The sequence below is a fragment of the Nannospalax galili genome, unplaced genomic scaffold (genome assembly GCF_000622305.1).
Source record: "Nannospalax galili isolate Female #2095 unplaced genomic scaffold, S.galili_v1.0 scaffold1349, whole genome shotgun sequence".
Classification (NCBI taxonomy): domain Eukaryota; kingdom Metazoa; phylum Chordata; class Mammalia; order Rodentia; family Spalacidae; genus Nannospalax; species Nannospalax galili.
Window position 1 is genome coordinate 1,217,696 of NW_008359755.1, and position 52,456 is coordinate 1,270,151.

The following is a 52,456-nucleotide window of genomic DNA, read 5'->3' on the forward strand; positions in this document are numbered from 1 at the left end:
GGGAAAGAAGGAGCTCAAGAGAGGTAGGACCATAAGAGAAGGTATTATTAAGGGAGAAAGGGGGGAAATGGGGGGCATCTTAATTGAGGAAACCATGATGGAAGGGTTAGACAATGCGAGAGATAAATAATGCCTAGCTAATTTTAAAAACCAGAGGGAACCTTATTAGTCCAACAACCTACTGACAAATTATACCTACCAGATCAGGAAATATATGTCTAGGCAAGGTTAATGTGAGAACAATTGTTCTTTGCCAAGGCTTTGTCTACATGGCACACAGTAATTAAAAGTACAAGACTGGTGGAACTAACCTTCTTGGATGTTTAATAGCCATAGTTTGAGGCCTATACTAATTTGCTAAGAGGGACATAAAGGACAATTTTTGCTCCTTGCCCTCCTAGGTCGACTAGTTCCAGGGGACTATGAGCATCTCTCAAAATCCTCTTGATCAAGGAGGCCGAGGAGACCCCACCAGATAGGCTTGAACCAGTGTCCAGTCTATAAAGAGGAGGGTCAACACCGAGGAATCATTTCTTCCATGCTTCCAAGCGAAGCCAGCCATGGTCGAGCAGGACCTTTGACTTATCTTCACATAGACAGAACTGGTAAAAGAAAGGAGCCAGGGGCTCCTCCTATGCCCATGTGACCCCTGAGGAACAGATCCTCGAACGACTTTAAGAGGAAAAATAAATTGGTTTATCTGGGCCAACTGTTTGGTCTTAAACACCCAAAAGGAAAGTGCAACCAAAGATTAAAGGGGCCAATATAATTTTTTAAGAGTCCTCATGTATACCTAACAAACAACAATGCCAGATAGGAGATACCTTCTTTTGAGTTGTTGGCCAGGGTGGCCAAACGGACTCCCAGATAGTAACCCAGCATAGAACTGGGAAAATGAACAGCAGACCCCAATCTTATCTAAAGGAATATTGACAGCTGATTGCTGCTAGATGAGGAACAGCTGACCTTCCTAAAACAAAGACCTCTAGATAGGCTGACTAGATTCACCAGATGGACAAGTAGTGGGGAATGGCTGGGGTACTGACAACACAGCAGACAGTAGCAGGGATATCAGAGTATAAGGGCTCTAGTTGGGGGAGGGAGGCCATGGGAGGGTGCCATCTGGGAAGTGGATGTATAGCTGAATAAGATGGTTTAGGATGTTCTGTGTGATATACACACAAAAAAAAAATCAACAGAATTTTTTAAATGTATTATATTTGAAAAGAAGCATGGAAATTTACATCATGGTTATTAGTAGAGGTGATAAACATTACCATTGAAATCTACCCAATGACTTTATAGACATACACAGGCGCCAATGATCTGAGTGCAACCAATTATGACTAGTAATAATCAGATATATACAGATTAGAGACGCATGTGCCAACATATCAGTGTTAGTAGCAAAAACATTGAGTCTTTCTGCAAGGAACAATATATTCTAAAATGAAATGGAGATCTTTTTTAAAGGTTAAAAACTCACTCAATTTTAAGTCTTATAATTGTATAATTGTATTAATTCAACAGTGAACTTAAAAATTTTATAGCCACTTTTGAAAGAGATGTATCTTTGCTCTGGAAACTGTTATTGAGTATGTTAAAGCTGTAATAGATGCCCACGCCTTTAATTCCAGCACTTGGGAGGCAGAGGCAGGCAGATCTCTGTGAGATCAGGGCCAGCTTGGTCTCCATAGCAAGCTCCAGGTCAGCTGGGGCTACAGGCATATCCTGTTCCAAAAAGACCAAAAATAAATTTAAAAAGAGGAAACCACCTCGGAATAATAAAAACTGTACATCAGGGGGATGGAAGAGAGGAGGGTGGGTAGAGGGTTGACCAAAATTAAGGATGTATAAAAAAAAACGTGGAGGGTCTGGTGGGATGGCTTAGCAGGTGAAGGTCCTTGTTGCCAAGCCTGATGACCTGAGTTCAATCATCAGAGTACACATGGTGGAGAAAGAGAATTGACTTCAACAAGCTGTCATTAATTAAAAATAAAATAAACTTTAAAAATAAATAAATAAATAATAAATAAATAAATAAATTGGGGCTGGAAAAATGGTTCAGCAGTTAAAAGCATTAGTTACTATTGCAGAGAACCCAGGTTCTGTTCCTAGCATTCACATGGTAGCTAACAACTGTCTGTAACTCCAGTCCCAGCGTATCTAACGCCCTCTCTGGCCTCCTGAGGCCTTGCGTTGTACATTCAGGTGAAATACATATACACATAAAATAAAAATAATTAGCTGGGCATGCTGGTGCATGCCTGTAATCCCAGCACTCCAGAGACAGAGGCATGCAGATCTCTGTGAGTTCGAGGCCATCTTATGTAGACCAGGCTGGCCTTGAACTCACAGACGTCAGCCTGCTTCTACCTCCCAAGTGCTGGGAATAAAGGCGTGCGCCACCACGCCCGGCCAAAATAAATTTAGTTTTTTGTTATTTTATGTATTTTATGTGTAGTGCCCATATGCATGCAAGTGTACCTGTGTTGTGCTATACCCATGGAAGTCCGAAGAGGGAGTCAGATTCCCCTGGAACTGGAATTACAGACAGTCGTAGTCGTTAGCTGCCATGTGGGTGCTGGGAACTTAATGTGGGTCCTCTGCAAGAGCAGTCAGTACTCTTAACTGCTGAGCCATTTCTCCAGCCCCCACCCAATTGATTAATTTTTAAAATTACATTTAAAAATGTATTTGTGCTGGGCGTGGTGAGTTCAACGCCAGCCTGGTCTACGTAGCGAGTTCCAGAACAGCTGGGGCTACAAGGAGACCCTGTCTCAAAAAGAGCAAAAAAAACAAAACAAAACAAAACAAAAGTAATCAATTGGGTCATATGTGGTTGTGCATGCCTTTAATCCCAGCACTAGGGAGGTAGAGGCAGGCAGATCTTTGTGAGTTCAAGGACAGCCTGGTCTACATAGAGAGTTCCAGGTCACCCAGGGCTACATGATGAGACTCTGTCTCAAAAGCAACAGCAACTACACAACAACAAAAAGTAAACAAACAAAAAACAAACCAATCAATCAATCAATAGCATTTCTGAAGATGACAGCCATTTGGGGGAACAACTGTAATATTAGCACCTGCTTGGTCTACATAATGACACCCTCTCTCAAACAAATAAACAAAAATTCTAAAGAGAAATATAAACACCTCAACCCAAGCTCAGCGGGCATCTCAATAAAATCCACTATGCTTGGGGTGTAGCTAAGCAGTAGAGCCTTACAGGCCTGTGTGGGTCCTGAGTTCACCCCTGGTACCACAAACAAAAACCTAAACTATCTCAGGCACTGTCTCGGGACTGAATAGAAAGGATATGGTATGACAGCTGAACTGTTCTGTGGAGACAAACGAGGAATCTTGGGTAATTCATAGCCATGAAAACCTTTTATAATATGTATCTATATAGCTGATTCTTGTGCTTCTTATAAAGGAATGTGTTTTACCTTTACATTTTTTGATATAAATTTAGTTTTGCAAAGAGTTATAAAAACAGTACAGATACTTTAAAACATGTGTTTACATTTATGTATTTGTATATGTATGTATTTAATGGGGTGGAGGTGCACACACCATGCACACATGTGGAGGTCAGAAGACAACTTGCAGGAGTCAGTTTTCTCCTTCTACCTGAGAGTCCTGGAGATGGAAGTGAGGTCACCTGACTTGGTGACAAGTGCTTTTACCCCACTGAGCCGTCTGGCCAACCCTATGGATCCTTTTTGTATATTACTTTTCATCGAGCTTCCTGAGCCTATAGAATTGTATAGCACACTCCATCAAAACAAAGCTATTAATATTGATACAATACAGGGCTGAAGAGATGGCTTAATGACTAAGAGCATTGGCTGCTCTTGCAGAGAATTCTGGGTTCAGTTCCCAACACCCACATGGTGGCTAACAACTGTCCTTAACTCCAGTTCCAAGGGATCTGACACCGTCTTCTGGCCTCCAAGGGCATTGCACACATGAGTGCACTTATATACATGCAGGCAAAACTCTCATACACATATAATTAAAATAAATAAAATATTTTTAATTGGTACAATACTGTGAATGAAACTAGAGATTTCTTGTGTGTTTTAAAATTCTATTTTAAAAGTTACTTGATTCAAACAGCAAGCTTTGATAAAGAACACACAGATGCCGTTTGATTACACAGCATTAATTTTATATTTAGATTTTAACTTTCATAATATTTGGTCTTTTTGAGACAGGCTCTCCCTGTAGCCCCAGCTGACCTGGAACTCACTATGTAGACCAGGCTACCCTTGAACTCACAGAGATCTGCCTGCCTCTGCCTCCCATGTGCTGGGATTAAAGGTATGTGCTACCATGCCCGGCCAGAAATATTTTTACAAATGCTCAAATACTACATAGTATTCTGAAGAATTTTATTTTGTCATTGTTTACATTTTACTTTTATATTTTTAAATACCTGTGTAGCTCTGGAGTGAATGGCCCACTATTTTTATTTTTCACACTTACTATCTATTTGCATGTGTGTTTATGTGCATGTAAGCATGTGTGTGGAGGTCAGAGGACAGCTTTCAGGAGTCAGTCCTCTTCTCCCACCATGTGGGTTATGGAGATCAAACTCAGGTTGCCAGGCTTGGTGACTTTACCTAGTGAGCCATCTCATCAGCCCTATTTTCTGTTTTTCTGAGAGACGACCTTACTGTACAGCCCAGGCTGGCCTTGAATTTATGATAGTCTTCCTGCCTTAGCCTCCCAGAGTGATGAGATTACAAGAAGTATGTGTACCTCACTCAGCAAGGGACTCTTTAAATTATGGCCTGAAGGGACATACTTTATTTGTTTTGAGGCAGAGTCTCCCAGTAACTTCAGTTGGCCTGGAACTTGGTATGCAGACCAGGCTGGCCTTGCTCTCACAGAAATCCACCTGCCTCTGCCTCCTGAGTGCTGAGATTAAAGGCTTGAGCCACCATTCTTGGCCTTGAAAGATGATTTTTTAATTTATCACTTATCACTGTCTAGCTTTCATTCTCAGTGTCTGTGAGATTTGAGTATTCCATTCCTGAATGGAATTACCAGGACTCTCAAAGTGTGGTCCTCTCAGCAGCAGAGGCAGCATTATCTAGGAAATTGTCAGAAATGCAAGTGTCTGAGAATTGGGAAGTTAAAATTTTAAAGAATTAAGGTTAGGGCCTGGAAAGATGGCTCAGAGGTTAAGAGCACTGACTGCTCTTACAGAGGACCCGGGTTCGATTCCCAGAACCCACATGGCGGCTACAAACCATCCTTGATTCCAGTTCCAGGGGAATCCAAAACCTTCTTCTGACCTCTGCAGCATTGCAGGATACGGGTGCACTCATATACATGCAGGCAATACACTCATATACATAAAATAAAAATAATAAAGTATGTTTAAAAAAAAGAATTAAGGTTAAAGAGATGGCTCAGTAGTTGAAAGCACTTGTTGTTCTTGCAGAGGACCCAGGTGTGCTTCCCAGCGTGTCGTGTGGTGGCCAACAACCACCTGTAACTCCAGAAGAGGTTCTGATACCCTCTTTTGGCCTCTGTGGGCACTGTACACATGGGGTGCACTTATATACATATAAGCAAAACACACATACACATAAAATAAAAACAACAAAAAAGAAGTGCTTAATGAATGAATGGAGGTCAGGAAGAAAGGACTAAAAGAAAAGGACTGGGGTGCAGTTCAGGGCAGAGTGCAGCGCTTGAGGCTCTGGTTCCATCCCCAGCACCACAAAAGTGAAAAGAGCAGGACGGGGGGTGGGGAGCACACCTGGGAACATCCTGGTGCAGCAGTCTTAGCTACTCAAGAGGCTGAGGCAGAAGGATCACCAGAGACAGGAGTTCAGCAGCAGATGGGTAACCCTGTCTTGAAACAGCAAAACAAATAACTGCTCTGGTCATAATACTGAGTGCTTTTTCCTAAGGGGTAGAAATACTTGTGATAGATTTTTCTTCATTAAGCCGCAAAGAAACGTTTGGCCCTTCTCCCACATTTAAGGCAGTTTAAGAAAGAAAGGGGGTGGGATGGGTGGCAAGACAAAGTGGGAGGGTAAAGACGAGGAGAACAGTCTAGAGGAGGCACCTGGTCTCTAGCACCCTCACCTCCACATTCTTTCTGGTTCTGTGTCTTACTCCTTCCAGAGGGACCCGGCTCTCTTCTGCTTTAGCCGTGTAGGACGCTCCTTTTTCAGGCTCTTTCAGCTAGCTTTCAATAATCCGAAGTTCACAGATATCAAATCCTGCTGTTCACTGTTGGGACTGACTCATGCAGTGAATCGTTTCCATGTATGTTTTATGAGTTCATCTACAGCAGAGCTGGCTTTTTCCTGAGAGACTCTACTGTCCCTTGAGTGAGAAAAAGTCCCAGCAGCTGTGCCTTCTGCCATAAGTCCCGGGATGTCTCTGTGCTTGAACATACTTACTTATGCATTTATTTATATGTGTGTGAGAGAGACAGTGGGCATGCATGTGGAGGTCAGAGGACAGCTTTCAGGAGTCAGTTCTTGCCTTCCATCCTGTTGAGACAGGGCCTCTCTTGTTTTTGCTGCTATGCTGAACACTGCAGGCTAGATGGTCCTCCAGCTTCTGGAAGATTCTCCATCTCTGCCCCCTACCTGCTGCAGAAGTGCTAGGATCACAGGCTTCCTGCCTCTGCCTTCTTTGGGCAGGGCCAAGAATTCAGTTTGACTATCTCTGTTGCCTTCTGTAGGGAGCTTGCCTACTGAGTTTGTCATGTACCACCTAGTCCAAAAACTAGAAATGTTAGGGTGGTGGCTTGTATTCTGGTTTCCTTTAAAAAAAAAAAAAACTTTCTTATTGCTTGAGTGTGTGTGTGTGTGTGTGTGTGTGTGTGTGTGTGTGTGTACACAGATGTGCATGTGCCATGTTGTGTGTGTGAATGTCAGAGGACAACTTTGTGGAGTCATTTCCCTTTTCCACCTTTATGTGGGTTCCAGGGCTAGAACACAGGTCTTCAGGCAAATGCTTTTGTCTGCTGAGCCAGCTCTCCCATCCTGTCCCACCCCCTATCCTGTTCTGGTTTCTTATTATCTTTCTTCTTTTCACATAACAACCTAATGAACACAGTTGGCTGTAAACTACCATGTGATAAGATATTTCATGGGTACTTGTAGATGTGCTCCAAACTTCAGTCCAGCCACTGGGATGGAGAGGCACATGGACACCTCGTGAGTGAGTCTGAGGCAGGATTGAAAGGCATAGAAAGCTTGGGGGACATGAGAAGAGAGAGAAGAGAAGCGAAGAGTGAGAAGCCCTTCACCCGGGCATCTAGCCGAAGCCTCTCACTAGCAGGAGAGAAACTTTTAAGCACAATTGGTAGGTTGCTTGTGCTTGAGTGGGTGGCCCCACACCCATGCATACATGGGCAGCATTCAATGGGCCCTTAAAAAGGGGATGGGCTGGAGAAATGGCTCAGCAGAGGACCTGGGTTCGATTCCCAGCACTCACATGGCAGCTAACACCCATCCTTAACTCCACTTCCAGGGCATGTGATGCCCTCTTCTGGCCTCCATGGACACTAGGCATGTACATGGTACACTTATATACATAAAATAAAAACAAAGTCTTTTGAAAGAAGGAGGAGGAGGAAGACATATTGGGGGAGTCCTGGGACAAGTAGGAGGCGTATATGATTAGCATATACTGCAAATATTTATAAAATTGTCAAAAAACAGATTTAAAATTTTTTCATTGCCAAAAAAAAGACATTTAACAGCAGAGGGGGAAAAAATCCAGCACAATTACCAAATGCTTAAGGCCTTTTTCCCTTCACAGCACAAACCTGCAGTTTTCTAGGAATCTCACGAGAAACCCATTTATAGGGAAGGGACCTGAGCTAAAGTCCCTGTGAAACCCTAATGGCTTCTGGGTTTACCTTATCTGATTATAATCTGTGCAAGGATCTCTAGAGACACCTCACTCATCTTTCTTGTCCAAAGGGAGAGAGAAGGAAAAAGAGGTTTCATAGCAACCTTTGAGATCTAACCTGAGAGCTACCAAAAGGGTCTACACGGATAATGCAAAGACAGTCACTTACTCTCTTGGAGAAGTCATACCTACATGTGGCTATGTCTTACTTTTCCCCCACTCTCGCTTAGGAAGCACATACCCATACTTAGGTTTGGAGATGCATCCAGACTTAGTTTTTATTAGAATAGCCCCTTTCAATTTAGGCAAAGGCAACAACACAGGCCTAAGACTTTCCAAGACTATCAAAACTGACATGAGGTTACAGAGCTAGATATCCTGCAAACATTTATGAAATTGTCAAAAACAGATTTAAAAATGTTTACTATCTTAAATCAAGCCTGTTAAAGTTTATCTACATTTTAAGTGAACAAATCCAGCTTCTGCTGCAAACATAGTTCACAGATGAAAGAAACAATACAGCTGGGTGTGATGGAGTGTGTCTACAATACTCAGAGGCTGAGACATGAAGAACATTTGAGACCAGGAGTTCGGAAGGAGCTTGTACACCCACCATCCAGCTTGTTGTCCAAAAGACTAAAACAAATATTGGGAAGTCATATCTGCCTGCCAACAGTATGGAGACTGAATGATCAGCCTAAGGAAGAAGACTGGTGGATCACAGTAGCAAGCGGCAGAGCTCACTTTCAACTAGCCTTCTCTCCACCACTATCCTGGGTGTCAAGACAGTACATCTGTGACAGAAAATGACTAGCCTAATATTTTGAATATTTGAAGTATTTGATGTAAGTTTCCTGTTCCCAAAGCTTATTAAATGACACTATAATCTATATTCTGTTTTCAGGTTAAAAGGTTAAGTTCAAATTTTAAAAGTTACTTTTCAAAAAGGTTTTTTTTTTTTTTTTTTTTGTCTTTTTGAGAGGAGTCTCCCTGTAGCCCCAGCTGACCTGGAACTCACTATGTAGACCAGGTTGGCCTTGAACTCACAGAGCTCCGCCTGCCTCTGCCTCCTGAGTACTGGGACTAAAGGTGTGCGCCACTACACCCGGCTAGATTTTTTTTTTTTTAATTGTGTGCATATGTGTTGCTGAGGATTGGGTCCAGAGTTTGCACCAGATAAGTATTCTACCACTAAGATACAGTCCAACACCTTTTTTAATTAAAATTTTAATTTATGTATTATTACTGTGTATGTGCACGTCACTGTGTGCATGTGGAGGTCAGAGGACAGACTTATGGGGTCAGTCCTCTTCCTCCACCTTTATGTGGGTTCTGGGGAATGAACTCAAATCTCAGTACTTTGTCCAGGGAGCCATCTCAGCAGCCCACACTTTTTAAGAATTTATTTATTTTTATTTTTTCCTTCTGGTCTTTTTTGAGAGATCAAAGTTCTCTTTGTAGCTCCAGCTGGCCTGGAACTCCCTGTGTAGACCAGTGATCCAACTACCTCTGCCTGCCAAGTGCTGGGATTAAAGTGCTGTGCCTCCATGCCTAGCTCCTATTTTTTATTTTTTTAATATTTTATTAATTACTTTTTATTTTTTATTTTTTAGTCTTTTTGAGACAGGGTCTCCCTGTAGCCCCAGCTGGCCTGGAACTCACTATATAGACCAGACTGGCCTTGAACTCACAGAGACGTGCCTGCCTCTGCCTCCCAAGTGTTGGGACTAAAGGCGTGTGCCACCATGCCCAGCTTATTTATTACTTTTTGTATGAGTGTATTGTCTGCGTGAGTGTAAGTCCGCCTGGTTCGTACAATGCCCAAGGAGTCAGAAGAGGGTGTCAGATTCCCCTGGAACTGGAGTTAACGATGGTTGTTAGCCACCATGTGGATGCTGGGAATGGAACTCGGGTCCTCTGCAAGAGCAGCCAGTGCTCTTAACTGCTGATCCATCTCTCCAGCCCCACACTTCTTATTTTTATTTTGAGACAGGGTCTTGCTAAGTTGCTGGCCTTGAATCCTCTATGTATGTATCCTAGGCAAGGCTTGAACTTGGGATCTTCCTGCCTCAGCCTCTGGAGTAGCTGGGATTTCAGGCATGTACCTCTACCCTGGCCTCAAGAGGATTTTCAAGGCAAATACAAATAAAAACCTGCAGCAAAGGAACACCACCTTTGATTTGCTTCACCCTGCAGAGCAGACTCTAAATCCTCCCAACAGAGAAAAATCACAGAAAGTACTAGTGACTTATGTAGCACTCCACATTTCTGTGGGGACAGAAAGATGGGGAGGGGCAGTTAGAGCACTCCAGCAGGTATTATTGCTATTGTAGGCCAAACCTTTTGCCTCTACAAAGTCTCACTCTGTAAGCCAGACTTGTCTTTTTTTTTTCCTTTTTGAGACAGAGTAGATCAGGCTAGCCTCGCCTCTGCCTCCTGAGTACTGGGATTAAAGGTGTGTGCCACCACGCCCTACCCCAAATTGATCTTGAACCTCCTTGAACCTCCCAGCTACTAGAATTATAAGCATACACCGCCACATCCAGCTTTTTTTGGCCAGTCTTTTTGACATAATCAAAAAATATTTTTTATCAAAATAATTAATATTTATTTAGCTAGTCACATACTAGCAAACCTCTGAATTCATAAATTAAAATTGGAAATAAAAATCTGCATTTGGAGTCACCCCACTGGCCCAGAGACCTACCTAGATTAGTGCGTCTCTCAACACTTGTCAGAGAAATTTCTTTTGATAGTAGGTGGCAATTAACAGAGACCCCCAACTGGGCAAGGTACAGAGAATAAGAGACGGGGGACTGCTCAGCCCTAAATGGGATACCTGTACCATACCCTGTCCCCTCAAGGCACAAGGGTCATTGCAGAAGAGGGGGCAGAAAGATTCTAGAGCCAGAGCGCATGAGCACAAGTAAACAGTGTTTTCTGGAAACAACAGAGCAGTTGCACATATGAACTCACAGTGGTTCTGGCAGCATGCACAAGAACTGCCCAAGCTCAAGCCAAATAAAATCCCAGCATGGATGATGGAGGGGATCATGAAGTCCCAGCTCGGTCTGAGGAGCTATTGGCAGTTGATAGCTTCTGGTATGGCCTCTGGTCAGTCAACTGCAGTGTTTCCAAGCCATGTTATGGTTTAGAAAAAAGACAGCCCGACTCTTAGCATTCATAAGGCCAAGAATGGACTGGAACTGCTGCCACATGCCCCTTCAGATGCCTCTCAGAACTGTGCTCTCGAGAACTCTTTCTTTTATTGAAACAGTATTTCCAACAGAAGATGGAGAAATAGAAATCAGAACTCACCTTTATCTTATTAGAGAATCTCTTGTCCTTGGATTCCTAAACCTAGAATATCACACACACGTTTTTTTTCTCATTGTTTACATGATGTTTTCAGCATTTTGATATGTACAGCATGTATACATACATACATTCACTATCTTGTGTGGAGGGCAAGGAATGATTAAGGTCATATGCCCAGGTCACAAGAAAGGCCCACAGCTCAGTGAGCTTGTTTACATTATAAACAGTAACTTTTTGATTACAAAGTTAGGTAAAAATCTTTAGTCTAGATTGTGTTCATATTGTAAAAGTCATTCCTGGGGCTGGAGAGATGGCTCAGCGGTTAAGAACAGTGGCTGTTCTTGCAGAAGACCTGGGTTCGAATCCCAGCACCCACATGGCAGCTAACAACTGTCTGTAACTCCAGTTCCAGGGGATCTGACGGCCTCTTCTGTCCTCTGCGGGCATTGCATGACACAGGTGCACTTACCTACATGCAGGCAGTAGACACATACACATAAACTAAAAAAATAAATTTAAAAAGTCATTCCTACAGTGGCCCACACTCCACTGGATGGCCACACACCCAAGAGTATATGGGCAGCATGAACTGGACTCCATGGGTTTGAGAAAAAACAAGGACACGAAGTCAGGTGAACAGAGAAGTTGGGGGAGGGGTAGACCTGGGAGAAGTTGGAGGAGTAGAGGGTGACTATGATCAAAATACAGTATATGAAATTTTCAAATAACTAATAAAAAAGAAAGAAAAAATTTTTTGAATGTGATTAAAAAACAAACAAACAAAACTACATTTGTCTGTACCATGACCTGGCTACTGACTACAGATTCTGTAGAACAGTTTGTCTGTACTGTTGTACCCCAAACAGGCAGATTTCAGATGGAGGATATATCATTACACAGTATTAAAGTAGTTATAGAATTATTTAATTAGCAGTAGAAAAATATAATCTATGGTTTTATTGAAGCTAAGTAAATACAAATTGTAATTCATAGCTATAATTTGCTTAGACAAGTTAAGTAAATGAGTCAGCACTTAGATACAGTAAGTCATAGGAACCAAATAATTGAAGAGTGACTATGTCACTTCTATATATATTGCCCTTCAGCCATGGCTGGAGAGGCTGCATTTAAGACACACTGAGCTCCTGATCCAAGCTCAGCTTTAGGTCTGGTAAACTCACGAAGTTCTCAACTGCAGAAATGATGCTAACAAAGCATCTGAGGAAAGCCTGCACAGGAGGAGCCATTCTCTCACACTGTTTTGTTCCTCAAAGAAGTAGGGCCACGGGCTGGAGGCATGAGCAGTTAAAGGTAACTTCGAAAACAAGTACCCTCTACTCGTCCAGAGGACCCAAGTTCAGTGCTCAGCCACCCCACTTGGCAGCTCACAACTGCCTGTAACTCTAGCTCCAAGGGATAGGACACCATTTTCTGGCCTCTGTGGGCACCTGTACACATGTCTCATTCACTCACACACAGACACACATACATAAAGAAAATAAAAATAAATCTTTTTGTTGTTGTTGTTATTTTTGAGACAGGGTCTCCCTGTAGCTCCAGCTGACCTGACACTTGCTATGTAGACCAGGCTAACCTGGATCTCACAGAGATCCCCCTGCCTCTGCCTCCTGAGTGCTGGGACTAAAGGCATTCATCACCACACCAGGCAATAAATCTTTTTTTAGAAGCAGGAACATTAGGACAAATGTGTGTGTCTGTCTGTGTGTCTGTGTACGCACGTTTATTATTGAACATGGTGCCATATGCACAAGCACTCCACTACTGAGCTATACTTTCAGCCCCTTAAATTTTATTATTTGTGGGTTTTTAAATTTTTGTTTTTATGTTTTATGCATATGAGTGTTTTGTCTGCATGCACATATGTAAGCACACCATGTACATGCAGTGCCCAAAGAGGTCAGAAGAGGGTGTCAGATCCCCGGAACTAGAGTTACAAATGGTTGTGAGCTGCCATGTAGATGCTGGGAACCAAACCTGGGTCCTCTGCAAGATCAACCAGTGCTCTTAACTGCTGAGTCATCTCTCCAGCCTGTGTTATTGGCTTTTTGAGACATGGTCTCCCTATGTACCTTGCCTACCCTCCAACTTGCAGTAATCCTCCTGCCTTTGCTTCCTAAGTGCTAAGATTAAAGGGGTGTATCATCACAACTGATAAGGACAGGTTATGTTTATTATTTTTACTTTCTGGTTTTTTTTTTTACAGTTTTATTGGGGGAGAGTAAGAGTAAATTATGATCAAAATACATTGTATGAAATTCTCAAAAAGTGTAATAAAATATATTTTAAACATATTTCATTTATTTGTGTGTATGTGTGTGTGTGTGTGTGTTTGTGTCTAAGTACACATGTATGCAGGTGCACAGACAGAAGAGGGCATTTGGTCCCTCAGAGCTAGAAATACGGGTGCTTGAGGGACACCAGGCTTGTTTCATGGGTGCTGGAATCTAAACTCCAGTTTTGATGTTTGTGCAGCAAGTGCTCTTAACCACTGAGCCATTTCTCTAGCCCTGATAAATCATTTTTAAGGAAGCCTATTATTAGTCATTTGCTAAAAGTCATACTTTTTCTTAAAAATCCTGGTCTTTTTGAGACAGGGTCTCCCTATAGTCCCAGCTGGACTGGAACTCATTATTATGTAGACCTGGCTGGTCTTGAACTCACAAAGATCTGCCTGTCTCTGCCTCCTGAGTGCTGGGATCAAAGGCATGTGCCACCACACCTGGCCTTAAAGGTCATACTTTTATAATTAAAAAAAAATCATACAATAACATTTTTTGTACTAAGCAGGATATTCATTACATTTGCTTGGAACAATAAACAGTAATAATAATTTTTTTATTTAATAACCACATGATTAGAAGCATTTCATTACAGCTTTAACATATTCAATAACAATTTCCAGAACAAAGATACATCTTTCAAAAGTGACTGTAAATTTTTAGGTTCACAGTTGAATTAATACAGTTATACAGTATTAAACACAGTACAAACCCTGTAAGACATAAAATTGAATGAGATTTTAACCTTTGGAAAAGATCTCCATTTCATTTTAAATATTGTTTCCTACAGAAAGACTTGTTTTTAATGCTCCTAACACTTAGATGTTTGCACATGCATCTGTAATCTCTATGCATCTGATTATTACTAGTCATAGTCCGTTACACTTGGATCCTTGGCACCTGAGTATGAATATAAAGTCATCAGGTAGATTTCAGTGGTAATGTTTATCACCTCTACTAATTAACATGAAGTAAAATTTTATGCTTCCTCCTCAAATATAACTCATTTTTTTATTTGTTGAGTTTTTTTGTGTGTATATCATACAGAACATCCCAAATGATCTTATTCATCTATATACCCACTTCCCAAATGGCACCCTCCCATAGCCCCCTCCCCCCCCACTGGAGCCCATATACTCTGTCATCCCTGTTACTGTCCAGTGTGTTCTCAGTCTCCCCAGCCATTTCCCAGTGCTTGTCCATCTGCTGAATCTAGTCAGCCTATCTAGAGATCCTTGTTTTAGGAAGATCAGATGTTCCTCATCTAGCAGCAATCAGTTGTCAATATTCCTTTAGAAAAGATTGGGGTCTGCTGTTCATTTTCCCAGTTCTATGTTGGGTTACTGTCTGGGAGTCTCTTGGGCCACTCTGGTCAACAACTCAAAGGAAGGTATCTCCTGTCTGGCATTGTTTCTTGTTATGCAGCCTTTAGCTATACATATGGACTCCTCTTAGACAATTATATTGTCCCCTTTAATCTTTGGTTATACTTTCCTTTTGGGTGTTTAAGACCCTACAGTTGGCCCAGATAAACCAATTTAATTTTATTCTTAAGGCTGAGGATCTGTTCCTCAGGGGTCACATGGGCTTGGGAGGAGCCCCTGGCTCCTTTCTTTTACCAGTTCTGTCTATGTGAAGATAAGTAAGGTCCTGCTCGATCCTGGGTGGCTTCACTTGGAAGCATGGAGGATATGATTCCTCTGTGTTAACCTTCCTATCTGTAGACTGGACACTGGTTCAAGTCCATCTTGGGGGAGGGTATCTCCACAGCCTCCTTGATCAAGAGGACAGGTAACCCACCACAATTACAGGACATTTTGAGAGATGCTCCTAGTCCCCTGGAACAAGTCCACCAAGGAGGGCAAGGAGCAAAACTGTCCTTTATGTCCCTCTGACCAAATTAGTATAGGCCTCAAAGTATGGTTGTTAAACATCCAAGAAGGTTAGTTCCACCAGCCTGGTACTTTTAATTACCACGTGCTACACAAATAAAGCTTGGGAAAAGGCCAAACATTGTCAGATAAACCTTGACTAGACATGTATTATATTCCTTGAGTGTTGGGGAACCCTGCTGCTAGGGTTGTAGTCCTCCATGTCCGGATAGCTCTAAGGGGCTCGGTGCCATATGGAAGGATGACCCTTCTCAGCAGGGGGCGTCCTGCTCTCTTCCTGACTTACCTGGAAAGTGCCGCCAAGCACAGATGCCCGACCTTATTTGGAACACGACCTTTGGCATAGTTACCCGGAGTAAAAACTACCCCCAGGTTTTTTCTATATGATAATTAGGTATTGCCTGATAGTTGAATGATAGGATCCCACTGCCACATGTAAATAAAGCATACTATGAGCACCTATCAGCTGCAGCACTGGCTACTGCCCCCACACTATATTTTCCCCTAACATCCCACTGAATAAACGGAGCTGTTTCACTGAGTCTGGAGCTGTTTGCATCATTGAACCTGCCTCCCTTGAAGGGCTTTCTTCCGTCAGTGCTCACTGGACCATCCTGACCCTGCTCGTAGCTTCTCCTCCCTTTGTCCTCGTGGAGTGGTGGCCAATGACCCATGAGGAGAGGGAGTGGCCCTACACTTGAGCTTGTTGTATGTATAACCAGAGGGGAGCATAATAATATTTAAAATTACAAATGTATACTTACCTGATAAGGAGACACCATGATCACATTGGTAGTTTTCCCAAGGCCAGGCTTATTCACTGCACTCTGGGGGACCTGACCCCTAGAACTTCCCCAGATGTGGGAAACTCAACTTCTGAATTTGTGACTGTGGGGACTGTGCTCATGCTCTCCCTCGCAAAGCTAAAAGTGGTTGAAGAGCACTGGCTGCTCGTGCAGAGGATCCAGGTTTGACTCCCAGCACCCACATGGTGGCTAACAACCATCTGTAACTGTAACTCTGTAGTTCCAGGGGATCCAATGCCTCTTCTGGCTTCTGTGGGCATTGCACACATGGGTACAGTTACACACATTCAGGCAAAACACTCATATACCTAAAAAAATACAAATAAATTAAAAAATAAAAATGAACCTAAAAAACTTTAAAGTATAAATTTAACGTAAACTTATGGATATACATGTAAAGAGATCAGTAGATTTTCCCCTTCTCCCCTGTGTTCCCCTCTAGAGAAGATCACTAGTTTTTGTAGAAACGTTTGATTGAACTAGCCATGTATAATACATGGTTATCTTATAAACTTATATGGCCACTGCAATTTTATCACAGACATGATCATTCTTAGTGGTCCAGCTTTATTTTTTTTTTTTTTTTTGAGTCAGGGTCCCTCTGGTCTGGAGCTCAACTATATAGACCAGACTGGCCTTAAACTCACGGAGATCCCCCTGCCTCTGCCTCTGAGTGCTGGGATTAAAGGCATGCGCTGCCACACTCTGTGTGTGTGTGTGTGTGTGTGTGTGTGTGTGTGTGTGTGTGTCTAATTGAGATTCTGGATATAGAACCCAGGGCCTTTGGACGCTAGACCAGTACTCTACCACTGAACTACATTCCCAGCCCTTAACTAGCCCTTTTTTTAGTTTTTTTGAGACAAGATCTTGAGATTTAGCCCAACCTGGCCTTGGACTAGATATCCTCTTGCCTCCGCCTCCTAAATCCTGGTATCAAGGTGTGTACCACCATACATAGCTCAACTAGGTTTTACAATTTACAGTATATTTTGGGGCTGGACTGTAGTTCAGTGTGTAGCATGCTCAAAGCTTTGGCTTCCCCTCCCAGAATCAAATAAACTTGACCATTATGATGCAGGCCTTGAAGTAGAGACAGGAGGATCAGGAGTTCAAGGTCATCCTCAGCTACATACCAAGTTTGAGGCCTGCCTGGATTACATGAAACCCTGTCTGAAATGAAAGAAAGAAAGAAAGAAAGAAAGAAAGAAAGAAAGAAAGAAAGAAAGAAAGAAGGAAAGAAAACTTGTTATATATCTAAAGCATCTTTCTGTATCAGTGCACACAGTATCTAATTTTTTTTTAACCACTAATACTATTTCATTATACTGAGATCCAGTCCAGGGTGCATGCTACCTTTAGCAATCATTCTCTACCTTTTAATTAAACTATTTTGAGATAATCTTAGATTTATGTGCAATTGTTAACAAATAATATGGAAATATCCAGAAAAGCTTTGTTTTTTAGTTGAGAGAGAGGGTCTTCTTATGTAGCCCAGGTTGGTCTCAAATAGAAAATTCTCCTGCCTCTGCCTTTCAGGTGCTGGGTATACACCATCACACCTGCCTTACCCAGTGTCTATTAATAGCAACATTTCCCAAAATTACAGTACAGAATCACAACCAGGTTACAGTCAAGAGCAGAGTACTGCCATTAGTCACAAGGAGCCTCTTTGTTGCCCTGTGATAGCCACAGCTGGCCTGGAACTTGCTATCTTGATCAGGCTGGTCTTGATCTCACAGAGATCCACCTGCCTCTGCCTCACGTGTGCTAGGCTTTATGGTTTATCTTTCAAAAACGTTATGTAAAAACCAGGTGTGGTGGTTCATGTCTGTAATCCCAGCACTGGGAAGGGGGAGTTAGGAGGATCAGGAAGGAGTTCAAGGTCATCCTCAGCTATATAATGAGTTCAAGTACAGCCTGGATACAAGAGACCCTCCCTCAAAACTTAAAGAAGAAAACAGAGTATGTAAACGGAATCACAGTGTATGAAACGTTTGGGGAATTGTGTTTTTCACTCAGCATAATAACCTGGAGCTCCATCAGGTTTTGTGTATAGCAATGAATAGTTTTCTTCTCTATCACTGGGTACTATTCCATAGTATGGATGAGGCACAGTTTAACCACCCACCTGTGGAAAGGTACTCTGTTGTTGTCAGGTTGGGGCTATTCATAAATATAGCTATTACGGATGTCTGCATGTGCCCATTGAAAAATAAAAGTCAGGCGCCATAAAGTCTCTCAGGCAGGTCGCATACCGGTCAAGAATTCCAACTTACTGATAAGTAAGTTTTATGGCTGAGACATCTGGCTTACTGATAAGTAAGTTTTATGGTTGAGACATCTGGCTTACTGATAAGTAAGTTTCCCACTCTCCCCGTAGCATTTTGTAATAGTTTAAATTAACCAATAACCGTGCTTCTGCTTCTGTATCCCGCTTCTGCTCTATAAAAGTTCCACAAACCTGACCTGAGGCGCGCAAGTCCTCCGAGGAGACTCTGTGCCCACAGGTACCTGTGTACTAATAAACCTCTTGCTGTTGCAACCCGAAGGCTGACTTGTCCTCTGTGGTTTCACTCTTACACCATAATCTTCCTTCCCTCTGATAATACCTAGCTGTGAATGGCTGCATCTTGTCCTATGGAGAAGGGGCACGCTTTCTAAGAAACTGAAAGGCTGTTTTCCCATGGCCATACCATTTTACATTCCCATCAGCGGTGTACACTAGTGTCTGCATCCTCCTCAGGATTTGGTGTTGCCATCATTTTTCATTTCAGTCACTTAACAGGCAAGTAATGATAGCTCACTGTGGTTCTGATTTGCATTTTCTCGAATGCTTACTTTTTCCTGTGCTTGTTTGCCATCCTTGCACCCTCCTCTCTGAAATGCTCCTGCTTTAAGAGCCTTTGTTTTTCTCTTGAGTTACTGAGAGTTTAAACAGACTTTACTGATACTGTTGGTTTGCAAATGTCTCCTGTTTGAGGCTTATCTTTTTGCCCTTATTTTAGCAGGATCTTTCAAAACCAAGGTATTTCAGCTTCAGCAGCGGCTGGGCAGGTGGAGCCAGCCTGCAGGACGCAGCTGGGCTGGGTGGGGTCTGGCCAGGGGCGTTACACCCGGGCACTCCCCAACACCCGCCACACTGGTGGTGGGGAAGCAGAGCCGAGGGAGGGGCAGGAGGTGGGCCTGAAGATGGAACCAAGATAGAAGAACAGGAGAAAAGAAGTGGGAGAGGTCACCCGAGGAGCCCAAGGGCAAATTCTCAAGTCGCACCCGACAGAAAGAGAAGTGCCAGCTTTTCCTGCAGCTCAGAAAGTGTTCCTGAAAATACCAGGAAAGGAGCCGTGACCCAGTTGCTTACAACTGTGAACGCCACTCGGTGTGTTCCAGTTGTAAGCACAAGCTACCTTGGAAGTTAGGGGATGAAGAAAAGGGAAAGGCAAACAAACGTTTTCAGCTTTGAGGATCAGCCAAATTTAGCAGATTTTTCCTCCCACTCACGATTTAGTTCAAGCTGCTCTTGCATTCTCAATCCTCCTGCCTCAGCTGCCCGAGTGCTGGGATTACATGTATTAGATTCAGAACCACATGTTAAGGCAGACACTGTCATTCTGAGAGATTGGGAAAATTGTAAACGTATAAAAACAATGATTTTCTTTTTTTGATATTTTGTGGTTTTCGTTGTTTTGTGACATGGTCTCACTATGTAGCCCAGGTTGGCTTGGAATTTGCTATGTAGACCAGGCTGACCTAGAAATCACTGGCAATCTGGCCGCCTCTGCCTCCTGGGTGCTGGGATTAAGGCCCCACCCACCATGCTAGGTAAAAATGACATTTTCATCACTTTTTATTTATTTTGCAGTACTGGAGATTGAACCCACATTCTTGTGCATGCAAGGAAAGTGCTCTACTACTGAGACATTTATATACCCAGTCCAGTGAAAATGTCAATCATTTGTAAGCGGACAGTTCAGTGGCATTAAGTACCACCACAGTGTTGCACAACCACAGCCACTGTGCCTGTCCAAACTTTCCCCCCACAAACCAAAGCTCTGCACCTTAAACAATGACTCCCCACCCTCTGCTCATCCTGTCACCCTACTTTCTGTTTCTGTGCTCATCTAAGTGGAATCATATCATCTTTGTCCTTTTCATTTGGCCTAAGGCTTCCAAAGTTTATCCATGTTACAGCATGCATCAGAATTTCATCTCTTTTTAAAGCTGAATAATATATTGCACTGTATATGTAAAACATATTCTGTGAAAGACAAGAAAAAGGTAAGGGGTGCTTTTTTAGATTAAAAGAGACTAAAGGGATGGGACCACGAAACATATGTGGTTTGTTTGTTTAGGGTCTCTGTATGTTAGCCCAGGCTAGCCTTTACTGCCTCAGCCTCCATGTTCTGGGATTACAGGTATGCATCATTATATCTGATTCATGTGATCCTGGACTAAATCCTAGACTTAAAAAAAAATAGAGATTATAAAGCATATTATTGGAATATTTGACATTCAAGAAAGATGCTTTGTAGATAATATTCTTATATCAATAGCAAGTTTCTTAGGCATAATAGTATTCTTATAGAAGGAGAATATATATATATATATTTTTTTAGTACAGGGAATTTTATTGAATGTTTTATGAAGTAAATGATCTGAAAATTCTTTATCTCAAATATTTCTTGACCTGCTGTTGATGTTTCAGTGAATTCCAACCTCTAGTTTTTGCTGTTATGGAAGGTGGCAAACAGTATAAAGAAAATAAAATCCCCCAGATCAAGCGTTAATTTTTTTTCTTGTTTTCATACTATTTAACACTTTAGATAAAAGCCTTCCAGATGGCTCTGCAGGTAAAGGTGCCTGACACCAAACCCAAGGACCTCTGACCTCTACACGTGTGGGCTGAGGCATGCATGTGCTCCTCCCCTAAATAAATAAATGTAAAAAATTTTAAGCCAGTTGATTGTTGTATCTTTATTTTAAAATACTTTTGTTTTTAATTCTATGTGCATGTTTATATGTGTGCATGTATGTATGTGTGTGCATATTTGTGTGTGTACCACTTCTGATGTCAGAAGACAACTATTCCCAAGAGTCTGTCTGGCCTTCTACCCTGTTGAGGCAGGTCTCTGGTTGTCTGCTGCTGGGCTGGCTGCCTGGCTGTGCTCTCCTGACAGCTGGCTGGTGGGCTTCAGGTGAGTTTCCTGTCTCCATTTGGCATCTCACTCAGCTGGAGTGCTGGGATTACAGATGCATTTCTCCACATCTGGCTTTTTGTGGGGGTCAGGGGATCAGAACTTGGGTTATCAGGATTGTGTGTGGCCAGCACTTTTACCTGATGAACGAGCTCCCCAGCCCAGTATTTCATCGTTAATACTAACATAAATTACCAGTAGGTTAGTCTGCCCTACTATCTTGGCACTTAAAATTCTAGTTATGTGAATAAAAGTGTAATATTTTTAAATGTTCAATTCTGAAATTTAGAACTGTATATGGTGTGACTAAATTGGTCAATACGAAATTCAGTAGTGGTTGATTATTTTCCTTTGGGGTTGGTAGTCAAAGAATAGAGAATAACAAACAAACAAAAGTTAGTTTACCATTTTAAAGGGGAAAAAAAATCACAGCAGTTTAAACCTCTGAAATCCATTTGACTCACATGGAATATCCTTGCTTTAAAGATATTTATCCTTGCTTTAAGGATATTTAAGGGTATGTGGCACACACCTATAATCCTAGCACTCAGGAGGCCAAGGTCAGCCTGAGTTACACAGAGAGACCTCGTCTTAATTTTTTTTCCAGACATAGTCTCTCTGTAACCCCAGCTGGCCTGGAATGCGCTTTGTAGACCAGGCTGGCCTCCATCTCACAGAGATTCACCTTCCTTTGATAGGATTAAAGGCATGTACCACTATGCCCAGCCCTTTAATTTTTTACAATGTATAGGAGGTTTTGCTGAAGTATTTGGTGTGACATGTTACTTCATCTATGACTTTCAAGAAATTTAAAACAAAGAGAACAGGTTCATACCTGTTAACAATTAACAAACTGTTAACTGCAGCGGTTAACAATTGGCATGGCACTGGTATTGACATATAACAAATGTTTAATATTCATTGCTGCATTTCTCACAACTCTTCAATAGGATTAAAAAATTTCAAAATAGCAGGGCATGGTGGTACAGACCTTTATCCTAGCACTTACTTCGGCTACACGTTTGAAGTCACCTTGGTCTGCATAGTGAGTTCCAGGCTAGCCAGGGCTAGAGTGAGACCCTGTCTCCAAAAAACAAAATTAGGGCTGGGAGAGGGCTCAGTGGGCAAGAGAGCTTGCTGTGTAAGCATGGGGGGGTCTGGGTTCAAATGTCCAGAACCCAAGTAAAAAGCTGGGTATGGTCACATGAGCCTGTAACCACAGGGCTTGGAGTGTATGTGTGTTGAGGGGAGGGGTTGGGGAGGGTGTGCTGTAAAACAGGAGGATTGCTGGTGCTTGCTGGCTTCCAGCTTAGCTCCAGGTTCAGTGAGAGAGACCCTGTCTGAACAGAATAAGGCAGAGAATAGTAGAGCAGGACACGTCTCTCTCACACACACACATACACACAGGGACATACACTACATCCCCACTCATATACACATACACTCACAAATAAATAAATAATAAAATGATAATAGAGAAATGAAATAAAAATATAAGAAGTTAAAATAACAATAACAAAACAGTTAAAATAACAATATCAAAAACAGAAACCAAGCAAACAAAAAGCTAATCCCACCTAAAGAATCTTAGTGGGAGAAGAGAATACAGAAGTTATATATATATATAAAACCCACGGATTTTTTGTGTGTGTGTGTACATGTGTGGGGCTGGGAATGGAACCCAGGGCATCCAGCAAGTGGGCAGCTCACCACTGACCTACACTCCTTCCACAGTTCTAGGTGTCTTGATTGAAAGTGTATCAATGTACTTTCTCTTTTTTAATATTTTATTATTTTTATTTTGTGTATGAGTGTATCACCTATGTGTTTGTAAGTGCACCCATGTTGTGCAGTGCCCATGGAGGTCAGAAGAGGGAGCTGGATTCCCCAGGAACTGGAGTTACAGATGGTTGTTAGCTGCCAGGTGAGTGCTGGGAACTGAACCCAGGTCCTCTGCAAGAACAGCCAGTGCTCTTAACCACTGAGCAATCTCTCCAACCCCGGCTTTTTTTTTTTTTTTTTCTTTTTTGAGACAGGGTCTTACTATATAGCCCTGGTTAACCTGAAACTTGCTGGGTAGACCAGACTGGCCTCAAACTCACAGAGATCCATCTCCTTCCCAAGGATTGTGATTAAAGGAATGGGTCACCACATTCAGCTTGTAATATTCTTTTGGCATAATTTTATTTGTGTGTGTGGCACATGTGCACACACATACACATGCATATGTGCCACAGCAGACTTGTGCAAGTCAGAGGACAACTTGAGGAGCTGATTCTCACTTTTCACTGAGGGTTTTGGGTCTTGAACCCAGGTTGTTATCTGTTGAGCCATCTCGCCAGCCTACAAGTGGTTTTTTAAGTTATTGTGGGCTGGAGAGACAGCTCAGAGGTTAAGGGCACAGGCTGTTCTTGCAAAAGATCAGGGTTCAAATCCCAGCACCCACATGGCAGATAACAACTGTCTGTAACTCTAGTTCCAGGGCATCTGATGCCCTCTTCTGTCCTCCATGGGCCCTGCACGACACGGTGCACTTACACATATGCAGGCAATACACTCATACACATAAAAATAAATAATAAAAATTTTTTAAAGTTATTGTGAAGAACATGACAGTAAGAGTTACCTTCTATTTGGAGAATACTGCCTACATGTAGGCAGAATCTGTCCACTAATGCCCCCCAGCAACAGAATCATACAAAAGTCAGTAGCAGAAGTAGTCATCCTTGTCCAGCATGAGGCCAGTCTTTTCAAACAAATTATAGTCAAAGTCTGTGTGTTTATTAAATATTAAACATTCATAAGCAATAGATTGTAAACACATGCCAAATTTTTATGGATCAATTAATTATCAAGATGTTTCGTATATTTAGGGTTTAGATTTATTTTATTATTAGTTTTTAAAAGAATTATTTGGGGCCTGGAGAGATTGCTCAGTGGTTAAAAGCACTGGGTGCTTTTGCAGAGGTCTGGGTTTTGGCTTCCAGCACCCACCTATTTAACAACTGTCCATAACTCCAGGGGAATCTGGCCTCCATGGGCACTGCATGCACAAGATGCACTTAGATGCAGGCAAAACACTCATATATAAAAATAAAAATTATTTATTTTTTATGTTTTGTCTGCATGTTTGTAAGTACACCAAAGTCATGCAATACCCTACTCATGGAGGCCAGAAGAGGATGTCAGATTCCCCTGGAACTGGGGTTATGAATGGTTGTTTTGTGAGCTGTCATTATGCTGGTGCTGGGACCAGAACTGGGGTCTTCTGCAAAAGCAGCCAGTACTCTACTGAGTCATCTCTTCAGCCCCCCACTTTTGTGTTTTTAATTTCCCCATCAATTGCGGTATAACTGGCCTCATATATTCCATGATGGCTAAGGAGCACTTATAGCTGACTTTGAGGAGGTTAATTTCAGCTCCTTGCTAAGCAGAAATATTTATCTTAAACTGAAGAGTTTCTATGTTCTATGCAGATTTACAAAATGTTGTTGAGATATATGCTTTGAACTTCAATTCACTTATTTGGTTAACAGAATAAACACACTTATTGGAACTATATTGTATGGTTACAGACATTTGATTTCATCATGCTTTTTTAACCTGAAACTCAATTGTAATCTAAATGCTGACAGTTATTTCCCCTTAACAGACCTTGGAAAATCCTCCAGGACATCTAATGGCAGTACTAACACTAAAGAAAGCACTCAACAAGTAGGTGTTAATTGCTGATTATTTCACCCAGAGTGAAAGCCAGATCCAAAAGGTAGGAGAGCCCAGTACCCCGTGAATTGTTCTCTGACCTCCACCCACCCAGAGCCATCCACAAAATTAATAATAATAAAAAAAAATGACTATTTCTAGTCAAATATTTTCTGCAAAGCAGAAAATAGAGTCTTTTCTCCCCTGGTAAATCAGCCTTTGTTGATCTTCTGAATTAACGAGAAAATCTTTTCTTCTAAATAATTTTATCTTCCACAGGGACTAGGGTTATGCTCTAAAATTCAACGATTATATTATTTTTAGCAAGGGGCCTGTGTCCTGTGTTGTGGCTGGCTGAAAACTGGGCTTAAGCAGTCATGCAATTTATTTGGGCAAGAACTATATCGCTCTCAATGTCAATAAATCAACATTAGGCGATTAAGATTTTTTTTTTAAAAGACCCAAAGAAACGAATCAAAGCCTGAATCTGCCAGAAGCATCCATTTACAAAATTTCTGTTCTGTACAAGGAAAATGACAGGTCGATTTGCAGAAGTTGATAATGATTTTATCAAGCATTCATCACATCTGTTATGCTGAAAATAATTTCCTGAAACCAGAGCTAAAGAAGACCAGAAGCGGCATGAATGGAACTGCCACTCCTCTCCTGGGACTCGCATACGTGTTTTTCCCGGCCCGCAGGACTCTAGTACGTGCTGGGAAGCCGACATTTTTCCTTCGCAGGGCTTCCACACATTCCAGGTCTGAATGGATGTTAAATGGGGCCCAAGGACAGGCGGCTCTTCACCGTCCACTTAAACAGCCATGAACCGCGGAGTAGGCCGGACGACTGACCGGATTCCGCGCCCCTGCGGAACGCGGGGAGGGACGCAGCGACACGCAGACCCGCAGGTAGCCCGGAGCCGCAGCTGCTGACCCCGCCCCACGGCTCGGCGCCCGCTGCGCAGCCGACTTCCGCCCCCGGCGGGCTCGGCTCGGGCGGCCTCTGCAGCAGGGCCGCGGAAACCCCGTAGGAGCGGGGTGACGAAGAGCGCGGCGCACGGCGCTGCTGCAATATTCTTCCGCTGAAAGCAAAGAGTCCCAGCCCAGCTCCGGAACCCGGGTCTCTAGAAACGCCGTAATAGCGAGAAATCCTGAACTGTGGGTGACATCCTCGTCTCGCTTAGGATTTCACGTGCGATGACAAGGTCTAGGAGCGCATTTTTGTGGCTCCCCAAAAGGGACAAGAAAATTCCTCCGCGAGAAACGGGTTCCGGCCGCGAGCCTATAAAAAACGAGCGGCACGGTGCGGCTGCCTTTCCAGTCGGGCGCTGAGGCGTTTGCGGATCATGTCTGGTGGCTCCGCGGATTATAACAGGTACCGGGTGGGGCGGGGGCCGAGGCCGGGTAGCGCAGAGGCTTGGAGACTGAGCGTCGGCCGCTCCAGGTGTGCGGCGCTTTCTTGGGGTATGAGCTGCCCTGGAGTCCTTCGAGAAGCTTTCGTGATCGGCACGGCTCCGGATGGCGGGTCACGGGCCGGGGCCGGGGCGGCGCAGTGGCTGTGGGTGTCGTTCTTTACACATTGTGACATCCCGGGTGGGCCCGTGCAGTCGGACGGGCGCAGTCGCACCGGCTCCCCGAGCCTTATTTGCGGGCAGCGGCGCGAGCGGGCTTCCCGGGTTTCGTCGAGTGGGAGAGTTGCCGGCCAGACGGCTAGCACCGCGGACGGGGCACGGGAGAACCGTTGGCGTAGCCGGGCCGGCGGCGTCAATCACGCCGGCTTGCGCAGAGTTAGGGGCGGAGCGAGGGCGCAGAGCACTCGCGATAGCTTCGCGGCTAAAACGGGAGCTGCCTGCACTGGAGCCCGAGGGAAAGGGGCTTCCTGTGTACACCCTGGGCCTTAGGGAAGGTGCTTGGTGCTACGTGTGCTCCCTTCCCCGCACCGTCTGGGTTGGAACTTTGACGTAAACTACTCACACTCGGAGGGTAACGTGATGAGACGCGTTAGGAAAAGGCCATTAAAGGGCGCTTAAGGTGGCTTGGGAGAGGAGCATGCGGTCTGACTGCAGTGTTCTTGTCAGCAGAGAACATGGAGGCCCAGAGGGAATGGACCCCGATGGTGTCATCGAGGTGAGAAATGGCTGTGGATTTTGAAGGTTTGGGAGGGTGAGTCGTGTTCGTGGTATTCATGCTTCGAATTTTATTAACTTACAGAGCAACTGGAATGAGATTGTTGATAACTTTGATGATATGAATTTAAAGGAGTCTCTTCTTCGAGGCATCTATGCTTATGGTTTTGAGAAGCCTTCAGCTATTCAGCAGAGAGCTATTATTCCTTGTATTAAAGGTAAAACTCGTTGACATTTAAAACCTGAATTCGCTGTTCTGCGTATACATGGACCTTAGGAGGGAAAGTAATCTCTGGGGAACTACTAGCACCTATCTGTATTCCTTAAAGTGAAATGATGGCAATCATCTTTCGGGACTGACCTGAAGTGAAGAGAATACTCTTGCTGATCACTTGGGCATAATTTATGTTCCAACTGGAATACATGGTGTATAGTAGAAGTGACAATTTGATGTGGGATCGGTAAATATGTATCCTACTTTTTTTAGGGTATGATGTGATTGCTCAAGCTCAGTCAGGTACTGGCAAGACAGCCACATTTGCTATTTCCATCCTGCAACAGTTGGAGATTGAGTTCAAGGAGACCCAAGCACTAGTATTGGCCCCCACCAGAGAACTGGCTCAACAGGTATTGATAGTGTAGTTCAAAAACTGCTTGGTGTTGCATAGGTTTCAGGTTTCACAACTGTGAAGAATTTAAAGTGTAAATGATCCTACAAGAGCCCCTATTAGTCCATGCATGCAGGGAGTTTGTTGAAAGCTAAGCAGGGACTGGGTATTGTCGTAGGTATGGTTTGTAGGGCTGCACATGAACAGGTTGAGAATCCATAAGTTTCTCTTAAGGGTGGATTAGATCTGTACCCTTTTTTAAACTTTGAATGCAGTTGTGCAACATGAAAACTGCAGTGACATGCTAAAACATTTGACTATCTCAGTTTGTGATGCATCTGTTGCATGCTATGTTTTCAGAGCTCACTGTTGTAATTGGCTTTGAAGTAACATCCTAATGAAGTAGCAGGCTATATTTAAGTCGCGATTATGAGGAAAAGGACCTTGTGGGAGAAAAATTTGCCTTAACTTGTTTCATGTATAACCCACACCGTGAAGGATGTAGAAATTTTTATTTAAAAGCACCTAGCTTATGTTTCAGGCAGCAGGGTCCCAAGTTTTACAAGACAGAAAGGAATAATAAATAGCTCAATGGGTCAGTATTGTTACGCTTGGAAGTAGTTTTGTGCTGTGCATGCATAAAAGCTGTTTGGCAGACAGACAGTTGACATTATGCCTTGGAACTTAGGCTTAGCTTAAATTCTACAGGATATTTGGTTTATTTTTTTTGACTTTTAGATCCAAAAGGTAATTTTGGCACTTGGAGATTATATGGGAGCAACTTGTCATGCCTGCATTGGAGGAACAAATGTTCGAAATGAGATGCAGAAGCTACAGGCTGAAGCCCCACATATTGTTGTTGGCACACCAGGGAGAGTGTTTGATATGCTAAACAGAAGGTATCTTTGTAAGTATTCCTTCAAGAGCATTTATATTATAATCCAGAAGTAGTGAGAATTGTTGATAACTGTGATTTCATATTACCAGCTCCAAAATGGATCAAAATGTTTGTTTTGGACGAGGCAGACGAAATGCTCAGCCGAGGGTTTAAGGATCAAATCTATGAGATTTTCCAAAAGTTGAATACGAGCATTCAGGTAAGATTCCACCCCTCAGTTTTGGTTTCATGCAGGTACAGTTAGAATATAACTGAAGTGTTTTATTGTCGTTCTCCCTGCTTACAGCATTTGATGCATTACTATATCTGCCTAGCTCTACCATAGTAAGACAGATGCTTGGTTTCAAACATTACTTCCACCAATATTAAGTGAAAGTTCTGTTAGGTATACATGTGATAACATCATCGTTTCTTCTCAAGGTTGTGTTGCTTTCTGCCACAATGCCAACTGATGTGTTAGAAGTAACCAAAAAATTCATGAGAGATCCAATTCGAATTCTGGTGAAGAAGGAAGAATTGACCCTTGAAGGAATTAAACAGTTTTATATAAATGTTGAAAGAGAGGTAATTTATCTAATTAAATACAGAACTACAACCAGACTTTACCTTCTTGTATAAGCACTGTGCTAAAATTACAGAAACTAGGATTAGGTCTTGGTTTTTGTAATGATGCTAGCAGAGTACACACAGGAAGAAAAGTAACTGCACTGGATCCTAAAGACAGGGGTGGACCTCTTTCTTAATGTCCAGTGTCCTTTGTCTTAAGATTTGGTGCGATATAATGTCTTTAAAAAGACATAACAAAAATACAAGAAATTGGGGCTGGAGAGATGGTTCATCAGTTAAGAACAGTGGTGGTCTTGCAGAAGGCCTGGATTCAAATCCCAGCACCCATATGGCAGCTAACAACTACATAATGACAGCCTCTTCTGACCTCTGGGCATTGCACAACACGGGTGCACTTAAATGCAGGCAATACATACATGAAAAAAATTTTTTTGATGAGAAATTTTAAATTTGACTTTGTCTAACATTCTAGGAGTGGAAGTTGGACACACTTTGTGACTTGTACGAGACATTGACTATTACACAAGCAGTTATTTTTCTCAATACAAGGCGCAAGGTGGACTGGCTCACTGAGAAAATGCATGCCAGGGACTTCACCGTTTCTGCTCTGGTAGGAGTTGTATTAATAAGTAATTTTATGTCCATTCATTGAAGCAGGATTTAACTACAGTATAGCTGTTAAGTGCTATGTTGTCGTTCCCCCTGCTCAAAACAATGTTGTTTCTTAACTATACCTGTCTGCTAGACACCTGTAGCAGCCAGGGACGCTTGGTCTCATACATGATAAAATTAAATGTTCACCCAGAGGGAATTCTTGAATTAAGATTTGTTTCTTTGCAGCATGGTGACATGGACCAGAAGGAGAGGGATGTCATCATGAGGGAATTCCGATCAGGATCAAGCCGTGTTCTGATCACTACTGACCTGTTGGTAAGGCTGCTGCTATTTTTGTTTTGTTGTGTACCAAAAGCTAATTTTGGGGGAGGTTTTTTTTAATAACCTTTACCAACTTGGGCTATTTGGCAGAGCGATTAAGACCACACTCCACAGTGGGCTATACCAACTAGTATGGTTCATTACTATCTTGTGGCCTACACTGATTGCGTGGACGTGCAGTAATTTGAATTAGGATTTTGAACAGAGTATCATTTTATTTCAGGCTCGAGGGATTGATGTGCAACAAGTGTCTTTGGTTATAAACTATGATCTCCCTACCAATCGTGAAAACTATATTCACAGGTGAGAAGACAGCATCTCCATTCTTTGAGAAGTAAATCCATGTGTTGCTTTTTCTATTGTGTTTACCTATGCAAGGTAATGGCAAATCAGGGAATAAAGTCATAGTAACATAACTTAGTAAGGACTCATTAAATTTGTACTTGGGATGATTTGACTGGTCAAAGTGGGAAAACTTGTAAATGTTGCCCAGGTTGTGTACATACATGCAGATTAGGTTGTTTTAGATCTTTTGGTTTTAGCTTACGTTTGAGTTCAGTGGTGGTCTTGTGTTCATGTGCTTTTTGGTGATTTGATTCTTCTGTAGTTGGGATTTTCTTGGTGTCTCCTGGTAGCAATTTGAGTGATCCCTGGTTTAGTTATAGTGGCTTTATCCCTAAATAAATTGAATTGTACTTTGTTATATGATGTAAAAAAAAGACTTTTTAAAAACAGGAGTCGATAGCACCAGTTGATGACGAGATGGCACTCAGAAACGACGACGTAATTTAGGACGTGGAATCATAAGCGAAACAGCACACTGTTTGAATAAAGAGCGAGTCGGTATTTATATTTGATTTTCTTTTGTCATGATTATTTGATACTTTAAGTTCCAGCCAGGGCATTATGTATGCTAGCATTTATCAGGGAGCATTATATTAGGTGGTTTGTATCGTCTGGTGACGCTGTAGGGAGGTAGAGAGGTGTTTTGGAGGTAAACACGTTTAAGTAACTATGACGTGTGAAAAGAAGCTGAGCAAAAAAGCAGTGATAAGTTTGGGCTACCATACCAAATACTTGCTTTCCCACTGGAAAATAGTTGTAAGTTTTAGAACGTAGTTAACCTTGCAGCATTTGTATTTACAGTTTTACTGTTCCAGAACTGCGTCGAAATGGATTACATAACTTGTCTTTGTTTTATCCCTGGTGTTTACATCTGTCCCAGGCTGACTACTGCTCTTGGCTGGCCCACTTTGGTATGGGCTTTAATTTCACCCCAAACACCATACTGTCATCTGCTTTATTACAATGCTCAAGGCGCCTATCTTATTTTGCAGTCATACAGGCCTTGAATCCTTTTGGCACTAACTGCAAAGGAAGATTTTTCTCTGGATACTGGTTTTAGCAGCTAGTGCTCCAATTAGAAGCACGAACTATAACCTTGCTAAGTAAACAGCAGCTGGTGGTTAACAAGTGGATCGTCATGTTCAGTAGTTCATAAAAGTACTTGAAGTAACTTTCTGATTGTTGGTTTCTTTTTCTTACACAGAATTGGCAGAGGGGGTCGATTTGGGAGGAAAGGTGTGGCTATAAACTTTGTTACTGAAGAAGACAAGAGGATTCTTCGTGACATTGAGACTTTCTACAATACTACAGTGGAGGAAATGCCCATGAATGTGGCTGACCTTATTTAATTCCTGGGATGAGATAGTTTGGAATGCAGTGCTCACTGTTGCTGAATAGGCAATCACAACGTGCACTGTGCTTCTTTGGGAATATTTGAATCTTGTCTCAATGCTCAAAACGGATCACAAATACAGATTCTGATAGCAAAGCGACTTTAGTCCTGAGCTCTTGTGAGGAGAGAGGCATTAGCTTCATCCTCCTTAGAGTTAGACTGTTGGGGTGGGTATAAAAGATGGGGTCTGTAAAATCTTTCTTTCTTAGAAATTTATTTCCTAGTTCTATAGAAATGGTTGTATTAGATGTTCTCTATCATTTAATAATATACTTGTGGACTAAAAGATATAAGTGCTGTATAAAATCAGCCAATTATGTTAAACTAGCATATCTGCCTTTATTGTGTTCATCATTAGCCTGAACAGAAAGGCCTTTAAAAGTGATTTTTTTTTTTAGAAAGCATTTAAATGCGTATGTTTGGTGTATTGTATTTATTCTCAATAAAGTATTTAATTAGTGCTAAGTGTGAACTGGACCTTGTTGCTAAGCCTCAGCAAGCAATCATATCTTAGGTAGGGTTAAGCCCTCAGTAAAACTGCACATGTCTTAAGTTTGAATGTTAAATAAATTGTATATTCACTTTACATGTGGCTTTTTTGTCATTTTATTTTCATTTTACAAAATTCTGTCAACAATTCTGAGTTACTTGCTGCATCACAGTTGCACAAAGGCTCATCAACTGCAGGTGTTCATCAGAACCGTCTGCTAAACATTTATCAACTTCCTGTAAAGAAATAGAAAAATTAAGATTTCAGGGATGTTAAATTTGTTGCTATGCTGTTGGGTTGCCTACTTACAGCAAGTTTTTCTGTAATAACAGACTTCTGTTTATCAGAAAGGTTTTCATCTTCCACAACCACATCATGAAGTTGGTTAACAAGCTGAATTGCTGCATGTCCTTCATCTATTAGGTCCTGAAAAACAAATTGTGCTTAAAACTTGGTCCCCTACATTTTATTCAGAATAAAAGTGCTTTAACTGACATTACCTTTACCACAGCTTCCAGTTTGTCAAAAGAGCCACCGCGACATGCAGTGACTATTCCATCAATTGTTGCTGCTGGTATTACCTAAAAGTGGGTATTAAAGATGGAAGATACCTGTAGCTCATTGCAAATGTTTGAATTCCAAACCAAAATTCAGACCCCAAGTTTGGGGCTTTTGTAGCAGAAAGGTTCAGGAGCTGGAAATGGGGTTCTATGACCTATTTTAAGGGTGGCTGTTGAGTTTGGTTGTGGGAACATTGAAAGGTGAGCCAGGTGTGGGTGTGCAAGCCTTTTAGTTGCAGCATTGAGAAGCAGCATTGAGAAGCAGGCTACATAGTGAGACCCTATCCAGATCTGACCTTGAGAATGCAGATGCCTTGTGTTTCACACGTTTACTTCCACACTTGGACTCTAATTGCTTTATGATTATGCTTTATGATTATGAAAGGTAGGCACAGGTTACAAGTAAATTTGAGGCACAGTGTCATGTAGCCCAGGAGTATCTTGACCACCTGATCCCTTACATCTCCATCTCCCCAAGTACTGGGATTTCAGGTAAGTGCCATGATGCTTAGCCATATATCACTTTATATAGTTACTTGCACACTGTCCAGTCCTAGAATCAACTCTTCCCCTCCACCAATGACTATGATCTTCAAAATAGATTTCATGTAGTAACAGGATACCTGCTGAAAACTGATTTTAAATGTCTTTTACACTCTTTGAGACAGGGTCTCATTGCCCAGGCTAGCCTCCTTAGTGATTATTCCTTTTAAAATTAAGAATTCCTCAAGTGTTCTAGCACCGAATTTGTGATGGAAACTATAATGTCACAAGGACAAATGTCTAAGTGTGCTTACCCCAGCAATGTCTGTGATCACTTTTTCCATGATTTCCTTTCCACCTGTTAGACGAGTAGCACTTTGAAGAAAGGTAATGGCTTTCCGTAAATCTCCTTCTGATACTTTAACAAGATAGGCTATTCCCTGAAGAGAGAAGTGTAATAAAATCTGGCTTTCACAAAGAAAATTGGGCTGGAGAGATGGCTCATTAAGTCAGGGTACTTGTCACATAAGCCTGATGACCTCAGTTTAATACCTAGCACCCACAGTGGAAGGAGAGACCCTCTTGACTTTTACATGTGCACGTGTGCACACTAATGTTAAAAGCAAAAAACCCCATGAGGTTTTCTATTAATGAGGAAAAATAGCTTGGGATACTATTTTTAGTCCTATAGTGGCAGAATTCATCTAAGTGGGAAGCTAGAGATCTTTGAACAGTAAAGGGAACTGGCAGATGTGAGTAGTTTCTCATTTTGTGGTTCACTTCAAGCAGAAAATTCAAATTATGGTTAAACTCTAGGAATCTAGGAGACTAAAACCTTGTCATGTAGACTTATTGCAGAATTTGCATTAATACATATGAAACCTATTTTGTGTTTCTGAAATAATAGACAAACTGTTTTTTTGGGGGGGGGGCTGGGCAAAGTGGCTTTATTAGAGAGCCAGGATCACACAGGCCTTAGGAGTTAGCATTGGGGCCCAATGCTAAGTAGCTTAACCAAAAAAGTAACAAAGTAACAGTAATCCTTGAGTCCTAAACATTTCAGTGTTCACTTAGCTTCAACTTGTTTCAGAACATCCAGAGTTGAAGCAGTGAACATTAACTTCCAAAACCTTATCATGTACATTTTTAAAAGGAGTTAATTAGTCATTACCTCACTGCTAATTTTGACATTTTCCTTCTCGGCAATATCTAGCAATCGCTTTTGCTGAATTTTATCTGATAGAGGCTTGAAGCGGAATTTTGAACATCTAGAGGTCAGGGGCTCAATTATTCTGAAAGAGATTGAAAACAAACCAAGTTGGTATCTATAAAGTAGCTTAGGAAGGACTTTATTCTCACCACAAATCTGAGGTCACTTTATTACATGTGTATATGTCTATAAAAATGTCACATGGTACCCCATAAATACAATTACTGTGTGTTACAAAACTCTAGCAATGGATCTTCAGGACAATATACATACCGACTGACATAGTTACAGATGAGACAGAATCTGGTTGTTTTAGACTCTTTTTCCATGGTACGTCTTAAAGCTGCCTGAGCAGCTGAGGTCATAGAATCTGCTTCATCCAGAATTACAATCTTAAAAGGAGGACATGACTTCCCACTAATTCAGAGAAACACATAGGAGTTGAACATAAACTTGTGTATTAGTTTTGCTGTAATGTAAAATACAGTTGAACTGCTTATAGTGTAAAACATGCTTTCTTTAAAAAAATATTTTAATTTTATGTGTATGAGTGTATTGCCTGAATGTAGGTAAGTGCACCTGTGTCGTGCAATGCCAGTGGAGGACAGAAGAGGCCATCAGATCCCCTGGGACTGGAGTTACAGACAGTTGTTAGCTGCCATGTGAGTACTGGGATTTGAACCCGGGTCTTCTGCAAGAACAACCAGTGCTCTTAACCGCTAAGCCATCTCTCCAGCCCCGTAAAACATGCTTTCAGTATATGGTAATCCAGATCTTATACATTGTCCTGTTCATACCTATCTAGTTTATTTTTATTTGTAAGTATGAGTGCTTTGCCTGCATGTATGTAAGTGCATCTGTATTATGCAATATCTGTGGTGGTGTTCTCAAGAAAAGGGTGTTGGATCCCCTGGAACTGGAGTTATGGATGGTTGTTAGCCACTATGTTGGTGCTGCAAATTGAACCTGGGTCCTCTGCAATAGCAACCAGTGTTCTTAACCACTGGACCATCTCTTTAGCTTCTAGTTTAAATTTGATGTATTACTGTATGTGTATGGTGTGTATGGGAAGGTATATGTATGCTATGGTGCTCATGTGGAAGTCAGAGGACAGCAACTCTGGAGTTGGTTCTCTCCTTCCATTTTTATGTTGGGTTCCAGGGATCCAAACTCAGGTCATCAGGCTTACACTGAAGGTGCTTTACCCTGAGTCATCTCACTGGTCCCACAGTTTAATAGTAGACACAGTGAGAGATTAACAGTAATAGTGAAATGCAACAATTATAATACCACTGTTAGAGCACCAGTGTTCCTGTGCTTTAGGGTTTTTAACAGTAAGAGGGGTTACTTGAACACAAACCCTTTCAGACTGCTGCCAACAGATGACTTGGTAACAGTTACTAAAATGACTTGTGCGCACACAGAGTGGGCATCCTAGACAAAGGGATGATTTATGTACTGGGCAGGTCAGAATGACCTTTCCCCTTGCTACTTAGAATGGCATGCAATTTTTAAAAAATATTTTATTATTTTTATTTTATGTGTATGAGTGTATTACCTACATGTATGTGAGTATACCCATGTCATGCAATGCCACAGAGATCAGAAAAGGGCTTCGGATTCCCCTGGAACTGGAGTTAAGGACAGTTCATAGCCACCATGTGAGTGCTGGGAATCGAAAATGCCCGAGATGAGTGAGGTGAAGACTCCGTGGTGGCTGGAGTCTCTTCAGTGGCAAGTAGAAGGGGATGAATCAGAGATAAGAAGCCTTGATAGTGTTTTAAAGGGCTGTGCATATTATTCATACTACTGTGTAAGATGAGGACCCACAAGATAGTTTTGTGTAGTGTTGTGATCACAATGTTACGAGCAAGGTTTATGTCGAGTATTGTGCAGAATGTGACTAGCGAATATAGATGTAAGGAGATCTATCATTTTAAAAATAAAACTAAGTTTATTAGTATTTACAAATCCATATCATACAGAAATAGTCAAATGATGAATAACATAAATTAAAAATCAGATTTCTCTGTAAATTGATGTTGGGGACCCCTGTTGTGTAAAGTAGCAGTCTCTTCATGTCCGGATAGCCTATGGGCTCAGCCTCATATGCAGAGATTCCTTTTTCAGCAGGGTGCCTTCCTGGCATCTTCCTGACTCATCTTTTGAAGTAGCCATGGCCTCTGGCTCTGGAACTGCCAGGTTTTCCTGTGTGATTTTCAGACAATGTCTGGCAGCCTGGCAGGAGCCCACCACCACATGTAAATAGGGCATCCTAAAAGCACCTATCAATTAAGGCTTTTGCCACTGCCCCCACAGTATAAATATCCTGGTTTCCCCTAATTAATCGGAGCTGAATCACTAAGACCTGGAGCTGAGCTGAGTCACTGAATAAAGGAGCTGTACCACTAAGTCTGACTGAGCTGAGCTCTGTGTCTTACTGCCTACGATCCAGTCTCTCTGGAGGGGGCTGTCCCTTCGTAAACGACTCGCGGAGACCCTGCTTTCGCCATCCCGCACCTCCCCTCGTGACCCGGTAGCTGACGGATCTCGAACCCAGAGGGAGTGCCCAGTAGATTGGGATGGAACCCACCTAGAAACACAGCGATCAGTAGAGTCGCCAGCATCCAGTAGTTGCGGAGAGCCTCAGCAACGCGGTGTGCGACATGCGCGCACCCCAGCAACGCGGTGCGCGGGACCTGCCCCAGCGGCACGGGAGAGACAGGCGCCAGCCAGCAGCTGGCGCTTCACGAAACCCGTGCACCCATATGCCACTACATTTTTATTGCCTAATATGGCAATGGATATACCACAATTTACTGATTAATCAGCTGGACGTATGGGTTTCTATGTATGATACTTGTAGACATATTTAAACACTCCTTTTCAATTTTTTTGGTCGTTTTGAGACGATCTCCCTGTAGCCCCTGCCCCCCACACACACCTGGCCTGAACTTCTATGTAGACCAGGCTGGCCTTGAATGCAGAGATCTGCCTGCTCTGCCTCCCAAGTGCCTGGGATTAAAGGCATGTGCCACCATGTCTGGCTCCTTTTATTTTTTTATGTACACTAGGAATGGAATTGTAGGGTCATATGGTTGTTTTGCTTAAACCTAAAAATTTTGTGTGTTGGGACTGGAGAGATGGTTCAGTGGTTAAAAGCACTGGTTGCTCTTGCCGAGGACCCAGGTTTGGTTCTCAGCATCCATACAGCAGCTAACAACCGTCTGTAACTCCAGTTCCAGGGGATCCAATGCCCTCTTCTTAACTCCACGGACACTGCAGTACACAGTGCACTTACATAGATATGAGCAATATACTTGTATACACAAAAGTTTTGTTTGTGTGTGTGTGTGTAGAGGTCTGAGGACAACTTTCTGGAATCCATTTAAGTTCAATTGTGCTCAATATAGAGGAGCTGACAAACTTTTCCAAGAGACAGCACCATTTTCTATTCTAGCCATCAATGTATGAAGTTTACAATCTCTCCCTTATCAAGAGCTCATTATTTTCTATTTTAGTCATGTATAAGCCACTACTGGGAGTATGTCATCATGACTGATGGTAATGGGCATCTTTTTAGGTTTTGAGGTGCTTTAGAGACCATCTCTTTATATTTTTTTGAGAAATATCTATTCAGAGTTTTTGTCTTTTTTGTAGTTGGGTTATTATTGAGTCTTAAGAGTTACTTCTAGTGCCGGGCATGATAGCACACGCCTTTAGTCCCAGCACTTGGAAGGCAGAGGCAGGCAGATTTCTGAGTTCAAGGCCACCCTGGTATACAGTGTGAGTTCCAGGCCAGCTGGAGTTACAGGGAGACCCTGCCTCCCCCCCACCCCCCAAAAAGCGTTATTCTTTATTTTGGACATATTTTGTAAATATTTCTTCTAATTTTGTGGGTGTTTGTTTTTTGTACATAGATTTTTTTTTTCTTTCCTGTAGTATTTTGCTTTAATGAAGCTGAATTTTCTAATTCTGGCTTCTTTGTTCATTCAGTTTTGTTCAGGAAACTCCTAGAGGCATTCTTCTGCCTTCGTGGCTGTCAGGTTGTTACTGATGTACTATGTCACCGCACCAGGCTCCCTCTGACAACAAGGTCCTTCCAAGCGGCAACAAAGGGAGAAGGAGTCATGACCCCCACTACGCACTTGGGGGAAAAGCAGAACCGACCGAAGCAACAGTGTGTGTGAATGGGTCTGGCACTCATGGCAAGGCCAAATGCTGAGGGAAAAACAGGCTGCCAGTAGCATTAGCATGCAGTCTTAAATCCCTGCCCTTTGATCTCCCACCCTCCCCAACTGGACTTTAGGGGTGAGCACTTCCTACTGCTAACTCAGATCCTCATGACTTCTAACCAAGTTATCCCACCTGACCTCCAAACACCATTAATATACAAACTTGGGGATTAAATGTCCAGCACTTGAATGTTTGGAGGACAAATTCAAACCACAGCCTACATTTAAAACAAACATGGAGAAGGGAGGACAAGTGTACTTACTCTGAACGACTTCCTGATACAGTCAACTGAGCAAAATTTTTCACTTTTTCTCGAACTACTTGTATTCCACGTTCATCGGATGCATTTAACTCAAGAACTCTTAATCGAAAGAGTTCAGGCCTATTTAAAAACAAAACAGTGTGACCATCATTCAGTATACAAATAACCCAGGAGCAGATGCTATTTGAACTTAGTAGTTTATCCACCTAGTAAGCAATAGAGATAGAAGGCAGGGGTCCCACCTGCCAAATGTTGGCTTTTGCAGAGCCAAGCACTTAGGCTTTTGTTTTCTTCTTTTTTTCGGTCTTTTTGAGACAGGGTCTCCCTGTAACCCCAGCTGTCCTGGAACTCACTATGTAGACCAGGCAGGCCTTGAACTCACAGAGATCTGCCTGCCTCTGCTTCCCAAGTGCTGAGATTAAAGGCGTGTGCCGCTATGCCCGGCTTGGCTTTTTGTTTAATACAGTAAAAAAAAAAAAAAAAAATTATACGTAACATTTTAATTTCTTACTTAGTATTGTGTAACTAATATCTTTCTACTGAAACTACAGTAATATGATATTCCTTAGGTAATTTACTTCAATTGTTACCCATTTATCTAGTAGTAAATGTTATAATTTAGCACATTTTGAATTATTTCTATAAGCTAGCTTGCTATAAGGAAGATTACTGGTTTAGAAAACATGAACCTATTCATGCTGTATGTATAGCTAGGGACCAGATTCAGTGCCTTGCACATTCTAGGTAAGAAGCACTCTAGCACTAAGCTACACTTCAAGCTTATATGAACATCATCTCATTCTTTTGTTTTTCTATTTTTGAGAGAATGTCACAGCCAGGCTGGACTAGAGCTCTGTCTGTGGCCCAAGGCAGCCTCAAACTCAAGACCGTCTTCTCCCCTTTCTCAGCGCGCACAACACAGATCTTAGACATAACAAGTGCATGGAAAATGCTCTGGCAAACCAGATTCAAAGTTCCCTCCAGTCTTCCGTCTGTACACAGACAAATGCACATACATTCTCCTCCTTTTGTTTGGAAACAGGATCTTGCTATGTTGCCCAAGGTGGCTGAGATTACAGGAGTGGGCCATCATGCCCAGCGCACTGTATTATTTTTAAATAAAAAACAAAAGCTTGGCATGACTTTAATTCCAGTGTTTGGGAGGCAGAAGCAGGTGGAACTCTGTGAGATCAAGGTCAGCCTGGTCCAAACAGTGACTTCCAGGTGGGCTGGGACTAGGGAGATTAAGTAAAACAAAAACAAAAACAACAAAACCCTGACAAGCTAAGAATACAGCTCAATGGTAGAGCAAATAGTTGGCATTCATGAGGTCCTGGGTTCAATACACAGCACTGAATCCACCCCCCAAAACCCTCACACGAGTTATGAATTGGGTTCTTAAATTTATTATTTTTATTTACTTATTATGTGTTCGAGTATTTTGCCTGCATGTATGTAAAATTGCCATGTGTGATGCAGTGCCTGTGGAAATGAGAAAGTGGCTGGCTGGTGGTAGGTTAGTACATATTTTCCAAGTTATATATATTATATATGATGAAAACTACATGCAAACCATGAGGGTCTAGGATTTGAACTCAGGCCACAGGCTTGTGAGGCTAGTACCAGCTGAGCCATCTTGCTGGGTTTAAAAAAATTTCTTTTACAAGGTGTTTTAAGCTGATATTTTAAATACTTTAGCTCACTGTAAGTGAATTTCTCCATTTAAACTTTATGTGTGGTGTATGTAATGTAAATGGTGGTTCATGTATGTTTGTGATATGCAGATGTGCAAGCCTATGCTTGAATGTGGAGGCCAGAGGAAAATATCAGATGTCTTCCTCTACTGCTTTCTGCCATTCTCTGTTGACACAGGGGTCTCCCACCGAATCAGGAGCTCACTGTTTTAGGTTAGGCAGGCTGGCTAGACAGCTGTCAGAATCCTGCCTCCCATGCCTGTTTTTTACATGAGTACTAGGATTCAAACTCAGGTCCTCCTGCTTGCACAGCAAATGATCTTCGTACCCACTGAGACACCTTCCCAATCTTGGTGAGTCTTTCAAATTGCTGCAAATCTTTAAGAGAAAAAGAAACTACATAAAAAAAAATTGTGTGTATGTGTGTGCCTGCCTGCCTAGAAGTTAATATTGGGTGTCTCCCTCAATCACTCCCCACTTTTTTTGAGATAGTCTCTCTTTCTCTGTACCTGGAGCTCACAGACTGGCTGGCCAGCAAGCCCTAGGGATCTTCCCATCTCTGCCTCCTCAGCTCTAGAATCACAGGTGCATGCTGCCATGTTCACAGTCTATGTATACACTAGGGATCAAATTTATGTTCTCATGCCTGTGATACAAGCACTTTACCAACTGAGAAATCTCCCTAGCCCCCACTGGACATCATTTAACTCTAGTGACGTCCTCCTCTGGAATAGGTTGAATAGTCAAAACAGTAAATGTAGGAAGAGGGATCTAAGCAAAAATCACAGCAGAGTTTCTAACACACTTCAAATTATACTCCATCAATGATTAGTCACTGTGCTTATACTCAGGAGACTTGAGGACAAGGAACTGGCCAGGCTACTAATGGCAGGGCTATCATAAAGCTATAGAGATGAATCATTTAGAGGATGTGATATGGTCATCTGAGCTCCCAAATTAAATTCTAATGAAAAAATAATCAGAAATTCCTGTATTCAACACTTGGACAAGGTTCAGAGTTGTAGGGAACTGATTTACTGGAGAGGGGAGAATAGAATGGGGCAATGAGATTAATAATAATGAAAATCACCAGTACAGCCAATAACCCCCACAGAAAGAGAAAGGGATGGCAGGAAGCATACCAAAATTTTGGTGTCAAGTCTTTTTAAAGATTTTTATTTATGTGTGAGTGTATGCCACCTTGTGCAGATGTCCTCAGAGGTCAGAAAAGGTATAGGATCCTCTGAAGCTGGAGTTACAGGTATCTGTGAGCTAGGAACTGAACTTGGGTCCTCTGCTAGAACAGCACATACTTTTAACTGTTTAGCTATCTGTTGTGGTTGGCTGTGGTTGTCAACTTGACACAGGTAGGAAGAGAACCTCAATAAACAATGGAATTGACCTGTGGCATTTTCTTGACTGTTGAGTAATGTGGGAGGGCCTAGCCCACTGTGGGCAGTGCCACCCCTGGGCAGGTGGTCTTGGGTTATATAAGAAAGCAGGGTGAGCAGAGGCCAGAGGAGTAAGCCAGAAATGGTTACTCTGTTATCTGTACTCCAGTTCCTGTCTCCAGGTTCCTGCCCTGGCTTCCCTCAATAAGCTGTGATAGGGGCATTCAAGTCAAACAAATCTTTTCCTCCGTAAGTTGGTTAATTAGAGTGTTCTATCACAGCAAAAGAAAGCTAACAAGGACACCATTGCTCTAGCCTGTTATCAAGTCTTAAAGAAATTGATTGGCCTACTTCAACTTACCCAAAAAGTTCTCTAGCTGCTGCCAAAATTGTGGATGTTTTGCCAGTTCCAGGTGGCCCGTAAAACAAGAGGTTAGGAAGCTGCAGAAATTAAATTTTAATTCTTATAGATTGTATTCTGGCACAAATGTGCAATGACTTTCCTGATAGAGAATACGTATCTAAAGATTTAATACAAAAGCTATCACAGTATTGAAAGTTCTAAATATGACTTGGAACTTGCTATGTAACTGAAGATGACCTTGAACTCCTGACTTTGTGCGTGAAACACTTAGAATGGCTCCTAACAGCTAAGTACTTTACCCTTGGAATATGTTTCTCAACCTGGCCTCTAACTCCATTCTTTCTGCCAAGTCTAATCCAGGCATCCAAGTTGGAAGCCTTATCTCATCTTATTCATTGTTCTTGCTACACATTTTAATTTGCATTTATTTATTATTACCCACTTAACAGTTTAGTTTAATTGTAAAATACCCAGCTACCTCACTAAGTAGCTCATCTAGAAAGATGAAGAACATTCCATTCATTTATGTAATACTCAGCATCTACTGCAGGAAAATTTAATTGTGAAATGCATGGATAAACCAACATACAAATCTGTTAATCAGAAGACTAGTACTTTTACATTAATAACACACAATTTAAGATACAAGTCATGAGACTCTACTTACAAATAAAGATCAAAATACTCTGTCTGATGAGTGAAACTGTCAACCTGGTAGGATCTGGAGTCACTAGTGGCAAACCTGTAGGCATGTGCATAAGGAATACCCATAGGGTAGTGTTTCCTTGGGTCAGCCAGCAAAATACACTGAGGTTCATGCAACTGTCACCCGTGGGGTTGAGGCTACACAGAACTTGGCATCAGTAATTACTGGTTTGATGAAAGATACAAGAGTAAGGAAGTCCTAATGCTTGTGCTGAAGTTTATAAAGGCTCCTGGGCCAAGGCATAAAGCTCTAAAGATGAGGCCTAAGTTGTAGTGGAGACCCAGGATGTCCGCAATGCCAAAACTAAGGGATGTCTGCTGAGGAGCTGGCCCAGGAGAGGGCAGAGCTGGAGGGGTGGGGCTACCTAAGTCCTCTGTCAGGATCCTCAGATACGGAGCTGTAAGATTTGATGTTTATCCTGCTGGGTTCTGGATTTGCTTTGGTCTGATCTTTCCTTGCTTTGCCTCCATTCTTCCCTTGTGGAATGGGGATGTTTATTCTGTGCCATTATATATTAGAATGATATAACTTTTGAGTTTTAAGGGGGTTCACAGTTTAGAGTCGCTGACCTTACACATTTAAGCAGTGTTGGAACAGTTGAAGACTTATGAGGACTTTTGAAGTTGTTCTGAATGCATTTTGCATTATGAGTGGTCCATGAGCCTATGGGGACAAGGGTTAGAATATTATAGCTTAAAAGTGATATGCTTGGATTGACAAGGTGTGGACTTGTGAAGGCTACTCTTGACAACGTGACAAGATCTGCCTCTGAGCATGTCTGTGAGAGATTATCCAGTTAACTGAGGTAGGAAGACCCACCCTTATAGATAACTTGTTTGTATTTACCTGGTTTATCTTTGTTTTTTCTTTTTTCTTTTTGAGACAAGGCCTCTCTGTAGCCCCAAGTGGCCTGGAACCCACTGGCCTCAATCTCACAGAGGTCCTTGCCTCTGCTTCCCCTAGAGCTGAGATTAAAGATGTGCCACCACTCCTGAACAGTTTATTTTATTCTATCTTTCCTTACAAAAATAAAATTTCATGGAGAAAAGGTATTAATCTGTCTTATTCAGTGATTTTTAGTCAAACACTATATAGCACCATAGGACTGAACAGAAAATGATTAGAGATTTGGTGGATTATAGTTGCACAAATATCAAAAACTTACTGTATATACAATATCTAATGACAGCAGAGTTAAAACAAAGAAAAAGAATAAATTAAGCCTTGAATTTCCCACTGACATCAAATAACATACACTTACATCAGCTCCTTCTAAAGACTTTTTCAGCACTGCAACTACTTCTTCCTGGAAAGCAACTTCATCTACACATTTTGGGCGGCTGGAGAATGTAAAGGGAGGCTATTTAGTATATTGTGGTAACCACAGAAATGCCAAGTGTTCCTTCTGCTAAAATACCAGTAACTCTTCTATATTAGTAATAAAATGAGAAATTAACATATTTGGAAGTAGAGAGAAACTTCATTTGTATTTATCTTAAGCAAATGGAATGAAATTATTTTTACTGCATGCATAAAAAAATTAGGCAGGATTTCATTTCATATATCACAAATAACAACTAAGAATTAAACTGAATACTTGCCTAGAAAGTAATATATTTTGACAAGATCATGAATGTGAACTGAAAACTATTTAATAATCTAAACTATTTTGGTTAATTTACATTCATATGTTCAGTTAATACATTAAATGGTCAATACCATTTTTCCCCTAACACCTACCTACACCAAAGTGAAGTTGATCTACTCACATAAAGGCTAAACAAAATAAAATTTTAACCAATATAATGCATAATAATATATAATTTCTATCTTAAGCCATTAGTGATTTTAAGAGAAACTACAACAAAGTTGGGCTCTCAAACGTAAGGCCAGTCTTTCTGCTTAGTAAACTAAACTTTTTTTTTTGGTTCTTTTTGAGACAGGGTCTCCCTCTAGCCTCAGCTGGCCTAGAACTCACTATGTAGACCAGGCTGGCCCTGAACTCACTCACAGAGATCCACCTGCCTCTGCCTCCCAAGTGCTGGGATTAAAAGCGTGCGCCACCATGCCCAGCATAAAACATTCTTTTATTTAAAAATATTTTATGGGGGCTGGAGAGATGGTTCATTGGTTAAGAGCACTTCCTGTTCTTCCAAAGGACCCAAGTTCTTTTCCCAGCACTCACATCAGGCAGTTCACAACTGCCTGTAACTCCAACTCCAGGGGCTCTCCCCCTTCCGACCTTCATAGGCACCCATAAATAGGTATCATACATTCACACAAGCACATAAATAAAATGAAGAAAAAAAAAACAAAACTTTTTTCATTTTATTTGGTGTGTTGCCACTGCACACAAGTGGAGGCCAGAGAACACCTTGTGGAAGTCAGTTCCCACCTTCCATGTAGGTCCCAGGGATTGAACTCAGGCCATCAGGCTTGATGGCAAATGCCTTTATGTGTTAAGTCATCTCACTGCCCCCGTCCCCGCCTCAAAAAAATTGTATTAGTGTGTGCATGTTATGGCACATAGCTGAGGGTCAGATGACAGCTTTGGGAAGTTGGTTCTCTGTGGTGTTCCAGGAATCCAACTCAGGTTGTCAAGCTTGCATAGCAAGTGTTTTTTTTTTACCCATGAGCCTTTTCACTGGCTCAAAAATTATTTGACTCATATTTTTATAATTAATCATGTTAATACCAGACAGGAATCACTGTGTGTATTATAAATCAGAGTAAACTTAAAAATCTACACTTCCTCTTCCTCAGCATTTTTTTTTTTTTTTTTTTTTTTTTTTGGTCTTTTTGAGATAGGGTCTCCCTGTAGTCCCAGCTGACCTGAACTCACTATGCAGACTGGCCTTGAACTCACAGAGATGTGCCTGCCTCTGCCTCCTGAGTGCTGGGATTAAAGGCATGTGCCACCACACCCGGCCCACCAGCATATATTTTAAATAAAAAATAGTTTTGGAGTCAGTGAGATGGCTCAGCAGGCAAAGGCACTTGCCACCAAGCCTGAAGAAAAAAATGGAATTGTGGATTAGGAGTACATCTCAGTGGTAGAGTGTTTGCTTACAAGTGAAATGTCCTAGATTTGTTAATAAAAAGTAAATTTAAAATATAGATTAGGACAGGGAGATGGCTCAGCAGGTAATACCTCACACTAGCCTCACAACCCTGATGACCTGATCCATGGAACTCATGTAAAAAGCCAGATCCAGTGGTGCACATCTGTAATCCCAGCACTCCTCAGTGAGATGTGAGATAGAGGTAAGAGAATTGTACATAAGCTCAAGGGCCAGCTAACTTGGAATATGTAGCATAGCAACAAAAACAAGAGACCACCCTGCATTCCTTAACAAGGTGGAAGGAAAAAACAGACTCCCAAAACCTTAGACCTCTACATGCATGTCATAGCACACACATACACTTTCACTCATGCAGGCATGAGTACACACACAAAAATAAATAAATAAAAGCAAACAAATTATCGTAAGTACCACTGCTGCCAAACAAAAAGGAAGGCTTTGCTTGGCTTTTAAGTAACCTGAAAATCCTTGGTAATGACTGAGGCTCTAACTAGCTTATGGTTACAATTGCTTTTATCATTTAGCTGATGACAATTTAGATACCACTTCAAATCCTGTTTATGCTAAAAATGTATAAACAAAATTCAACATGTCTACCTAATAGTAATAAAAAGGGGACAGATTTTTATTCTAACCAAGTGTTTAGCGCTAGCTTATAGAAATTTCGCTCTCTTCACTTCTGTATCCTAGACCCTTTAAAACTGTAGACTTTATAAAAATCTTAGTTCATATATAAGAGAGTTAAACTACATCATTTTATGTTTCAGTTCCAAGGTCCTATGGCTTATATAATTGAGTACATTTTCCCATCAAGGGTAGCATCTAAATAAAACAAATTATTCTGATATTAAAATAATAAGGTGACCAAAACTGGCTAGAGAGGAAATTTATTAGTTACTTCAACAAAAACACAAGATGTTCTTACTATTTTTCTACCCAGGGAACAGGTCTGACTTTCTTGTTGTCTCCACTGCTTCCTGCAGTGGCAGATGCTCCCCGATCCTTGGGCAATGGTGGTTTAGAACTGACAGATGTGCCTTTCAGAAATGCTTGCATGGTTACTTCTCCTGGGTGCGAGAAAAAAGAAAGAAAAAAAGTTCTTGAAACCATTATAAGCAAGTTCAGCTGAAAAGGTACTGTGCAAAGGTACTCAATAATTACTTAATAAATCACAAGCCTCATGATTTTGAATGCTCTGAAGGAACTGCTCTGAAGGAACTCTAGGGTCATAGAGTCATAAAAGAGGTCAAAATCCTTAAAGAAGTTTCATCTATCTATAGGTATGGAAATATGAACCAAATACAAATTGTATGTCAGAATTATTACTACTATTATTGAGACAAGGTCTCAACTATATAGTCCTGGCTGGCCTGGAACTCAAGAGATTTGCCTGCCTCGGCCTCCCAGAGTGCTAGGATTAAAGGCATGTACCACCACACTCAGTGTCAGGAGCATTTTAAGAGTTCCAAATGCACTGGTAAATGTTATTAGCCACTGAACTGTACCCGAGCCTCTATAGTCTCTTCCATTTCAGCCACGGTCCCAGCTTTCGCACCGATTCTTAAGTAAACTGGGCAAGGAGTGTAGGGGCCACAGATGAGAGCCTTCATTACTTTCCTTGGGCATTGCGCTCCAGTTTTCCTGGTAAGCCAGTGCTGGCCTTCAGAGATGGACTACTAAAAGGCTAAGAGCTATTTTTCTGATGAACTGTTCGGTTGAATGAATCAAAACAATGCAGAAAACAATGAGATAGTGTAAAGATTTATACAAACTCTCAGAAGAAACTACCGATGCAAACTCACTAGGCCGTTTGCAGGGACACAAGTACCACCCCTCCCCCATCATCAGCTTGCCCGACCCCCCCAGCATCAATGGCAAATGGGGGAACCGGAGCCACAGGCCCGCTCGCCGTAGTCTCGCCGGCCGCGAGCCCGCTCCCTGCAGCCGCCCGTCCACCGCGGGGCCCTAGCCTAGAACCCGGGCGAGGAAACTCACGGTGACTGCCGGACCCCAGCTGCCGCGGTTCCCGCCACGGACGGTGAGCGAAAGGCACGGCGGGAGGACCGGCACGCCCTGCGTCACTTCCGGCGTGCTGGGCGCGCCCTGGGCGGTGTGACCTCCGTTGCCTGGCTCGGCCGGCCTTTGATTGCCCTCGGGCTTCGGGTGTGTGGACTGCAACGAGCAGGTTGGACTGAGAGCCTGGAAGGCGGACCCTACCCTAACTCCACGGCCCGCTGGCCGGGTCCACGCGGACCGTTACCTGGACGCTCTGCCACGTGCGCGGCCCCTGGACCGCAGCCACCGCCGCTGCAGTCTGCGGGGAGCTGCCCCTGGGTGCGCTGCACAGTCGGTCTTTTTGCTTGGTGGCCACCACTGCTTTCATAAATGAGATACCTGAAAACTTGCCTTTCCTTGGCCTCTTGTGCACCCGCTGAGCCATCTAGCCAATCCAGTGCGTGTGCCATCTACCTTCTTTAGTGTGGGCTTATTCAGAGAGAACCGTGTATGCAGCTGTGGATATCCTCAACTTACAAATCTAGTGGGTAGGTGGCTCAGCAGTTAAGCGCACTTGCAGAGGACCCAAGTTTGGTCCCCAGCACCTACATCAGGCAGCCCACAACCATTTGTAATTCCATTTCCAGAGAGTCTCACGCCCTCTTCTGGTCTCTTTGGACACCTGCATATAGGTGCGTGCACACAAGACACACTATATATATATATATTTTAAAGCTACTGTTGTGGGTTCTCAGTAAAAGCCCAAGGAGTGCGTTTAACCTCACCAGAGTTCATGACTTCTTGCACTGTGGGCTCTAGGCCATGACAGAGCTCAGCCTCTTTTATCTTGGTCTCAAGTTCTTGGTTTAGCTCTGAATTGTTCCTGCTCTTAATTGAAACCTGATTCTTCTCAGATGCTACCTTCTCCACAGGGCTTTACTAATTACCCATAAAGTTGATCCAGGTCTTCTCTAAGTGAATGTAACTTGTGCTTGTGCATGATATTCATTGTAACATTCTCTGCATGTTAGCGTGTCATGCAGCAAATGCTTACTAAAAGGCCAAGCTTTGGTGAGAACAGCAGAGAACAAGCCAGAGGAGGCCCTAGAGTAGCTTTGAAGAATAAAAGTTGAATGGAGAGAGAGCTCAGTGGTTAAGAGCACTGGCTGCTTTTATGGTTGGACGTACCAGAGACCCACATGGAGGGCAACAGCTAAAAGAACTAGTTCCAGAGACTCTACCTCTCTCTTCTGGCCTCTGTAGTTCACTTACATGCAGGCTAAACACTCAAAATAAAAATTAAAAAAAAACAACAACACATTTTTTTTAAAAGAACAGCAGTTTAAGAAAATGAAAGGTGAGCGTGGTGGTGTATACTTTGCAGTCCCAGCACTCAGGTGGCTGAGCAGGAGGATGGCCAGCCAGGCTTCAGAGCAAGACTGTCTCTGAAACAAAACAACAGCAACAACAAAAACAATGAAAAGAATCCAAAAACGTGATGAGTATTTTGCAGAGGAAGGAAAGAGCTGAGAGACCATACATCACAGGAATAATGAATTAAGGGATTAACCAGTTTAAATGTGCTTTCTGCTACTTTGTAACTTCCTCTGGGCCTGCCTGGTACAATCCCTGGGAAGTATGGAGCATGGAGGTCAGCTATTTGACTATTGGTTTACTTTTGCATAATTGATTAAATTATACACCTGATGTCTGTGTATTTTGTTGTATGTAAGTTATATCCTGTTCAGTCAGTGCAACAAAGAACTGTGAAACTTGACTATACCCATTTACTGGTTGAACAAACACCAGAACCTGACACAGGGAAATATTCCGTTTTATAGATAAGTTTTAGTCTTTGTTCATTCAGGTTGTTATATGACAATACCACAGACTAGATGGGTTATAAAAAACAAATTCTCTTTAAATTCTAGAGGTTGGGAAGTTCAAGTTCAAGTGCACTGGCAGATTCAGTGTTGAGGGCTTGCTGCCTCATAAATAGCTGTCCTCTCAGTCTGACCTCATGTATTGTAACTACCTCCCTCTGGCCTTCTTTTAGATGAACCAATTTCATTCAGGAGGGCTCTACTCTCATGACCTAATCACCTCCCAAATTGCTCACCTCTTAATAGCATCACCTTGAGGGTTGTCATTTCTAAGTCAAATTTACTGCTGGGAGGCGTGCTTGGCTTCCAGGCCCACTTTGGCCCCCTCCTCCTGCTGTCCTTAGGACCAACTGAGAAATCATTCCTCCAAACTGCAGTTTAGGGAATAAAAATATTTATTGGGCTTACTAACAGAGCATATGATGGCTTGAGGGGCTACTTACAAAGAATGAGTACCCTTGGGCTGTTTTTTTCTCTACATTTTAGCCCGGCCAAGACTTCTGAACATGTGGCCACTGGTCCAAGATGGCAAAGTACCCTCCCCTCTCTGGCTTCCCCTGTGTCTATTCTCATGTCCTGTGTCCCTGCCCCTCATGCAGTTAAGGCTGATCAATTGGGTAGGAAGGGTGACTGTCTTCCTCTGCCCCTCCCTTCCCTACGGAGAGTTTTAGGGTCCAACCAGTTTGACGTAAGCAGGGAGAAGCTAGAGAAGAAGGCATCTATCCATTTGCTTGCCAGTTTGGCTTGACACTCGGAGGACACACTTATCCAACATTTCAGTGCATGAATTTGGGAGTACAAACATCCAGGCCATCACCAGTAATATCAAATAAATAGCAAAGCCAGAATCTATAGGTAGAACTGTCTGACTAGTGTCAGGGCTTGTAATCAGTCACTGGGCAGGTCTAGAGGTGCTTTATGCTAAGCAGTGAAAAAAAGAGTTGAATGGTAGCCTGTTTCAGCAGTTGATTTAGAAAAAGTGCCACCACCTTCTAGGCATATTCAGCTCTGAGTTGGGCTGGAGTTCGGTCTCCACCTGAACCCCTGGTTGACTGTAATTTTTTTCTATGACATTTACTTATTTAGGGGGGTGTAGAAGTGAGAGAACAACTTGTGGGAGTCAATTCTCTCCTACCATGTGGGTCCCAGAGATCAAATTCAGGCCTGATGACAGGCACCTTTACCCACTGAGCCATCTCACTAGCTCCCATTTCACTATTATACACCACTGTAGGCAGTATCTAATCCAAAGAGTCCATCAGTTTGTTTGCACAGCAAGCATTGTCTTAGAACAGGAAACACCTTCTGTAGACACATACTTTTTTTGTATTATGCGTACACAGGTGCTCGTTATTAAAATAGTTGAAAAGTTTATAATGACATTATTTGTTACTCATGCTGCTATTATGCTATTATTTAGGATGTGGAGATTTGTGAAGTTTTTAATATCTATTTTTAATTATGTATGTGTGTGTATGTGTTTGTGTGTGTATGGCCATGTGTGTGCTGGTACCCAAGGAAGTCAGAAATATCAGACCTCCTGGAGCAGGAAATAAAGGCGGTGAGCTGCCTAATGTGGGTGTTGGGAACTGAACTCAGGGTCCTCTGCAAGAGCAGTATGGACTCTTAACTGCTGAGCCATCTCTTCAGGCCATTGTAATGTTTTGATGTATAAGAGGGCTTCCAAAAGTTGAATACAGTTCTATATAGTGTTACCCTTTAAAACAGGCCAGAATTTAATTTGGAGTTACTAGGAAAAGAAAGGAAAGACACTTGGAAGGAAAATGAAAAGAGAGGTGTTGGGGAGGGAAGGGTTAGGTGGTAGATGGCAGTGCTGTTTTAAAGTCAGAAAATGTAGGTGTAGCACCACCTTTCAGGTCTGAGACACTCTTCCAGCTGCTGGGAGTAACAGCTGGCAGCTTACAACCGAATTCTTTTCCAGTCATTTTTCTCAGCCCAACTCAGTCACTTTGTTGCATTCCTTCTTTAGGGGTAGCCTAACTCCCAGGATTAGTACAGGATGGGCATAAAGTCTTGGCTTCTTTGACTTAGGGTGGCACAATTGATTTAAAAATTCTTCTTCTTCTTCTTCTTCTTCTTCTTCTTCTTCTTCTTCTTCTT

At 42.2% G+C, this 52,456-nt stretch overlaps 2 protein-coding genes and 6 non-coding genes across 16 annotated transcripts; 7 read left to right on the forward strand and 1 right to left on the reverse strand.

The window, feature by feature from the left end:
• Nucleotides 1-16,159: 16,159 nt before the first annotated feature.
• Nucleotides 16,160-16,320, forward strand: LOC115068543. The gene has a single exon (XR_003847886.1). It is a non-coding gene; the product is annotated as a U1 spliceosomal RNA (small nuclear RNA).
• A 9,819-nt stretch (nt 16,321-26,139) lies between these two features.
• Eif4a2 (eukaryotic translation initiation factor 4A2) lies at nt 26,140-32,564 on the forward strand. 8 transcript variants are annotated; one of them, XR_001872186.2, is made up of 12 exons: nt 26,140-26,480; nt 27,187-27,232; nt 27,317-27,449; nt 27,719-27,858; nt 28,578-28,746; nt 28,827-28,936; nt 29,158-29,301; nt 29,777-29,914; nt 30,145-30,234; nt 30,464-30,543; nt 30,976-31,083; nt 31,790-32,564. XR_001872186.2 is itself a non-coding variant. In XM_008823643.3 (11 exons), the coding sequence occupies exons 1-11, from the start codon at nt 26,452-26,454 to the stop codon at nt 31,932-31,934; spliced, it is 1,227 nt and encodes a 408-aa protein (XP_008821865.1). In that variant the 5' UTR covers nt 26,140-26,451; the 3' UTR covers nt 31,935-32,564. The 8 variants fall into 8 exon arrangements, 4 of the variants coding, with proteins under 4 accessions (XP_008821865.1, XP_008821866.1, XP_029414769.1 ...); XR_003847885.1 differs by having other exon boundaries at nt 30,976-31,079; XR_003847884.1 differs by having other exon boundaries at nt 26,393-26,480; nt 27,184-27,232; nt 30,976-31,079; nt 31,790-31,928.
• Nucleotides 27,558-27,625, forward strand: LOC115068544. Its single transcript, XR_003847887.1, has one exon. It is a non-coding gene; the product is annotated as a small nucleolar RNA SNORD2 (small nucleolar RNA).
• Nucleotides 28,966-29,088, forward strand: LOC115068547. The gene has a single exon (XR_003847889.1). It is a non-coding gene; the product is annotated as a small nucleolar RNA SNORA63 (small nucleolar RNA).
• LOC115068549 lies at nt 29,342-29,519 on the forward strand. Its single transcript, XR_003847891.1, has one exon. It is a non-coding gene; the product is annotated as a small nucleolar RNA SNORA81 (small nucleolar RNA).
• On the forward strand, nt 29,956-30,086 carry LOC115068546. The gene has a single exon (XR_003847888.1). It is a non-coding gene; the product is annotated as a small nucleolar RNA SNORA63 (small nucleolar RNA).
• On the forward strand, nt 30,265-30,402 carry LOC115068548. Its single transcript, XR_003847890.1, has one exon. It is a non-coding gene; the product is annotated as a small nucleolar RNA SNORA4 (small nucleolar RNA).
• On the reverse strand, nt 32,561-48,539 carry Rfc4 (replication factor C subunit 4). Of its 2 annotated transcripts, XM_008823642.2 has the most exons (11): nt 48,453-48,539; nt 47,383-47,524; nt 44,636-44,714; nt 42,666-42,745; nt 39,220-39,339; nt 34,995-35,138; nt 34,683-34,803; nt 33,826-33,951; nt 32,969-33,049; nt 32,778-32,894; nt 32,561-32,704 (listed from the first exon to the last, which is right to left on the reverse strand). In XM_008823642.2, exons 2-11 carry the CDS (start codon nt 47,511-47,513, stop codon nt 32,609-32,611), a joined length of 1,095 nt encoding a protein of 364 aa, XP_008821864.1. In that variant the 5' UTR covers nt 47,514-47,524; nt 48,453-48,539; the 3' UTR covers nt 32,561-32,608. The 2 variants fall into 2 exon arrangements, with proteins under 2 accessions (XP_008821864.1, XP_029414771.1); XM_029558911.1 differs by lacking the exon at nt 32,969-33,049.
• Between the last annotated feature and the right edge of the window lie 3,917 nt (nt 48,540-52,456).

Bases quoted from the DNA above. Each gene is read 5' to 3' on its own strand.
- Eif4a2 (XM_008823643.3), top strand. From the start codon at position 26,452: ATGTCTGGTGGCTCCGCGGATTATAACAG. The intron at 26,481-27,183 runs GTACCGGGTGGG...TGTTCTTGTCAG, and splicing joins GGCTCCGCGGATTATAACAG to CAGAGAACATGGAGGCCCAG. The intron at 27,450-27,718 runs GTAAAACTCGTT...TACTTTTTTTAG, and splicing joins TATTATTCCTTGTATTAAAG to GGTATGATGTGATTGCTCAA.
- Rfc4 (XM_008823642.2), bottom strand. From the start codon at position 47,513: ATGCAAGCATTTCTGAAAGGCACATCTGTCAGTTCTAAACCACCATTG. The intron at 44,715-47,382 runs GTAAGAACATCT...TACATTCTCCAG, and splicing joins GTTCCCTGGGTAGAAAAATA to CCGCCCAAAATGTGTAGATG. The intron at 33,050-33,825 runs GTAAGCACACTT...ACCCACTTTTAG, and splicing joins TGATCACAGACATTGCTGGG to GTAATACCAGCAGCAACAAT.